Here is a 64,342-nt window from a genome sequence, read left to right on the forward strand (position 1 = left end):
TTCTTTCGATCCTAATAATTAAGCAAAATTATAAACTGCCACTTATTTCAAACACCTTAATCAATGATAATTAAACACCTCCTCTCAATTATATATAGGTCGAGTTGCTCTCTTAATATTTGAATATACCGTAAAAACCTAATACTTCTAAAAAAATGTAAATTTGGTCACACATTCCTTGTGATTTTAGTTGTTTAGAAATAGGTCACCCCGACGTCAACTTTTCCGTCCATAAACATTAATAGGAAACACGTAGCATAATCACAGATTTCCTTGTGTAATTCAATTTTTTTAATAAAAATTAATTTTAATATTAAAAAAAATTATTATAAAAATTTAAAAAACTTAAAAAAAAAAAACAAAAAAGGACAGACGTACACCATCCGCCGTGGCCAAAATCGGCCGACCTTCATGGTGCCCCGGCCGGGGGGGGGGGGGGGGGGGGGGGGGGGGGGGGGGGGGGGGGGGGGGTTGTTGTGGATCTTGGCCACCTTAAATCTTGATGCATGAGGTAGCTAATTCAGCCCCGAAGGAGAGAGCCCATCTGCTGGATTTTATTTGAACACATGATGAGATAGAGGAAGTTCTGGCCAGGAGGAGGGAGATGCTACCACTGTTCTCAAAGCCATAATACAGGCCAGGTGTCTCCGGCCATGCAAGGAAGAGATTATATTATTAAAGTACTGGCTTTACATGAAGCCTCCCTTAGGGTTGTAATCAAGCCGAATCGGTCTTTTACTTGTCGAGTTCTGCTCGATTCAAAATATTCTAGCTCAAGATTTTGGCTCGAATTGTTCACTTTCTTTTTTAATAAGATTAAATAATTAATAAATTAGATAAATAAAAAAATAAAAATCTAATATTAAATTTGTATAACTTATAAGTAGAACCTCTATTGAATTATAAGATTTTTAAAAATTTATAAATAATTAATATCTAACTAGTTGATATTTATCTAAAATAACAATATATTATTAATACATACACATAATATGATAACATATATTTATTTCATATATGGTTTCCATATACTAGCATATGAAATTATTAAATCTTATCGACTAATTATTGTACAAATTATAAAATATAGTTATGAAATATATTTAACATATAGACATAAGTAATTAGGTTACATATTATAAATTTAATTATAAATGTGTTATGCTTATATTATTAGCTAATACATATATATATGTATATATACAGAGGTGTATGTATATATTTATCAATATATAAATGAGCTTTAATCGAGTCGAGTTAATGAGTCGACTCGGACATAAACGGGTGGGTTTTAATGAGCCTTAGCCTAGCCGAGTCGAGTCAAGTTTTGTCGAATATATGTCATTTACTAATCGAGCGTGTATCTACTTTCACGAGCGAGCTTTTTTTTACAAGTTGAGTTCGATTCGAGTTTAACTGGACAAGTATCGAGCGAGTTATCGAGCAGATTGGTTCATTTCTAGTTCTACGGCCTCCCCCATCATTACTTGTGAAAAAATATTATTGCACCCAATATATAATTTTCCTGTACTTGAGAGGAAAGATGAAGATCACCTTTGACTGATGATTAACAATTCTCAATACCCCAAGCTGAAATTAGTTGCTTGGTAATTACTGCCCCCATCATCAATTGCAATGATAATACAGCTGGCCTTTTAAGTTTGTCAAAGTTACCTCTAAAGTCGCTTACTTTCGTATTATAATTCAACCATGTGCTTTTTTTTTTTCTATGCTCAGATCATTATTGCTTTCTATGAACAAACGTGGATCTCGATATTAAATATTGTAAGATCTTTATGGTGTATTTATTTCTTTTCGAATTGTTAAGAGTTGTGTAGATAGAGAATTATATATAGAACGTCGCCATGATCCAAAACAAATAAACTATATAATTGAGTGATGTGTATTAATGTAAATATATTTATAACTTCATATATACCAGAGAATGATCATGGCAAACTAAACAAACTTGAGACGTGAAGATCAGTTGTTAAAGAAAAAAATAAAACATAAAAAGAGAGCGATAATGACGAAGGGTTTCGGTATATATAATTGGTTGTTCATCCGTACTTAATATTCCCAATATTGTGGCTTGGACTAATGCGTAGATGGCAGCGCATCATGCATCACAATCTTTTGCTCTACATTTATGAGATTTTAGTACAATTTTAATCTTCTGCTTCTTGAATTGGTGAGAAAGAAATTAGAACAAGAAAATTAGCCCATATAAAGCAACGAAAGGCAAGAAACTATGTGCCTTAATTGCTGCTGCTGTGAGGTCTTTGGGCTTTCTGTTTGGGCCTGCCCTCCGTCTCTCTCTCTCTCTCTCTCTCTCTCTCTCTCTCTCTGATCTGGAATGGTTCACATGCGCAAAGATCCCTTGTTTAAATTATATTAATTCATGAGATCTTCTGATACAAATTATATATTTGTCGGTTGATATTTGATTCTCTTCATGGTAGACATGTTCCTCGATTTATGAGATCACCTAATTCTCTGCTAAAGAAGATAATTAATATCAATCCTTGTTGCGGGTTGTCGATGACAGAAAATTTATAATATAATAGAAATATTTCTGAAATGGAAACAAGAAGAAGATCAGAATGAAAGAGTAGTGATTCTGAAATGAAAATAGCTGGTAAAAATAAGTAATTTTTTTGTACTGCACAATATCTTCGTTAATACTCTTAATGAATTGAAGCATGTTTCTATTTATATATATATATATATATATATATATAAATCATCGTAGAAATAAGATAAGATATATATATATATGTGTCTTGATAATTATGAAAATATTCGAATAATAATCAATTATCTCTAACATTGGATGATGATATGTATAGTAGTTGTTGATCGGGATTAATTATTATTAGTAGCTTTCCGATCCTTAATTATATCATGTACTTGATTATTTTCTTGTTAAACTGGATCGTGAGTATGCAGACGTGGCTTGACTCATATATGGATTATTTATCGATTTCTAATTTATTGGGACAAGAGTATTGAATAATTAGTGCTGTACGTAGTTGATTGGGATTAGCATGCTGATCCTTTTGTGAGGGTTTATGTCTGATATATACAATATCACATGTTATTGCATTTCTGTTTGACTACGCATGCACAAACTAATATTGTAAAAAAAAAAAAAAAAAAAAATTATGTGAAATATTCAAACATTAGAATTGGATTTTTTTTTTTTTAATACCTAGAGAAAATCAATTAATATATATCTTTATATTGCTCAATGCACTACAGCAAATATAGTCTTTTGCGGAAAAAAATATTTCCACGAGCGAGTTTCAAATGGCCTCAAATATAGCTTTTTTCGACAGGTTATGACTCGCAGCAAATTAATGGTGATCAACGACATTGACAATTTATGACCAAAATGTTTTGCGGCGAGTATAACAGGGCCATAATAGAGAATGTATACTGTTGAAATAGAGAGAGTATAGTTGAATATGAGCAAAATAAATAAGGAAATAAAATGAAGAATGAAAGATTATAATTTATCATAATTACGGGAAACTAAGAATATTGTCATAATATTATAAGGATATTAGGCATAATCTAAGATACATACATACATACATATATATATACATACATTAACATCCCCTCAAATTCTTAGTGGCGAAATTAACTAGAGTTTGGAAACAAGATCACCAAACTGACCAGGTGGATGTGATTTCATAAAAATGTCAACAAGATTATCTTCAGAGGGGACTGAGTATAATTGGGGGACATCATGCTGAAGATGATGGCGGATGAAGGGACAATCAACAACTCGGTGATTTTATTGGTCTTCCCAGACTGCGCATTGTATATCCGAACGTGGTGCCTAGAGAGTCTCCAGCTTCAGGTGATGGGAAGACGGCTGAGGACGAGGGATCAACTTATACAGATGAGCTCAATGCTCTCGCTGATCAGTAGGTGAGGGAGTTGGTTGTTGGTCCAAATGCTCCTCTGTATGATAGGAGGAAGAGCATCAAGCAAACAGATCTATATGCTTTCTTCAAAATCATGAACTTGATCATCGCTAACAATATTGATCCTCGGCAGCATAAGACATAGGTTAGCATGGATCGGGTGAAGTTTATATTACGCATCGCTCGTGGCGTTCTTATTGACCTAATAGGTTATATATTCGATAGGATTCGATCAGGGGCTCGATAGATTATGCCGAATATATTTTCATTCAGGATCATGATCACCCGACTTCTGCTATATGCCGAGGTCCTGTCAGATATTGTTGAGCATGTCCGAGAGCTGATAAGACTGATCAACAACTCCACCCTGTCACGAAACACTAGACACTCGAGACTTTATTTTTGTGGTCCTATTCCAAACCCAGTCGATACTAAGAGAGATGGATACCTAGGAGATCGTGAAGTATTGGCCGATGAGACATCCACGAAGGCTAAGGTATCACGCACAGCTACTCGCTAGGAGATGGCTGATATAGTGCACGCAGAGATCAGCGAACAGACATCAGCAGTGATCGATGCAATGCATACGATGATCTGTACTATCATCTCTGACTTACGTACAGAGATTAATACTAGCATCTCTAAGTTATGTATAGAGATTGATGTTATGTCTGCGTCTCAGGTCACGATCAGTACTCGACTGACAAAGCTAGAGATATGCTTAGCTATAGTCGAGGATGTGTGTAGGTTGTTGGGATCTTAGTAGTTACTTTTTTATTTACATTTTTTTTAATTTTTGGTATGAACAATATTTGGTATTTTGTAAATTTAATTTAATTATGAATTAAATCTTTTTTGTCTTGTCTAAATTAATTATTGATTTCTATTATTTAATTGCTAACTTTTATATAGATTAAATGTTTATCCATAATTAAGTAAGGTATTTTGTTGCCACCAATAATGGTAAAAATTATGTAACCATTTGAACGTAATATTTCACGTTCGAACATTTCTAGTCTCCGTTCTAATACTTTATCATACGTTCAAACATTGATAACTTATTAAGTCAAACGGTATAGTAATATGTTCGAACGGTAAGTCAATGTCCCACTAAAATTATTGACTTAAACTGCCAATTCCCCGTTCGATCATATATTATAAGTGTTCGAATATTGATTCTCTTTAACGTTCGAACGTTTTGTATGTTGGTCAAACGGTAAGTTAATGTCCCGCTAAATTTATTATTTTAAACTGCCAGTTTCTCGTTCCATTATATATAATATATGTTCAAATATTGATTAACATTGACGTTCAAACGTTGTTTTATGATATTCGAACGGTAAGTCAATGTCTCGCTAAATTTTATCACTTAATGCACCAAATTGTCGTTCAATCATATATAATTTCCGTAAGAATGTTTATTTTATTTTGTTCGAACGTTTATTTTTTGTCACGTTTGAACGGCAAACACCTTCTGTCATTTTTTAAGAACAAAATTTGAATTTCTTCCCTATATCTCATTTTTTGAGATATTTTTATTTTGTTCCAAATAAAAATCGTTCCAAAAATTAATTTTTGTTGTAGTGTAGACTCAGGATAAAAAAATTCCATACTCTCACAAGGTAGATTGAGCCCTCCCTTACTTATGAGAGAATTGGACATTTTTAAGAAATTCTACTCAACGGACCTATACTTACATATTGGCTGAAGGAAAAAAAAAAAAAAAAAAAAATTATGCTACTCCACAAATGTACGGTGTGGAGCTGTTAAGTTATGGCAATGGATACGTACGTACAGACTACAAAGCCTTGAAACCGACGCCATGGTTAGCTGTGATCTTTGGATTATATGGTCAACTGTTGAAGCATACGATCGACAGGGAGACTTGTAATGCCGGTTAATGTTCGTTCTAAATTGTCTTCATCTTAACCAAATATATATTTTATTCTTCTCACATGAAAAGAGAGGCAATGAGTTCACAGTTCCTAATTAAGAAATCGAAAAAAGTCATGTCTTTTAGGCAAATTATACGTTTATCCGTAATTTATAAGTTGTTTGTTAATTGTCTTCATCTTAACAAAATAGATATTTTATTCTTCCCACGTGAAATTAAAGCTTGTTAATTAATTAACGAAATTGATATTTTATTCTTCCCACATGAAAAGTCCGATAATTGTCTTCATCTTAGCGAAATAAATATTTTATTCTTCCCACATGAAAATGTACATACAAATCGAAATAGGTGTTTTTTTTTTTAGCTAAATAAGTTTTATCCGCGGGTAAGAGTTGAAATAATTAGTATAAAACGACCTACAATTAATATTCATCTTAGCTAGACTAAACCAAACACAATGGTTAAGAACTTAAGCTAGTAAAAATAAATTAAATTGCAAATAGAGATGAGAGTGATCATCAACATGATGGATGCCATAAATATATATATATATATATATATATATATATAATATGTACAGTTGCATCTTCGTTGGATGAGCGAGATTGTTTTGGCCTTGTCTTTTTGTATGTCTTTTGTTTATCCTTATCTTTTGTTGTGAACGATTTTTCTCCGTTATAAGTAATGAGGTAGATTAATAAAGTATGGAGGTGCCTTCCTTCCTTACGTGAAAAATAAGAAATAAATAAAATTGCATCTTCGTTGTTTCCGGTGATCTGTTTCCAAAGCCTAATTAAGAATCTATATAATAATTCATCTAGAAGTACTGAACATAAACTACTTACAAATTACCAGGAATCCAAAACCAGACATACGTACCCACATGATCGATCGATCTGATTTATTGGGATCAACTGCAAGTCTTAACGTTAAAACGAGCGCACAAGAAATACGTATTATAAGATATTAGTGAATCTATGCCCACACCAACTCTTAAGAACGTTTTCTTTTTCTTTTTCTTTTTTTGTATAAACTGTGTTGGATCTCAGAATCATGAGAAACCAGCTTTTATGAACTGGATGCAGTATTATCAAGAGCAATTAAACCCACAGCAAACAGTACATAACTACATATATATATATATATATATATATATATATAACGCTACCAATAAGGACCCTGCAACCAATCGCACTCTCTGTGCTGATCTCTCTCTTCCCCCCTCCCTCCATCTGTTGCTGCATGAGCTTTCTCATCCTCACAACATCTACCACGTTTAATTTCCATAAAGCCACTCTTTTTCCGGCACCGGTCATTTTGCCGAAATCAATATATATTAACACCATCAAAACCAGTCAAAAACTCCAAAACCTGATTCATATCAAAGCGTCTGCTAAGTATCATGGAGGCTGCTAATCACATCGCTCGCGTGCCCGTCTACCCAGCCCACTCGACAGGAACGTTGGGGCGCCACCTGGCCAGGCGGCTCGTGGAGATCGGCGCCACAGACGTGTTCTCCGTCCCGGGCGACTTCAACCTGACCCTTCTGGACCACCTGATCGCCGAGCCGGGGCTGAACTTAATTGGCTGCTGCAACGAGCTCAACGCTGGTTACGCCGCCGACGGGTACGCGCGTGCCAAGGGCGTGGGCGTGTGCGTGGTCACCTTCACGGTTGGCGGGCTCAGTGTGATCAACGCTATTGCTGGCGCTTACAGTGAGAATTTGCCGGTGATTTGTATTGTTGGTGGGCCCAACACCAACGATTTTGGGACTAATCGGATTCTCCATCACACGATCGGGTTGCCCGATTTCTCTCAAGAGCTTAGGTGCTTTCAGACAATCACTTGTGCTCAGGTAACTTGGGAAAGAAAGTCACTTTTATATACTGTGATCTTGGGTGGTGATGTGTAACGTTGCAGGCAGTGGTGAATAACTTGGATGAAGCGCACGAGCTGATCGACACGGCAATTTCGACTGCCTTAAAGGAAAGCAAGCCGGCTTATATTAGTATCAGTTGCAATTTGCCTGGTATTCCTCATCCGACTTTCGCTGGGGAGCCCGTGCCCTTCTTTCTTGCACCGACGTATGGATTCTCTCTCACTCATAGATTCTGGGTTTTCATTAGTTTTTCTGGACTGATCTTGAGCCGATATCGGGTTCATGACTTGGCAGACACATTGTAAATCTAGCTTGAACCTAGATGACTGTAGAGCAGAGAAAGAACCTTGCTTGCTAAAGTTTCTGATAGACAGCCATTCTAGCTAGCCATTTTATATATCTGCCCTGTCGCTCTACGTTACTTTTGCAGTGGATCATTCCCATCTCACTGCTCATGGCAAGTACGTGGACTAGATATGTACTTTCGTCCAGCCACATGGGATTTGATAAACTCAATTCCAAACCATGTCATCTAATTGTTGCCCAATTTTGAAGGGATCAAGTTTGAAGAGAGGATTTTAATTAGTTCCTTACAATCAAAGGATTTTAGTTATATATTAATGAAGTGATCGCTCCTGATGGCCACACTCTTCATGCAGGGTCAGCAATCAGTTAGCATTGGAAGCAGCTGTGGAAGCGACAGCTGAGTTTTTGAATAAAGCTGTGAAGCCTGTAATTGTGGGTGGGCCCAAGTTAAGGGTATCAAAGGCGCAAAAAGCCTTTGTAGAGCTTGCAGATGCCAGCGGGTATCCAATAGCTGTTATGCCCTCAGGTAAGGGACTAGTTCCAGAGCACCATCCCCAGTTCATTGGGACATATTGGGGTGCTGTCAGCACCAGCTTTGTTGGGGAGATTGTGGAGTCTGCCGATGCCTATGTTTTTGTAGGCCCCATATTTAATGATTACAGCTCTGTTGGCTACTCCCTTTTGATCAAGAAGGAGAAAACAATAATGGTGCAGCCTAATGGTGTGACAATTGCCAATGGTCCCTCTTTTGGCTGTGTTTACATGGCTGATTTCTTGCGTACATTGGCCAAAAAGCTCAAGGGAAACAGCACTGCTCTTGAGAATTACCGCCGGATCTTTGTGCCACCAGGCATCCCTCTAAAATCTGAGAAAGATGAGCCTCTAAGGGTTAATATTCTTTTCAAGCACATTCAGGTAGGACACAAGTATCACCAATTATAATTCATGTTTCTTTTTTATTGGTTGTAATAGTTTGTTAAGGTTTATATGATATCTTGGGTTGGTTATTTTGACCACTAAACACAATTTTAGTAGTAGTCGATAATCGAGTCTCGATGTCTTTCCCATTTCTTTGTCAATGTATGCTGCTGTTTTTTATCAGTTCACCTATTGATTAAACAGGAGATGCTTGATGGAGACAGTGCAGTAATAGCTGAGACTGGAGACTCATGGTTCAATTGCCAGAAGCTCCGCCTCCCTGAGAACTGTGGGTAAGCCAGGGCCGGGGTCTTCGTTGAACACCTTACTCCTTCATAACTAGTACTGCATATGAAATGTTTATCAGAAATCGGCTGGGTACCAATGTTTTATTTCGATTGCATTTAGGTACGAATTTCAGATGCAGTATGGTTCTATTGGCTGGTCAGTCGGTGCCACTCTTGGATATGCTCAGGCTGCCAAAAATAAGCGTGTGATTGCTTGTATTGGCGATGGAAGTTTCCAGGTTAGGGACAATTACACACAAACCTTTTAACACATTTGTGCTGGTCGGAAGTAGGGATAGCAATGGGATGGGCAGGCCAGGTACCTATTCCTGTCCCTGCAGTATCCACCAAGCAAAACTTTTTCCTGTACCTGCTTTGGGGATTTATGGGGATCATCGTCCTGACCCTGTCGTCAAATCTTGCTATGGGATTTCTATGTTTTGGGATATAGAGCTTGGAAATTAAAAGAGTTTTTCATTTATATTGCAGGTTACAGCTCAGGACATTTCAACAATGATTCGATGTGGACAAAGGACCATTATATTCCTAATCAATAATGGAGGTTATACAATTGAAGTAGAGATTCATGATGGCCCATACAATGTTATTAAGAACTGGGACTACACTGGCCTTGTTGCTGCCATCCACAATGGCGAAGGCAAATGCTGGACTGCCAAGGTTAGCATCCATTAAATGAAGTTCTTACATCTTATTGAGTATTTTGTTCATCGATCCAGGAAACTCGGGAAAATCACACGATTCACAAATTCTAATCTTTAAGATGCTGAGTGGTGCATAAAATCCTAGCTAGTATTGAAGTGGCGATCTGAATGGATTAGTTAGAACCGGGACACATCACAAATACTAAACTACTAGACCCGGAATGTCCCGGTCAGATTCAAAAAGATCTTAAATAGTGCAGTAATTTTATACAAAAAGTGAATCACATCTTGAAAAATTAAAAATAAAAAATAAAAAAAATTTAGTTAACAAACTAATTGCATGTTGCTTAATTTGGTCCAGAAGTATATTCATGGATTCTGTTGGCCGTTATAAACTGCAGGTAAAAACAGAGTGTGAACTGACAGAAGCGATTGCAACGGCGACTGGCGCACAAAAAGGTGCTTTATGTTTCATTGAAGTAATCGTGCACAAGGATGACACCAGCAAAGAGCTGCTGGAGTGGGGATCCCGAGTTTCTGCAGCAAACAGCCGCCCTCCAAATCAACAATAAATAAATAAATAAAAAGGGTGTTTGGATGATTTCTTTCTCGATCTGAAGTTGGCATCCTGACATCTGGTTCAGGCCAGGACATGTAGCAGCAGTCTAGTAGAACTACAAATAAGAGAAGAGTGGTTTGCTTGATTTGAAAGAGCCTTCCACCAATCCTGTTGCTGGATCCTGCTTTCTATTATAACATTAATGAAGGCTTCATCTCTAATTCTAATGCTGCATGCATACAAGCATTGAATCATTTGGAGCTATGAAATGAAACTAATGTTCAAAGTTGAAACCCACCCACCTAGCCACCTACCTCAACATTCGCGTGCGCCCGCCAACTCACTTGAATGTATACGTTGTATGTATGTATGTATTATTCTTTGATTTCAAACCTCATCAGCCGAGACAAACGACAAGACAAACAGAAACCGTAGGCAAACGACGGCCAAAAGTAGCACAAATAAATTTAATTAATTCCCACCGTCGAAATATTGAAATCACAATACTTTATGGGAGTCGACTTTTAAGAGGCATGCACCACGGATTTGTAATGCATGGCACATAGCCCTACATCTTTTCCAGTGAGAACCGTGGCTTTTACTCATGAAATTAAAGGACAAAAAGAAAAGCAAAAGAGACAAGACATGCACCATTTTCATTCAGGCATCAATGTCGTCCTTCAAATTTTTATAAATTTCAAAACAAAATACAAAAATTAATACTTTTTAAAATTCAAGATAAAATTAATATTAAAAGATAATATTCAAATAATTTTTTAATTTTATAATATTTTTATTTAATTTTTTTCTCTCATTTTTTAAAACTTAATAAAACATCTTACCTCAAATCATTTCACTACTATAATAAAACATCTAAACTTTAATATTTTTATTGATAAATAGAATTTTTGTTGATTTAATTGAAATCGCACCGGTTGAGTCGAGAGCCGCTCAAACTTCATGATCTCCATATATAAATGCGACACGTATATAGCATTGAAGAGAACCGCAAAATCTGGTTCAAGGTGCGTCCTACATTTAATACCCAACCGTTTCGAGGCATGGGGTGGAAGAGGTTGCTAGCCCTTGATAAAACTTGGCAGAACACGACAATCTACGTACAGCTGCAACATTTGATCTTGAACTCCATTTCCGGCCACCGCATCTGCTTTCAAAATGAAAACTTTTTTTCTCATCCTATCCTTGTTATACATCTCATTTGGGGAAGTCTTATCCACTCCTGATCCTCAGCGATATGAGTCAATTTTCAACTTCGGTGACTCGCTCAGTGACACCGGAAATTTTCTTCTTTCAGGCGCCTTGGCATTTCCAGTCATAGGGAAGCTCCCTTACGGCGAGACCTTCTTTCAACACGCAACAGGGCGTTGCTCCGATGGACGCCTAATTGTTGACTTCATTGGTATTCACTCATGATCTCTTCTCTTGATCACCATGCATGCATCTTTCATATTTTGTACTTGTTCAAATATTCTTACCTTTTCAATTGAAAAAGAGACAAGGAATTAGTCTCATTAATTAATCAAGTTAAAATGTTAGAGAAATGCATGAAAAAAGGTTATTAAATATTGTTAATTCTGATGCGAAATGAAAAATATTGCAGCGGAGGCATTTGGGTTGCCATATCTTCCTCCATACCTATCAATTACCAATGGTCAATATCCCCGGCATGGAGTAAATTTTGCTGTTTCTGGAGCCACGGCACTCGACCCAGAATTCTTCAATTCACAAAGAATAGGGCAACTCCTATGGACAAATGACTCTTTGAGCGTTCAGCTTGGTTGGTTTAAGAAGCTCAAGTCTTCCGTTTGTGCAAGCAAACAAGGTGACAAATATATGATGATCTAAGACCTAAGCGTCACTATTCTTTCTTTCTTCTCCTTAATATTATCAAGTAACAAATTTATAAATACTGCAACAGATTGTGATAACTACTTCAAGAAATCGCTCTTCCTCGTGGGAGAAATTGGTGGAAATGATTATAACTACGCTTTCTTTGCCGGGGGAAGCATTAAACAACTTCGAGCTGCCGTTCCTGCTGTTGTTGAAGCAATTACTCGGGCCACCAGTGTAAGTTCATTCATAAATGAATTGTTGAGAAAAAAGAATTGTCAGGATGTAAAAACCTATTAACATCGCAATCTTCGTCGATGGGTTTCACGACAGGCATTGATAGAGGAAGGGGCGGTGGCGTTGGTGGTGCCGGGTAATTTTCCGATTGGGTGCTCAGCAGTTTATCTAACCTTGTTTCCAAGCACTCGCAAAGCCGACTATGACAGGAGAAATGGGTGTTTGAAGGCATTCAATGCTTTCGCTAAGTATCATAATAATCAACTAAAACGTTCCCTGGAGACGCTGAGACAAAAGTATTTGCATGCAAAGATAATTTATGCAGATTATTACGGTGCTGCAATGCAATTCTTTCATGCACCACGGCATTACGGTGACTTCTACATGCTTTTTGTGCCATTCTCTCTCTGATCTACTGTATATTTTAAGATCAAGCTAATCTATTATTACTCTTATTTTTTTTTTCACAAAAAATTATCTTCGGTAAGTTTTTTAGTAAAATAAGTATTTTTTTAATTTAGAAATACATAGATATATCTATCTATCTATGAACCTCATAGTATTAAATATTTTCTACAAATAATGTAAATGTTGATGTCGTGTTTCGCAGTCCAAGCAACTCCACATTGTGGTCGATCTGTTCCTGCGAATATGGAGAAATGAGGGCTCGGGGTGGTGAGAAACACCTCCAATGCCTAAGTCAATTTTGGGTTCTTGGTCTATAATTTAAGGGAGTTCAGATGAAAGTACTTAAAGACTTTTCTGCCCTGCAGGGGGGGAATATATACTTGGTGGCTGTGGTCCCCAGGCGAGCCGATCGTGGTGATGTCGCTCCATACTCAGGTCGTGCCCTCTTCCAACATTCGATGGCCTGATCATGTGACTGTTGATAGTCAAGGGTTCGTGTCATGGCATGTCCATCTCCGTCCTTCATTAAATGCGACGTGGCCTCGGTTTGGCACACCTACCTTTCGGGTTTGTCCAGCCGTCTGTGCTCAGGGACCAGGGTTGTCCCTGACACTGTACATATGGGTTGTCGGCCAGTAGAGGTGTTAGGCCTTCTGACTCAGGTTCACGTCCCACGTGTGCTACTTCACTACTTCTTAGGCTTCCTAGGCCAACTTTGCCCTTCTCAGCTCAGCCCGGCCAATCTCATCCTCTTATCCCGATTTCCTTATGCCGGGTTGTTCTTAGACCCATCGGTGCCTCATGGGTTGGGCTCGTGTGGTTCGGCCCGACACTGGGAACGGCCTCCCCCACAGTATCCCGCGAATTCCTACCATACATGTATGGTGAGAATTCAAAATGTTTCCTTCTACCTTTCTCGGGCCAGTTTCCCCTGGCGCACGTCCGGCGCCCCACGACTATTGGGTTGCCTCACTAATGTCTTGATGATGCCTCATGTTCTTCCTAGGTCTCGTGTTCAAGGCAGCGAGAAGTCTACCCATGCACTGGCCCAAGTATTGGACCATGCGTCTCACGCACCCGTCACTTGCTCTTTATCCTTTCGTGGGTTCGCATCGGGTTGGTTCCACGATGCCACTCCGGGAGTTTCTCGAGACCTGACACATCCCTTGGATTTATGGCTCGGGGTCACTTCATTGTCTACAGAAAGCCAACCATCACGTCCTCCTCAAAGCCCCATTTCTCTTATTTTCTGCCATTTCCGCTTCTCATCCTTATGCATTTTTCTTCGGACCTACTTTCGTAGTTCCTCCCCTTTCACTCTCTTGCTTTGTTCCTTCTTCCTTCCAATTTCTAATGGCTCCCAAAGGATCTTCCAACGCCCGTTTTTTGTACTTCGCTAGGCAAAGCTAAGAGTTGTCAGTCTTTGTCGATGACCTCCGCGCATTGAAGAGGATGTATAACATTCCAAAGTTGGCGATTCTGGAGATCCCTCGGTGACGCACAGCCGTAGTAGACTTTGATGGGATGGTGTCTTTGGTTGCGCTCTATCCCTTATTGTTTGCGAACTATCTTCATCTTCCATTCTGCCGCCCTCATCCGGGACGTCCTCAACCTTTTGGAATTGGCACCAACCCCCGACACAGCTCCACCAAACACCTGGCGGGCTCTGGTTGCCAGCAACGTGATCTTCCAAAAGGTGCTCAACTCCAATCTTAAGGAGTATCCTAACCTGACAGTCTAGGATTTTTTGTCAATATACCGGGTATTATGCCTCGACTAGAGCTTGTGTAGCTTCCAGGCTCATTCCTTCGAGAAGCGCATTGCTAGCCTAGAGAAGCGGCATTCCCACATCAAGGACTGGTCTCGGCGATTCTTCTTTGTCTCTGGCTCAGGATGGGAGTATCCCAAGGGGGAGGAGGTCCACCAAGAGTTCCCAGTCTGAGCCATCTAGTCGTACGTACCCAATAACAAGAGCCTGTCCATCAGGTTGTACAACAGGAGAGGGCTAGACTGGCGATCATGCAAGCTTGGTGGCGGCCCACCCCTTCGACACTGAGATTGACGTAGTGTTAAATGAGGCCAACATCACGAGATTTCTGTCCTCCCCTGACTGTTCGTATTTGTTGGGTCAGGGTTTCTTGGAGTCTTCCTCTTTGCCCCAAGGTCAGAAACGCCACTCCAACCCTTCCATGACCAGTGATAAGGAGAAGCATCGTCGGGCAGGTCGCGACGCTGTTGATGGGTCATCCAAGAGCTAGGTTGGGGATTCTAGTTTCCGCCCTATCCCAAGGGGTGACACGGTTGGCGAGGCTTTTGGAAGTGGGCCTGGGGTTTCTAGGTCCCGTGCTGGGATCCCAGTTCCATCTTCTCAAAGGGCCTTTGTGCAGGAGCCACAGCGCCCCCCATTCGTACCGTGTGTGGCCCCGTCGTCTTCGAGCCACGTTATTGTTGAGGAGGAAGGTGACTGCGGCCTTCGGATGACCTTCTTCAATGCCTTCATCAAACCCGCACCCGTCAGGGCTATATTGGAGGTCAGGTTGTTCCCTTTCTTTCAAAGAATCGCTCCCACTGAAGGACCTCATTCCTCTGACCTTAGAGGCGGAAGTCCCTACTTCCTCGTCTAGTTCCCAACCGACTGATCGAGAAGAGGCTGGGCCAATTGTTCTTCTTTCATCGTGGTGCTAAGCGACAACCGCGTGTCCTTCCCATCACCTTCCCTCGACTACTCTTCAGAGCCAAAAGTTGGTTCCTACTTGGCTTCGGATGAAGCGGTGCCGCAGTCTTCCCCCACTAGCGAGCCAAACTTTCCTAAGGTAAAGGTCATCTCCAAGATAGAAAAAGCACCCGCGCAGGTTGAAGCTCCTATGACCACTGCGGGCCCCTCATCGGGGCCCATTGCCTTTGAAGAGATGGTGTTGGTGGAGCCCGGGCCTAAGCCGACTAGAGTTAAGGTCGTGGGCGAAGTGCCGAAGGATCGCGACTAGGGTTCGTATCATGGCGTGTCTGTCTCCGTCCTTCATTAAATACGGCGTGGCCTTGGTCTGATGCACCCACCTTATGGGTCTGTCCAGCCATCTGTGCTCAGGGACTGGGGTTGTCCTTAACCCTATGCGTATGGGTTGTCGACCAGTAGAGGTGTCAGGCCTTCTGACTCAAGTCCACGTCCCATATGTGCTACTTCGCTGCTTCTTCTTGGGCCGACCTTGCCCTTCTCAGCCCGGCCCATCCTGTCCTCTTATACCAATTTCTTTCTACCGGACTGTCCTTAGATCCATTGTGCCTCGTGAGCTAGGCCCGTGTGGTTTGGCCAGACACTGGGAACGACCTCCCTCTGAGTAGGCTCCAACATTAACTAGGTACATGAATAGATTTACTGCATGCATACTATGTCTATTATATATATTCCTCCAAATTATAAAACGAATTTAAATAAGAAAATTGTAAAAAAAAAAAAATTGATCTATTACATATTCTCTTGAGAAAAGCTTTACCTACAAAAGGATTTAATAAAAATAAACTCACAAACTTTTATGAGTTGATGTGGTACGTTAAATTGTAAAATTACTTATATTTATGTAAAATTGATCTAACGTATTATATAAATCTATTTTAGTTTGTAAATTTATTTTTATAAAATTTCTTAGTATCTTTTGCGCTACTCATTTCGTTTTAAGTTTATTTTTTCCTCTTGATTAACAATTTAAATCAAAGTCGACCTAGGTAGCTAAGTTAGAGTACTTTCGGATGGTTGCAGCTAAAAGTGAACATTTCAAGACCGATTAGCTAATCGATAGGCAAAGAAAAATTATAGTACTTGAAAGTAAAAGAATTCAAAGAAAAAAAAAATGGTGATTTTAGGAATATTTCCAGATGATTTGAAGGAGGGCGAGCAACGTAGTCCCATGCAGCTAGTAGCTACTATCTTCATTATTTACGTACAAGAATTGTTAATATATATTACTGTACGTATTGGTGCAGGTTTTTTCAATGGAACTTTAAAAGCATGCTGCGGAGGGGGTGGACCATACAATTTTAATTACTCGGCAAGGTGTGGTCATACTGGATCCAAAGCCTGTGCAGATCCATCTACTCATGTAAACTGGGATGGAATTCACTTGACCGAGGCTGCTTACAACCATATATCCAAGGCTTTGATCACTGGCCCTTTTTCCACCCCTCCCCTCACCTCCTGATCTCCTCTCACATATACTCTTAGACACAGTACAATTGATGTCGTAATTACATCATGCCAGAGAGATATCATTATGTATTTGGATGGAGGTTTCAAATTAGGTGAAACTAATCGGTCGATCGAGTGGCTTATGTTTTTTCAGAACCATGCATGCATTAATTCTAGTACTTTTGGCCATGTCTAGCTCTATATTTGCAATGGATCGATTTGAACAGTCAATTTGAACAGTCACCTCTGTCGAAATTAATTAATGCACGGTTGGACAATTAATGCAATTTGTACCACCATGCCATATATATTTAGCATGTGACCGGCCTTGTTATTGTGCATTATTACTCAACTTGAAAATTGGTATGCGAGATGCCAGCAAGCCTGATTCACATAACTCCGTTTATTTATTTTTAAAATAGAAGTTTAGAGTTTGAAATTCTCCTCTCTCAATTTAAAAATAAATAAATAAATAAATTGGTATGCGAGAGACAGGGTGAGTCTAATGTTAAATCATTTTATTCATGTAGTCTTTTTTCTTTTACCAATTTAGTTTTGAGAAAACAATTTTAAACTATTAAATTTTTTAGTAGTAAATTATCATTTATATATATATATATATATATATATATATATGAAGTGACTGGCCATGAGGTAGTCCTATATGTACCACACCTGCTGAGAGAATAAAAGAAAAGAATTATTCTACTTAATAGTGTGGTATAAGGTTTCTGACTAGAATAAGTCTAAAAAGATTGTTCACTGATAGGTTGACTTTAGATTAAAAAAAAATCAGCTTAATTTAAATTCTTGTGGTGGGTGAATTAATTAGATGGATGTTATTCGCCAGAAGCTTAATTGGTTGGCCTATTAATTTCGTTTTTTTTTTTTTTTATGTCTGTCCCAATGTCTTGGGTTGCTGGGATGAAGTTTAAAACTCATTAATAGAAGTTTGGATAATGAGTTAAGATTAGATAAAAGTTAAATAAAATATTATTAAAATATTTTTTTTAATTTTTTTTAAATTAAAAAAATTGAATTATTTATTATGTTTTATATAAAAATTTTAAAAAAAATTAATAATTAGATGAAATTAGTTAGAATTGAAATATCTATCAATCCATTCAAACCGGCTTGATGCTAATGCTATATAATGAAGTACGGTGGGTACTGTTCGATTGAAGCTGTAAATTTTTGGAACCAAGAGCCCTCCCCATATATAGGTTCCTGCTAGTTTGTCGTTGACATGCACGTCGCGGCCGCAACGTAGTTTATGATGGATATCCACAATTTTCACCAAATTTAGAAGGCATTTTTCGTTTTATGGAGAATTAATTATTTCTTGCAATTTGCTCACTGAATCGCAGGCAATTCGGAAAACTCCCATATATATGGAGGGAGTACTGTGCCCGCTGGGTGGGCGGGCTCAACACCCTAAGTTGCTCTCGCGTGATGCATATTTGCTTAAGCATGAACTTCGATCGAGTGGCATTTGACTCGAAACTTGCAAATATTCGCTAAGAGAGTCACAGGCAATCCAGGTCCATTTCATAGACCGGGGTTCCTTACATAAATCTATTGTCAAGTATTGCAGACAAATGTAATATGGGTGGACGTACGCCACCATATATATACCTACGTACACTCCTTCCAGACCTTTCGGCAATATTCTAGACAGGAGATTGCAGGGATCTCAATTGCATTGTCAACTGGTTTAGTTCGGCCGGCAACCACTCTTCCCTTGCCGTATGAAACTGCTAATTTTTATCGCTGCGTTATGCTGCTTGCCTTCGTATTGCAGACATCACGTGTTTATTTTTCAACTCCGAGGGCATTATCCAGATGGGACGCGTGGTATAAAAAATCATTTGCCAGTCTAGTTCCTTAAGTTTGTTCAAAAGACGTACGGCAATGAAAAAAGTAATTTAGCCATTATCTAAGCTTGCAGTTTGTTGAAATTTGTATCTCCTATATACGGAACGGATAATGATAGAGTTTTATCCTATTACTATCTATTTATTATTCATAGTTTATTTTTATTTTTTTATTTTTTTTATCATTTTTTTAAGTATTTTCTTAACAATATCCTTAACAATTAAGAAAAAAATAAATAAAAATCTATAATTTTACTAATAGTTATTTCTTTAACTATTAAGTAAAATAAAAAATTAAAAAAAATAAATATAAAATGAGTAGTAAGAGAGTAATAACCTTATCATTTTTCATACGCAATTAATCAAATTAATTTGTGGCCGCGTTTATACATATTTGAGTAATATATCTTTAAGCATACTTATTAATGTGACATGCATGTTTTAAGAATGACAGTATCTTGCTCCGGATGGTACTAAGGATTAATACTTTTAGCAATGGGTTCCAATAACGACGTTTTTGGAAGAAACAGGGTACCTGGAAGAAAGAGAGTCCGAAGGACTAAATATTTATAAGCTTAGAAAAGATACTGAAGGTTACAATTAACGTAATATAATTTATCGAATAACTAGTACTGCTCCAGGCTTGGTGTCCATTTAATGATTAATTTAAGACCAAGTCAATAAGTTAATTGGCGTCTTCTATAAATGAAAGATAAATATTTTAGCCACAAATTAGATATCTAACAAAAGTAAATTTATAAATTGATATGATTTGATGTTGAGTATTAAATTATAAATTTATTTTAATTGATATTAAAAAAAGTTTAACATATGATATGAAATTATATATGCATGTTAATTTGTGAAGAAAAATTTAATTGTAAGCAATTCTGCGCACTAAACGCGCACTCATTCAATATGATTGGTCAGAAAATAGATTTTATTGAAAACAATGCTAATTTGAATTTAGAATATGAAGGCAATAACATTAGTACCCAGATTGGTACACAAACTTGCTTGTACATAGCAAAACCCATTTGTATATTTATTTTTTATAGATCTGTTTGTGGGTATAGTACATCCAAGAAAGAAACAGGTAACATGAGCAGTACCAAACTTCAATCGAGAATTGATAAAGAAAATGCAAAAGGGTTAACGTTGTCTAAGCGATTATGGAAAATATGACAGGATGAAAATGAAAGTAATGCACAAACTACTTGAGCCTGGTTTATGGTAAAGGAAAAAAGAACATTTTTTAGCGTGCACTACCGATCATGTTGGATTTACGAGTCCCATATCGGACCAAAGGCAGGAATTCCAGCGGTTTTGCATGCATTGACAACGTCCCTACTTCCTTCTGGATTGCTGGTTACGATGACTACTTCTGCCCTCCAGTTTCTAGCAGCTTCAATGCTCAGTTGAGACACATTGGGACGTCCCAGCACTGCGGTATCATGGACAATCACCTTCTCTTTTGGCCATCCACAAACCATCTCTTTGATTTCCTTCCCAAAGTTTTGCTCGATTCCCTTCGCTACCCAAACCAAGCACACATCAGCTGAACTTTGCTGCAACAGGAATGATAGAAAGACGCAAATCCCCGAACCGGTTGCCACCAACACAACCCTCTCATACATGTTAACGAGGTAAGGCAGGCCCGCAAAGTGCACCTGTCGAACCCACAAATGGCTTGGAGGGTTCGAGACCAAGGACTTCGTGAAATCCCCAACAGCACCTGCTAGCATCATGTGCAGATCCTTGTCATCAGAAATGATGCCGAAAGCGTGCCATTCAGATAAAGGGGACGGACTAATCCTACCCAATATGCCAGCTTTCACTCCGCCCTCAAACTTGATGATTGAGGCGTGGCCTGACGGCGCAGAGACATTAACGGCTACTCGTCTCACGATCAGCCATGGCAAAATGATTAGCAGCGTGATGGCTGCTGTGAACCAGAACTCTTGCTGTTTAATCAGCCTGGAGCCCATATCATTCTTGTAAGATTTGGTTTTTGGATCATAAGAGATTGTGAGTATAATAAAGGCCCAGAGGAGAGCAAGAGCAGTCCACCCAGCAAAGCGATGCGTTCTTTCGAATGCATTGTGGTGGAGATGCCGGACGAGAGGGAATGCTGCCAAAGAAGACAGACAAAGAAGGCCAAGAATAGTGGAGGCCACACCTATAATGTCAGGTGACGTGTTTTCTCTGTCTTTGAGGGTGAGGACTAAGGCATGTACGAGCCATGCAATCGAGGAGACCCCGCAGCCGCTATGGATTCCACCAAGACTCTGTAGAAGAGATGTAGTCGCAGTCTTGAGAAACAGAGGGACCCATGGTCTTCCAAATATCTTCACCGCGAGCCGGAAAATAACACGTAGGAAGGCCTCGCTCCGGCAGAGCGTCAAAGCAAGTATGTTTGCAATGGAGAAGAGCGACGACCTGCGTCTTGCATATGGGAAATACCCTGTGGCAGCAAGAACTAAGCCAGTCATATTCAGAGCCAAGCAAACCGCAAAGAGTCGCTTGTACACTGTGAGCAACCCCTGATCGAGCAGTATAACCGATAGCCTCGAATTCTTTTGAGCACTAGGCTTTGATGGATGTTCGCGTTTGCTAGTGGCCAGAAGTCGAAGTGGGCTTTGCTTCTGTTTCTCCTCGTCGCTCCCTTCTTCCAGCACAGCCTGTAAGCTGTCTGTGTCTTCTTCGTGATCTTCATTTGGGTCAAGATCACAAAAGTGGCTGCTGGTTTTACTTAAAGACCTCTGAATGAAAGAAGTCCGGAACTCTCTAGAAGAGCTTTGCCAAAATATTGCGTTGCTTGGGGTCTCTTCCGCGGCTGGTATTTTGATGGCAAAGGGATCTGCACGAAGCTGCCGATTGATCTCAAACGCCACGCCTCGGCAGCTCGAAAACCTTACTGGGCTTAGCATATTTTTTTCCTACAAGAGCAAGTTATATAGAGAGAAAATGATCTATTGTTTGTGCTTTTGTTTTTGAGAACAAGTAATTTTTTTCATGTACGAGAGCTGAACACATGATGAGTCTGGGCATTAATGCCCATACACAGCTGGGGTCAGCCGGTGCCAGACTACTCAGAACTTGTTTACGAAGAGCCTTTAAGACAACAGGATTCAGCAGCGATTATATATCCAGCAAAAGAGTGCATATATATAATCCTCCATGTAGACCTGGTTTGGTTATTCAAATTATATCATCTCATTAATTATATCCTTCATCATTATTCTTTTTTTTAAACTCTCACATCAAATATAATAAATAAATTAAAATTTTAAAATTAAAATAATTTTTTATAATAATTTTTTATTTTTAATTTTTATCTCATCACATCTCATTTCATCTCATCTCATCTATTAACCAAAATACTGATTATAAGCGACGGAGCTGACCCTGTCTAAATCTTATGACTTTGATTTTGTAGACTTGGTTTACTTGATCCATATTTTCGACGCCTCCTGATCATTCAAAATTATTGAATAAGTACTGCTCTTGCCGCGACATTCTAACGATCACGGTACTATTGCCCTACAAAATTGACGTTAGCGCAAGATTGAGCAGTAAACATGGGCCCTCAGGGCCGGGGTTCTCTTGCGTGCAGGGAGAGAAAACTCGCCGCGGAGGCGGGGAAGAAATAATTGCTTGGTAACTGTATCGCTAATTTCTTATTAAAAAATAAAATTTCTCAGACATTTTTAATATTTAATAGAAAAGTATTATTACGATAGAATTAATATCAAATTAAGAATTTAATTTAATCAATAATATCCTTAATTTATTTTCATAATTATTAAATGATCTAAGTGATATGATTTTCATAATAATCAAAATATTTTCATATTCGTTATCTTATAATTATCATTGTCTCATAATTACCTCTTTGTGTAATAATAAATGATCAAAAAACTATTTGCCTATATTTTATTTATCTACTCACTACAACAGAATGTGTATTTTGTGACAGAGAAAACTGTCACAAAAAAATGGCAAACCGTCACCAAAAATTTTTGGTGACGGTTTGAAACCGTCACCATGACCATCACCTAAAGTGCGTCACAGAAAATATTTGGTGACGGTTTACTGTACAACCGTCACAAAAAATATTTTTAGTGACGGTTGGAAGTGTTCCGTTCGGTACAACGTTCGAACGTTCATTTTTTGGTGACGGTTATGAACTGTCATAGAAAATAACGTTCGGACATTATACCCGACCGATTGGCGTTCGAATGAGAGAAGTTGACGTTCGTTGGAGATCGTGTTCGAACGTATAAAATGTACGTTCGAATGTTAATGCGTCCGAACGTTAATTACATTAAACGTTCGAATATTTGTTCGAACGAAAACGTTAATGTTCAAACGTAGCGCGTTTAATGTTCGGACGTATACTCGAATGTAAACGAAGGAGCGTCCGAATGCAAGTTTTCTGTTCGAACGTTAGTCGCTTTACCGTTCGAACGGTTTGTTCGTTTAAGCGTGAGTACGTTCGAACGTATAGTTTAACGTTCGTACGATTCAATTGTATTTACGTTCGAACGTTTGTTACAGTGTGAACCAACGTTCGAACGATTTTTATTTACATTCGAACGTACAGATCAGAAATACTAATTTCATAAAATTTAAAAACATAATACCAATAGTATCATATTACATACCCAATTAAGAAGTAACAATGTCTTATAAAAGTACAAAATTAGATATTAAAACTAGTCAGAAATATTGATAAAAGTTATTTCTTCTTTTTCCCTCGCCCACGGGGATTTTGTTGCAACGACATAACACGTTCCATTTGCACCATCATCTCCCGTTGCACTTGCTCTTGCACTTCATTGCGTATTCTTTCCTCCTGGTCTCTCTGTTGGTCCTGCAAACGCGTCTCTAAATGAGACTGTCGTTCTAAGAGAGACTCTAACTCTTGTTGTCTGGACCTCATATACTCATTCTCACGCCGTGCAGCTTCTAAATCTGCCGTAAGATTATTAATTTGTGAAGCCGATGAGGTTGAGGAGGATGAACATTTATGCTTGATAGATCGTCCCAAACCTCTTGCCATACTAGACTGCGGCCCGAGCACTTGCGTGAATATGTCTATGTCACTAGGAGATGATTCCTCAGAAGCGGACTGCATCTCCAACATTTTGCTCTGCAATTTAAAAGGTAATGATCGTAAATAATTAGTAACGTATTAAAAGAAATAGAAATAAGAAATAAACTATTAAAATATTATATATCTATTTATTTAACAAAATTAACACTGCTTACATAATTATCTGCAGCGACAGGATCCATCCACTCACTATGCTCATTAGTGTGAGCAGCAGCATAGATATGAATGAGGGAAAAGTTTTCAGGATCATCACGTTTCTAAAAAAGCGAGAATATTAGCAATTTTAAAAAGATAATATTAGTACTTATCAGAAATAATATCAGGAAAATAAATGAATTCTATAATTTTTTAATTACCATTTTTTCAGCAAGACGATGGAATGACCTTGAACCGGCACGATGGTGGACAGTCATAACGGATCTATTCTGTGCATTTGTAGAACTCAAGTGCTACAAAATATATTAAAAATGTTAATTGTAATATGTATACATATAATATATAAAACGAATATGAATGTAAATAATTAAAAGAGATAAATGTAAAATACCTGATAATCTGGAGATGCGAAAAGATCACAACACTTTCTCCAATCATCTAACTTCATCTGCTGAAAAGGAGACTGCGCAGCCTCTTCCAACGTTTCAAACTTCTTGAAGTGGTCATGACATCGTCCTTTGTGACGTCGGAATAGTGTAGCCATCAACTCATTCACGGTTCTCAAATCCTCGCTACGGCCAAAGTCGAGGTCGAATTCATCCTAATAAGGGAATCAGGAAAAAAATATAATATATTAATCTAGGTTAAAAAAATGTACTGAAAAGTAAACTCACCAGCACACGACTTCGAATGTGCTCCTTAATCTCATTCGGAACATCTCGCCATGAGCGCACATAAAATGGAGCATAAGCTCGAACTAATGTGCCAATATAGGAGGAAAGCGCTGCTGCACTATCATCCACTCCTCCAGTGGAATTATCAGGAATTGTGACCTTCAGTTTACCATGCCTTCTATTTTTTTCAAGAGAGATTCCACGTGTATAGCCACGACCGCGACGTGCAGATGCATCAACTACATGATAATAGATATACTATAATTATAATTATATAGTTATTGAGAAAAAAGTATTAACTATATATATAATTATCAACGACAATATTTCCTTACTGGTAGGTGTCGACTGGCTGTTGTTCTCTTCTGTGTTAGCTTGATCTTCAGGAACGGATTCCTCGAGTGAGAAGTCCTCAATGGGTTCAGGACTTGGACTTGGAGGGAGGCACATTTCTTCGTTGTCGTTTTGGCGGCATTCTTGAAAATAATTAATTATATCAAAGAAAATTAATTAGAAGAAATTATGAAAATTCAAGATATTTTATACTCACCTATATGAATAAAATATTTAGTACTTTTATTCTTCAGATGAATTTTCCATGCTTGTTTCAGAATCTCCATCAATAACATCTTCATCATCATCATGCACCTCTTCTTCATCATCTCTATCCACCTCCTGCCCGGATTCTGATTCGTCTTCTTCTTCTGACTCGTCTTCTTCTTCTTCCTCCTCACTGACTTGAATTGAATGATCATTTAATACAGACGGGTCGAGATGTACGGGTGGGACATCATCTCTACACAAGGGGAGCAACTCGAGTGCACCGAGGTCAACAAACAAGTTAATACCCTCTCCATCTTCCTGGTATGCCTCAACAATCGGAGTGTCATCTTCATCTCCACTATACTCGTAATCTGCACCCGTTCCTGCTTCATATATATTTCGAGAAATAAATTTTTGTACGACTCGCCAAGTTATCTCCCCACTATCTTCATCAGCACTTTTCATTGGATCAATCAAGTAATAGACTTGGGTAGCTTGACAAGCCAATACGAATGGATCATCTTCGTACCATTTAGATGCAGTATTGACACTCGTAAAGTGATTATCCCTATGTATCGAAACCCGACCACCGCCTAGATCCCACCAATCACATTTAAAGACATATGTTACGGACCCACCCAGATATTTCAATCCGATAATATCACGTATGACACCATAATAGTCAATATCATCTGTTCCATGACTCCCCTCGACCAACACACCACAATTTTGAGTCTTTCTATTACGTTCACGGTCCAAAGTATGGAATCTATAACCTCGGACCGTGCATGCAGTATATCGAAGTGCTCTATTTGAGGGACCACGGGCCAATGCATACAATTCAGAAGAAATTGATCCGGGATCACGAGCACGTTGTTCCAAAATCTATAAATTGAAATAGATTATATTGATTATTTCATTATCCAGAGTTAAAAATTTCACAATATAACATATATATAATTTTAGTTCATACACGTTCTTCAAACCATCCGGGAAATTCTTCCTCGTGTCTTGCCTCTATATTTTCTACGTCTTCCGTCCTAAGTTTGTCCATGTGGTCACTGTTATAACATGTTGCAAAAGAAGTATATTTTGAGCACAACAATTCTAATTAATTTAAAGAAAACTATAATTATTCAAAGAAATGAAATGACATACCTAAGATAATCATCAATCTCTCGGCAGTTATTTAGCACATACCACCGAACTTTACCCAACTCTCCATCAATTAAATCGTAACCTGTTTGTGCACCCAAGGGTCGTACATTCTGGGAAAACACTGATAGCTCACGAGGAGGCGGAGTAGCAAGATCAGCATTTCGCTCTTGACGATTAAATCGTGTCTCAACACCACGAAGATATAGAGAGCAAAATGTTAACCATTCATCGTGTATATAGGCCTCTGCTATTGAACCCTCAGCTTTGGCTTTATTCCCAACAGTGCGCTTCAATCGACCCAAATATCTTTCAACTGGATACATCCAACGGAACTGCACCGGTCCACCCAGAAGTACCTCTCGCGGTAAATGTATTGCTAAATGGACCATGACATCAAAAAATGATGGTGGAAAGATCTGCTCAAATTTACATAGTATAGTAGCAATGTCTTCTTCCAATTTCGACAACACATCTCGATTTACTACCCGAGCGCACAAATCCTTGAAAAACATACATAGTTCAGATATGGCCACACGTACATTAGATGTAAGCTTCCCACGAATTCCCACAGGTAATAACTTCTGCAAAAATACGTGACAATCATGACTTTTCAATCCATTGATTTTCCAATCATCAGGACTCACGCATCTACCAATATTTGAAGCATAACCATCTGGCAACTTCACACCTTGCAACCATTTGCAGAAATCCATCCTCTCCTCCCTCGTCATCGTAAAACATGCATGCGGCATAACCACCCTGTTGCCTTCCACCCGTAAATGCAGATTATGTTTAATTCTCATTCTCTCAAGATCTTTCCTCGTCTTGATCGTGTCTTTCGTCTTTTTGTTAATACTCATCAATGTACCCAGTATATTATCACAAATATTCTTCTCTATATGCATTACATCCAAACTATGTCGCAACTTGCATGACGACCAATACGGCAAGTCAAAAAAAATACTACGCTTTGTCCAATTCAATTCTGGTATGGCTCGTTTTCTCTTGTTCTTTCCCCGACCTTTGCCAAAATTGTTCGCTCTAACATGTTCCGGTTGTTCCACTATCTCTTCTCCAGATAACTCTTTTGGTGTAATCCTATCCTCTACTCTCCCATCAAACTTGGCACATTCTCTTCTCCATGCATGATTTGCTGGTAAATAACGTCGATGACCCATGAAACACAACTTCTGAGAAAATTTTAGCCACTCACTAGCAGTTTCTTTATTACACGTCGGACACGCTAACTTCCCTTTCGTACTCCAGCCGGAAAGATTCCCATACGCCGGAAAATCATTTATGGTCCACATTACTGCAGCATGCATCTGAAAAGATGTCGACTTAGATGCATCATAAGTTCTAACCCCTGTTTCCCATAACTCTTTCAGCTCTTCAATCAATGGCTGCATGAATACGTCAATATCATTCCCAGGTGATCTAGGGCCAGGGATGAGTAAAGTTAACAAAAAGTTTGGCGCCTTCATGCACCTCCATGGTGGAAGATTGTACGGAATCAATACCACGGGCCAAGTGCTATAACTTGTACTCATATTCCCAAAAAGGTTGAATCCATCGGTTGTGAGTCCCAGGCGCACGTTCCGAGCTTCTAACCCGAACTCTGGATACTGATTATCGAAAGACTGCCACGCAAGTGAATCAGCTGGATGCCTCATATACCCGTCATTCTTAACTCTTTTCTCCTCGTGCCACCTCATATCATGAGCTGTTTTCTTACACATATATAGTCTTTGCAACCTAGGTTTCAAGGGAAAATACCGCAACACCTTAACCGGAACGTTTTTCTTACCTTTCCACCTCGACTCTCCACATACAGGACATGCTTGTTTCTCCTCGTTCTCCTTCCAGAACAATACACAATCATTCTTGCATGCATGTATGGACTTGTACTCAAATCCTAATCCCTTTCTCAACTGCTTCGCTTCATAAAAGTTCTTAGGCAATGCAGACCCTTCGGGAAGCACCTCGTTAAATAAGTCCAATACCATGTTTATTGCTTTCGTCGACATCCCACACAATGATTTAATGTGAAGCAACCGCACAATAAACGACATTTTGGAATGTTTTGTACAACCTGGGTAAAGCTCGCGCTTTGCATTTTCCCACAGTGAAGAGAAATTTTCACAATCAGTCCCTGATCCACCAGTTGAGGCATTGTCGTTAACCTCATCCATAAACATCCCAGCTCCAATGTCACCCAACATCTCCTCCATCTCATCATGCTCATAATCATCATCCATGTGCCGCAAATAATTGTGATGATCGTGCAATACATCTGCTGACCCTTCATACGGCTCACCATGCAGTACCCATCGCGTATACCCCAGATCCATACCGTTCACAAATATATGACGCTCTACTTCATCCAATCCTATCGCACACAAATTTTTAGACCCTCGACATGGACACTTAATGTAACCACGACTATCAGCAGAAGCCCGTGCAAAATCAATGAAAGTTCTTACTCCACATGCATAGGGTACGTAATCCTTTCCAAGTCTATCGTCCAGACGCATCCAATTTTTATCCATTTCTAAAAACATCTATATATTAATAACACGTACATTGAAAATTCACATGCATGTCATGCTCCAATTCTCATTACTTTGTTGATAAGGTAGTTGGTCCTATCCCATTCGAGATTATATTCTCCATATTGTGCAAATCTCGTCACTCTACTAATTTCTACGTTAGTAGAAATTTCGGCAGCACCTCCCCATAATTCTCCAAGTATACATGTTCAAATATCGGGATTGTCACCCGACGAACAGTATACCCGAAGAACAATGAAGAAGACACCGAAACTTCATATTAAACGTGGAAAGTAGCGAGTAACAAAAATGTGCAATACAGATAATATAATCTCAAACTGTCCACACTGGACAATTCAGGAATCAGTGGACACATAAATGTACACTGATTCCCAAACGGGTCTAAGGGTATTTATGCAATGACACACGCATCTAGCAATATAATCATACAACAATATCTCCATATTTGTTAAACTAAAGAGGGATGGAAGATTATGTGACCCCCTGTTTCGTGTCTTGTACACAACGAGGGAGAATGATCTTAAAGAAATGTTGAAATTTTGGTCTAATTACTTAACCGTCACAAACTATCCGACCTCGACACTCCTCTCAAGGCCGAAGAGACTATGACAGTCAAGCAATTAGACCGAAATTTAGAGATTATAATTGTTATATATAATTTTAAATGTTATTATATAATTTTAATTATTATCATTCTACAATTATAATCTTAATTCTTATACTTAATTTAGTGAGTTATTTACTTATATAGACAATAAGTATATAATTTTTATATAAGAATCTATTTGATCCTTATTTCCTTTCTCTTTAGTTTATAATAAATAAGTATATTTACATATTCAAACTCTACTTATTTAGCAGTTTCAAGACTTTTTTATTGAAGAGTATTTTAAAGGTTATATTATAATTTTAATTATTATCATTCTTAAAATATAACTTTAATTGTTATACTTACACTATCATTCTTAAATTTCAATGGTATTATAATAATTTTAATTATTATAATTCTTAAAGAGTTACTTTTATTTATTATTACTTAATTTAAAATATTATTATCACAATTTTTCAAATCCATATCACAAAAACACATTGTATAAATATCATAAAATTCAAATAAAGACAAGAAATAAAAATTTTTTCTTACCAAACTCAACTCTCTCTAACTCTCCAACTCAACTCTCTCTCTCTCTGTGTTGCGCGCACGGGAGAAGAAAAAATGTTCAATGGCGCTCCCGTGCGCGCACTGCTTAAGTTCTAAAATTATTTGTTTAAACGTTCGAACGTTTAAGTTGTACGTCCGAACGTTAACTTAAACGTTCGAACGTTTAAGTTTTACGTCCGAACGTTATTGATAAAATGCTCGTAGCGTTCGAACGTTTACAGTACACGTTCGAACGTAATAATATCTTTATAACATAAAATCTAGCGGGAAAGTTCCCGCACTTTAATCATATATGTTCGAATGTATCACAAGTTTTCGTTCGAACTTTTCTAAATTTAGAGATAAACGTTCGAACATTTAACTTAAACGTCCGAACGTTTATTTCATCAAAGTGTTACCATATTTGAGAGTTAAATTTTCCGCACTAATTTAAGTAACGTTCGAACGTTAACATATTTGGTGTTCGGATGTACATAATTTTCTGGTGATTTTCATCAAATAACGTTCGAACGCATAGTCTACACGTTCGAACGTCTGAATAATCACACACATACCTTAATCGAGCGGGAAATTTCCCGCTCTTATTTAACGTTCGAACGTTAACTTGAAACGTTCGAACGTACGATTCCTACCATACGAACTTCTTACTTATTTGTAATAATCTAAATATATTCAAACGTCATTCACAAATAATAATTTAAATATTTAAAATTCATATCACAACATACTAGAAAAAACTCACAATATATTCACAAAATAACATGCCACATGTATTAACATATTTTTAAAATTGAGTAAGTAATAAACATGTATTAACAAAGCCTAATGAAAATATATTTCTAATAAGAAACACAATATTTCAAATTCATATCACAACATATTTACAAAAACTCACAAACTATTTACAAACTATACAAATAATAATCACAATATTTCAAGAGTAAGTATAAAATCACAACAATATATTGATAAAGTTTAGAAATATACCTAGCACTCACAATATCCTCTTACAAATCAAAATCTTCCAACTTCCCAAAACAAGCAATCCTTCAAAAAAATACAACACTAACTTATTAGAAATATTCTATAACAAAAACACATTCTATAAATATCATAAAATTAAAATAAAGATAAGAAATAAAAATATTTTATTACCAAAACTCAACTCTCTCTAACTCTCTAACTCAACTCTCTCTCACACTAACACCCTCTCTCTCTCTCTCTCTCTCTCTCTCTGTCTCTCTCTCTCTCTCGCTCTGTTGCGCGCACGGGAGAAGAAGAAATGATCCGCTTCCTCCCGTGCGCGTACTGATTAATACTGCAAATTATTAGTTTAAACGTTCGAACGTTTAAGTTGTACGTCCGAACATTATATGCTAAAATTTCATCCGCTCATAACGTTCGGACGTTTACAGTACACGTTCGAACGTACCCTTCTTATTTATATCATAAAATATAGCGGGAAAGTTCCCGCACTTTCCTCATATATGTTCGAATGTATCACAATTTATCGTTCGAACGTTTGTAAATTTAGAGATAAACGTTCGAACATTTAACTTAAACGTCCGAACGTTTATTTCATCAAAGTGTCACCATATTTCAGAGTTAAATTTTCCGCACTAATTTAAGTAACGTTCGAACGTTAACATATTTGGTGTTCGGATGTACATAATTTTCTGGTGATTTTCATCAAATAACGTTCGAACGCATAGTCTAAACGTTCGAAAGTCTGAATAATCACACACATACCTTAATCGAGCGGGAAATTTCCCGCTCTTATTTAACGTTCGAACGTTAACCTGAAACGTTCGAACGTAATAGTCCTACTCTTATTTAACGTTCGAACGTAATATATAAACTATACCATATATATAAATGAATAATATATATTAAATTGTTACTTATTAAATTCTTTATTATATACTAACTTATACTATAATATGTATTCTACATTTTATATATCTATAACTATATACTACATTGTATAGTATGATAGCATAATACTTTAAATGAGAACATAAATGTATATAATATATAAATTATACCATATATATAAATGAATAATATATATTAAATTGTTACTTATTAAATTCTTTATTATATACTAACTTATACTATAATATGTATTCTACATTTTATATATCTATAACTATATACTACATTGTATAGTATGATAGCATAATACTTTAAATGAGAACATAAATGTATATAATATATAAACTATACCATATATATAAATGAATAATATATATTAAATTGTTACTTATTAAATTCTTTATTATATACTAACTTATACTATAATATGTATTCTACATTTTATATATCTATAACTATATACTACATTGTATAGTATGATAGCATAATACTTTAAATGAGAACATAAATGTATATAATATATAAATTATACCATATATATAAATGAATAATATATATTAAATTGTTACTTATTAAATTCTTTATTATATACTAACTTATACTATAATATGTATTCTACATTTTATATATCTATAACTATATACTACATTGTATAGTATGATAGCATAATACTTTAAATGAGAACATAAATGTATATAATATATAAACTATACCATATATATAAATGAATAATATATATTAAATTGTTACTTATTAAATTCTTTATTATATACTAACTTATACTATAATATGTATTCTACATTTTATATATCTATAACTATATACTACATTGTATAGTATGATAGCATAATACTTTAAATGAGAACATAAATGTATATAATATATAAACTATACCATATATATAAATGAATAATATATATTAAATTGTTACTTATTAAATTCTTTATTATATACTAACTTATACTATAATATGTATTCTACATTTTATATATCTATAACTATATACTACATTGTATAGTATGATAGCATAATACTTTAAATGAGAACATAAATGTATATAATATATAAACTATACCATATATATAAATGAATAATATATATTAAATTGTTACTTATTAAATTCTTTATTATATACTAACTTATACTATAATATGTATTCTACATTTTATATATCTATAACTATATACTACATTGTATAGTATGATAGCATAATACTTTAAATGAGAACATAAATGTATATAATATATAAACTATACCATATATATAAATGAATAATATATATTAAATTGTTACTTATTAAATTCTTTATTATATACTAACTTATACTATAATATGTATTCTACATTTTATATATCTATAACTATATACTACATTGTATAGTATGATAGCATAATACTTTAAATGAGAACATAAATGTATATAATATATAAATTATACCATATATATAAATGAATAATATATATTAAATTGTTACTTATTAAATTCTTTATTATATACTAACTTATAATATAATATGTATTCTACATTTTATATATCTATTTATATCTATATACTACTTATTAAATAATCAATAAACACCATAAGCTCATAAACTATTCACAAAATTCACAAACAATAATCACAATTATTTCAAGAGTAAGCATAAAATCACAACAACATGCATGTATAAACATATTGCTAAACTTTAGAAATATAACAAGCACTCGCAAAAAAACCAATAATCTAATTGTCAATAATATTATATAACATCGTAATCTATAACATAAACATTTATAATATAATATTAAATTGAAAAACGTTCGAACGTAATGATAATTACGTTCGAACGTTATGTGTATATAAGGCCAAAACCGAACGTCGAAACGACATTTCTATTACGTTCATCGTCTACTCCGTTTCACGCCGCCACGCCTCCTTCGCCGCCGCCGTCAACTCCGCCACAACCGTCACTAAATGTAGGCATTCATCTTTTATTCAAGTAACATGTATTTTTTTAAAATTTGGATTGAGTTTTGTGTTAAACCGGATAAGTGATGCCGGATTTTCAACTTCATTTTCCGGCCACCACGGCTAGTCATTTGCCGAATAGTCACCGTAGAAATATTTCTTGAAGTGTATACTTCATTTCCACGGTGACATTTCGGTATTTAGAACCGTGTAGAGAAATTTTTGAGATTTCAATAATGGCTGAGTCGACTCAGCCATTCTGCATCGAAACGTTCGAACGTTTCACCAAGACGTTCGAACGTACGACGTTTAAATTACACAACCGTTACGGCTTCCACGTTCGAACGTTTGATTATAACATCCGAACGTAATGATTTTCTACATTATTCATTCTTCGACGTTCGGACGTCCATATTTATGTTCACACGTAAAACAAATACGTTCGAACGTATTTGTTTTAACGTCCGAACGTACGTCAGCCAATATTTATTTACTGCTTATGTTCGAACGTACATTGTTACATTCGAACGTATTTGTTTTACGTTCGAATGTAAATATATTGACATTATTTTACGTGCGAATGTATAAATAAACATCCGAACATTTTATCTTTACGTTCGAACGTTATAGATAAAACGTTCGAACGTTATGGCAGAGCATCTTAGAATTAATACAAAAAAATGCATTATTGTAAATAATTTTTTTTTTCCTTTTCTATTTTCAGGATATGTCTCTTCCACTGCATACTAGGAAACGAGGGAGGGAAGGAGCCACGTCGGACACTGCCCGTATTGGAGCTCGTACTGTTATGGTAGAGCGAGAGATCTTAATTAATGAGTTCGACGAACTCTGTTGGCAGCAGACGAACCTGAGAGATGTTTTCCTCAGTAGAGGCTGGGGAAATATCTGCACATTGAGGGGGAAGGTATACCCCTCAATGGTTCAAGAATTCTATATGGGGATGTGTGACATGCCTCAGGATGCATCCTCTCACACCGTGACTGTACGCGGTGTTTCCATTGAGGTATCAGCAGATGTCATCGGCGAGCACCTTGGGATTCGTCGAGGAGTGGAGACATTTGCACACTCGACACCCCGTGAGGATGTAGGCACTTCTACATCATCTACTGGTCGGGGATGTGAGCCAGCATCAGCCAGAGATGCAGGCCAGTCAGAGGCTGAGGATACTGGCGTCGAGGCTCGGGATGATGACCGAGACGAGGATTTCTACATCCTCACCGGGAGGGATCGCATGCAGATCGAGCGGAAGAACGCCTTCAACCAGAACCATCTGCTGCATTTCTTCCGCATTTTGCACCTTATTGTTGCAACAAATGTCGATCCTGTGGCTCATAAAACCACATTTAGTCGGCTTCGGGCACAATTTTTGATACGAGTGGCACGTGGAGATCCTATAGATTTGCCATTGCACATCTTTCAGAGGATCCGTTACGAGGCGAGCATCGTCTCCACGGATAATCTCCCATATGGTGTCCTCATCAGCCGACTATTACTTGCACGGGGAGTGCCGACCCAGCCAGAGGACCAGGTCAAAGATCAGATGAGCCCCCTCGACATGACCACGCATCGACGTAGCATTGGACAGGCGAGGGGACGTCAGCCACCCCCTGTAGAGGATCTAGTTCCTCCGACGCAGCCTGAGCCAGGTCATGTCGGGAGTAGTAGTCAGCATACGCCGAATACATCTGCAGGAGATGTGCGGCCTGCTTGGGTTGATGCGGTCATCTCACAGCTAACTGCGCATATCGATCATAAGATCGATCGATCGCTCGAGGCTATATCGGCGTCTGTTGCCGAACTCACCCATCGTGTAACTATCCTCAACGACAAGGTTGATACCTTGACTGAGGAGGTACGGAGTTCGACTTTTGCGGATAACGTTATCATCTGACTGTTAATATCAAATTTTGTATTTTATTTTTAATATTTGTAATGAAAAATATTATTGAATATTTCTATCGTTTTTTAATTTCAATTTTTAACCTTCTTTGATGTTATATTTTTCAACTTTAATACTAAATCACTGCATTTCAAATATATATAAATCAATAATATATATTTATATATTACAAAGTGTGTATCTATAAATATATACAATTCAATTTTTTAGACTTGTTCACAAATTATGCACAATAAAAACCACATAATTTTTAAATTAAAGTCATTTAATTTAAATTTACAATGAACGTTCGAATGTTATTACTTAATGTTCGAACATTGGTGCAAACATTTTACGTTCGAACGTAAAATTAATAACATTCGAACGGTTGCGCCAAAACATTTTACGTTCAAACGTAAACAGACATAATGTTCGAACGTATATGTAACGTTCGAACGCATATTTCCCATACGTTGGAACGTAAAAAAATCTCATTCTATCTTTAGTGACGGTTTCCAGAAACTGTCACAGAAAATACCTTTTAGTGACGGTCTAGAGACCGTCACAATTTCCTAACCGTCACTAAAAACCAATTGTGTTGTAGTGACTAATCCTAGATAGTTCTGTTCCTTTTTACAAGAGAGGTTTTGTCGTCCTGCAGTTTTCATTTTATTTTATTTTTTAAATATCTACTTAAATCAGTATATATTAAGCAGTCTTTGTTTTTTTTTTTTTTTTTTTCCAATTCATGCTGAGATTTCAAGCTTCAGCGAGTCCTGTTTCAGCTATATAATCGGTATGTTGGATCTTGGAAATGCAGTTCTTTCGTTTGAGTTTTCTGCGTTATAGATAACATATATGCTTCTCCTCATGTCATTAATGAAGAAAAATTCGTCTTATAAGCTACTATTCACTACCTCACATCTTATGAAAAAGTTATATATATATATATATATATAAGTGTGGGATGTGAGAGTGAATAGTGACTGATGCATAATATTCCTCTTATTAATAAACCTTAAGGGTCATTATAAAATCAGAAGTATATTGATCAATTCAAAATGGTATAAAAACGTAATTACTTATCTAGCTAGACTCTAGAGTAACAAAGGTGAGGAACACCTGAAATCTAATTTCGATATTAGGTTCTATATTTATATAAATCCCTATCTACAAAACTTTTGACATGGATGTTGGTTGATTCAATAACAAAATTCTCTGAAATGGAAAATTGCAATTAAGGTCCTGTTTGGATATAGAAACGGTTTTATCTCAATATCTTATCTTATTATTATAATTTTTTCAAATTCTCACATAAAATATAATAAGTAATTCAACTTTTTTAAATACTAAAATAATAATAATATTTTAATAATATTTTATTTAACTTTCAACTTTTATTTAAAACTATCTCATTTCATCTCACTATCCAAACGAGGCCTAAATGTATATATTGAGTGCAAGAGTGAGTTTGTGACTTCATTCCGAAACCTATTATTTCTTCCATGATCTATTAATATATTATGCATCTTTAATTTGTTGTACTTATTTAAAGACCAAGTATTCTCAAATTCTTACTCAAAGTTGAGGGCTTAAATGAGAGAAAGATAATCACATATAAAAATAGGCTTTATAGAATTAAAACGATCCCTATAATATTTAATACTTTCCGTTTAAATTTATACGAGCAATATTAAATGTTGTGAGATGTGTTTGATGTGTTTACCATCATTTAGACACGATTCATGTCTAAAGAAAAGCAAAACCTAAAAGATTAATTCTGCAAGCCAACATGCTATTGATGGTCAAGATGATCTGGAAAGATACTAGTATCTAGCTATTATAATTTTTCCAATCATAAAAATATATATGCGAAAGGAAGTTCAAAGTTAAGGGGTCGAGTCAAGTCAATCCAAAGTCGCGGCAGCAGCCAACCAGGAGTGCAGAGGACCTCGATCAGCGTATGTGAAAGTTAGAAGGCATCAAAGAGTTTGGGGATGATCAATTAATGCGGTGCTTGTGATAATAATACAACCGCGCCGTGCGGCAAAGTTTAGAAAGAGTAATGGCAAACTCGTAATATTTTGTATAATATATTATATAATAATATATTAAATGAGATATATTTTTATAAAATTATGTTATTTTTATAAGATATTTTATAAAAATATTTTTCATTGTTACGTAATATATTGTATAAAATATTATGAATAAATCATTTTCTGTCTAGAAAAGGGCGCGACGACACCAAATTAGTATCATTTTCTGGTGAGTGGTGGGTCAACTGAAACGATACGTGGAACGGTTTTTATCAATGTTTTGAATACCGTACTGGACACCGTACCGATCAAGGCACTAAAACGAAATATTTCAGTACCGGTACTGTTTCGAGATAGTGTTTCGGGATAACGTTTCGGGATAGTCGATCTATAAATAAATTATATATATAAATATATATAAAAATTATATTCTAAAATAATAGTCTATATATAAATAAATTATATACAAATATATATATATAAATTATAAATAGTCTAGTCTGAATTGAGGGTTAAAAAATAAGTTTGTAGTTTGAAAAAATAAAAAAAAAAAAAAACACAGGCCGAAATATCGGCCGGTACCGGCCGAAATATAGGCCAGTACAGGCCGAAATTTAGGCCGGTATAATCGATACCGGCCGGTACGGTCGGTATTTTGGCCGATACGGAACAGGTATAGTACCTGTACCGGCCGGACGGCCGAAACGAAAAATTTCAGCCGTACCGATCGGTACGGTACGAAATTTAAAACTGTAGTTTTTATTCCATGAAATCCATCCATCCATCCATCCATGCATGCATATTACATATTGTACGTACGTTTGCTACGCACGTTTTTAAAGTCAGTCAAAAGGATCCATGCCACATCTCAGGTAAGGTAAAAAAAAAGCCGGTGAAGTACCGGATTAGTACCAGTTCTATTTTTTTTTTTTTTTTTTTTTTTAAATAGGTCAAAATTGATCCGATTTTTATTTTTTTTTTAATACTAGATAATCTAACCAGACAAGTTTATATATACATATTTTAATTTTTTATATTTTTATGATTTTTTATATTATATATAATTTATATATAATATGTATATAATAATTTTATATTATATGCTAAATTTTTAATTAATATAAAATTAAATTTGAAAATCTTATTATATATTCATGTACAATAATAATAATTTAATAACATAAAATTAATATAATATTTTATATAAATTAAAATTAATCTTATAAATATTAATATAACATTTGAAATAACATTATAATTAACAATTCTAATTTTAAAACAGAAAATTAACATAACATAGAATTTTAATCTTAAACATGATCATATGTTATTAATATAAAGTATATATATATATATATTAAGGATAAATACATTGTATAGCATAGTAAATTATAATATATATTCTTTTTTATAAATACATTTCTATACATTTGATCATATACACTCATATAAAAAGTGTATGTAACATCATATTATCACTAACATATATGTAACCAAGCGTATTATCACTAACATATATAATCAAATATATAAATAAGTTAGACACTAACATATTATCATGACTCACTAGCATATTATCACTAACATACATAATCAAATACTATATCACTATATGATACTATTGTGTGTGTGTGTGTGTATATACACTAATACTAATACTAACACTATTAGTAATCCACTTTATATAAATAACAATATAAATTATTATAGTGTTAGTAGTTATACTAATATTATATCACTATATGATCCTATAGTATTAGTAATTATACTATATTATCACTAACATATAGTATTGGTAGATAACTATATACATATTATTATATCATTATATTGTGTGTGTGTGTGTGTGTGTGTGTATATATATATATAGTATTAGTATAGTATATTAATACCATATATAATGGGTCATAATGGGCATGGACTACTAATAATATATACTAGTATTAATACTAAGTATACTATTAGTAATCCACTAGATATAAATAACTATATAATATCACTATATTATTATATACTATAATATATATATATAGAATATTATATATATATATATATAATATCAGAAAAATTGGAGTGAATCGAACCGGAACTAGTAAAATTGGAAGTGACGATTTAGGGGTGTAATTGATGAAGTATCGGTTCTTCAATCTCAAAATCGGTGTATATCGATTCGGCTCTAAAATATGTCTAAAATTGAACCGAACCAGACTTGATACACCACTAATCTTAGGACACTAGTTGAAGAATGCTTCCCAAAAAAATTCCATCAAGAATGTTTCAAAAGAAAACAAAAAAGTTTCAATTAGAGAAAATTGATTAACCAAGTGAAAGAACATAAAAATGACCAAATAGATTTTATGTAATTGATCATCTCTCTAATTGATTTAACATATTTTTCTATTTTTCTCAAAACTCAACTTTTATTTTATAAGTTTTCTAGTTTCGTGGCTTTTTTTTCATAATCTTTTGGCTCACAATCAAGCCCTTTATTTTCATATTAAGTTAGTGATTTGTAAAGATGTTCTAATGTTTCCTAATACCAAAAAAGTATTCATTAGCATGAGTTTATTTATTTTTTTGGCTTGAGTATCCTTTAGAAAAGAATAGAAAATAGCATATGAGACACACTTTATTGTAGGATCAATATATATGTTGATATTGAGATTTCTTTTTTCAGAATTCTATATTTATGCTTGAGTTTACTTGTTTTTCTCAAGTCAATCTCTTTTTAGTTTTAGTGTTGGCAGTAAGACATGAAGTGATCCAAATTCTCAACCTATCTCCTCATAATAATTATTTCACATACTCTCCTTCTCAAGGTACATTCACTTTTTTTCATTATTAGTTTAGTATACATACAATATGAAAATTATAAATAGCAAAATATACTTTTCGATTGTTCAGAAAAGTAGAAAACTTTAGGACCGGTCCATCCAACATTACCCAATTAATAGCCTACCAATAGTTAAGTGACACGTACGTTTCCCACCACAACTATCATCTAGATGCACAACATTAGATTCTCAAATTTACAGCAAGGCTCTCAGCATTTTCATCTACCCCTTCACACTTTTAGCCCCTTCGCATCCCTATCGTACAACTACCCCTTCACATGGCTTAATCCCCTCTAGCGACACAGAAGCTAATGCCCACCCTCTCCCTGGACCAGAACTAACCTCGAAGCCCCTTAATCACCTACTAAAACAAGGAGGGCTATAACTGGATGTCATACTCAATCCCCAAGTCTTTCAACCCTCCACTGAAAGCTTTTCTATTGCGAAGCCTCCACCGCCACAGATTGCCATCTTCAAAGTACTCAAACAGGGGCCCAACTCACTCAAATTCACCCTCTACCGCCTCCACCATTTAGTTAGGAAGCTTGAGCCCAATAAGCTTTTCCTTGAAATAATCAAAAGCAATGGTGGCCCCCACTACTCTCCATGTCCAGAACTTTACTTACGTTCTCACTAGTAGGTGTTTCCGATAGCTTCTTGGCCGCAGTTTTGTGATGGCCCAGAACAACAACTCTAAAGAATCAAACACACCCATAAAAGCAGGTATAGGTCATCGATTTCATGGAGAGGAAGCTATGATGGTGTGATGGGATTGTATACGGTGTTGGGAAAGAAGAGGACGGAAGAGACGCGATGGAGAAGTAAAGGTGCGCGGCCAAAGCAGCAAAAGCACCGTCGGGGCACGAGGAACGTACCAACAGCGGCACAACCAATGATTCCATTAGAGGGATGATTGTTCGGGGCCGTAAAGAGTGAATTCCCTCGACTCTGTGGAATTTCATCAATATGCAATGCATTGACTATATATAAATTATGGCTTATGCTCAAATCCCTTGGATCTTGGTTATGATTTTGTTGGGCCCCTTCAAAATCCATGTGGGTGAAAGACTGAGATGGTGGGCAACACCAAGGTAGGCAATGAATGGTCAGCATCAGACTAGTGGTGGTGGAACTGAACTTGCTATCATACCGCAGTGCAAAGAGACAAAAATAGAGAGGGGCAACAGAAGTGCTATTGTGCTGGTGAAACCGAGCTTTTTTGCAAATGAGAGTTATACCGTGTGAATGAGACTATTGTGTGCTTGGTGAGATTTCTGACGTGGCAGCTGATAAAAGGGAGGCTGTTATTCTTGTAATATCGATCAGACCACTTAGAAGCGGGACTCTTTTTGTATATATACCCTTTGAAGAGGCAAGAGCTAGCACAATCTTTTTCCCAAATGCTTGGGTTATTTATAGAAGTTAATTGACAATAATGATTATACTTACTTTAAGAATTTAAAGTAAGTTTTGTAAAATCAGATTTGATAAAATTCTCTTTAGATCAGTAATCTTTCAATGAAGATTAAGTGGTTTATCAATTGAGAAGGTGGTATAAAGTTTTAATTAGTAATTTTGCTTTGTAAAATGATAGAAATTATTTTTAAATAAAAAACGTAATATAAAAGTTAAAATAATTTATAGAAGAAAAATAAAAAAAAACATGACTTTTTATAACACATTATACAACTATATTTTTAAATGTAAGATAGTTTAATAAAATATTTTATAAAAGTAACATCACTTTATAAAAATATCTTTCCTTTAAAACATATACTGTGAAATATATTTTAAAATATATTATGTGGAATTTTATTTTTTAAACATAAAAGAGGTATTGCTGAAAGTTTTGGCCTTAAGTCCTACACCTATTGAGCCGGCACTGATGCGACGTTAGACGTACTGCCCATTTTTTTTCTTTTTTTTCTCAACTACAAGCAATTAGCGGTCATTTGAGGCTAGCTAGCTGCTGGTTATTTTTTTCAAAAATAAAAATAACAAATGACGTTATTCAAATCTTATGAAGATAGGAATACTTGTTATTAATTATAATAATGCAAAAATCAAAATCTTGTAAAGGTACTCTATATATATATATATATACATATATATATACATATATATTATCAGAACGATGAAGTACTCAAACAAGATGATCAGTACCTAAAACCACGAGCAAACTAATTGCAGAGCCAGTAAACATGTATATATGATCCTACAGCTCATGTCTGAATATAGATCAGATAGCATGCATGCACCTCATTCCTTAAATCCAGACATCTCAAAGGAAGCCGCTAATTCAGTCGACCATCCCTTCTTTATCCAATTAACGATAAATCTGTTTCAAAGTATCATTAAGTTATGCAAGCTCAATATTTCATGATAACCTAGTATTAAATTAACCATGTTTTATGGCAAAAACTCCACTACGACTGAATTTCATGATGACCTAGTATTAAAAAAGTTACCACTACTGAATTTGTACGTGAGTGTTAATTTTTTAATATTAAAAAGGTTAAAATACACTAGGAGGCACTTTTAGAAGCATATTTGGAAGACTGCAGCATCCTAGTACGTCACCCTTGAATCTATGTAATAATTATTAATTCTGTATTAAAGTAATGTTCAAGTTATAAGCCATCGATATCTATCATATATTCTTCCTCCTATCCGGCCCTTTGATCTAAGAAAAGAAAGAAATTGTACACTTAATTGGTATGGATATATAAGATTTAAACAATTAATACGTTACGAAATTATTGTACCATATCCTGGCCCGGCCCCTTGATTAATGCAAGTCAATTTGTTTATGTAATTCTAATTTTTTAGAAGGGGATCGATGGTACTCTTATAATTTTATTGATTAATCCTCATGACTTAAGGAATATCTTATACAAAAAGAAAAAGGGAGTTACAGAAATTCCAAAAGCAAGCTCCAATACAAAACTATAATCCTTAATAAAATATAGTTACAATTAGGATAAGGCCGAGAAAAATAAAATTAATAATGCAACGTAGGAATTCCTGTACGATTCAAATAAAAGTGTGTAGGTAATTCATAGAATGAAAAAAAAATTTATCGAGTTGCCCATTATAAATTGCTTCGAACGAAGCAAGCAAGGGCTTTATTTTGTATATATAGAATATATATAACAAAGTGGAAAGCACGTTCATTTGTTTATGTAATTCTCAACCTGTTAAATATCTGAAAATATATATATATATATATATATATATAGAGAGAGAGAGAGAGAGAGAGAGAGAGACAGCGAGCATGATGGATCATAATGGATATGTATCATAATGAAAAAAAAAAATTATATATATATATATATATGGATATGTATCTAGACATATATAGTTTTCGTGTCAAGGCAACTCAGATATATTGAGCTGACTCTGCCATGGTCAAATATTTCAAGCATAACATTCATATATAGCGCCATGAATGGACAAAAGGCTGAGATAGTTTATTCAATATTACTAATAATATAAAGAGAGCCTATCATGACGTTGGAACTAAAATAGTACTGACACCAAATCTAAGAAAAGAAAGAGTCGAGATATAATCCTTTTCTTCGAAATGGCATCATGTTGATGTGATTTTCGTCTACAAACAGCATTTGTGATGAGCTTCCATTTCTATCTATATTCTCCATATAATATAATACCAAATGATACTTGCATGCATTTATCTTGTTAATAATACGTAATGCCTTGTTCAAATAAATTACTGACTTGGTCTAATAGATTTGTAAATTACTGACTAATTTTCTGACTTTGTCCAATAAATTAGTTTAATAGATACGATCATTAATTAATTGCTTTATTGAAAGTTGAAATGCATGAGCATAGTCTGAAACAATTAGCCTGCATGATGCTATCAATGTGCTAAGCAAGTAAAGTATAATAATAATTGGGTCATGTCGTTGCTCACTACAATATGATATGGATGTTGAGTGCATATTTTGAGTTTCTAGAGTGAAGATCATAAACATTTCAGGGATTGACTCGAAACTGCAGCCAGAGAATTAGTCCTTAACTGATCTTTTAGAGTTAGGCCCTGTTTAGATAGTGAAAGTGTTTTATCTCATCTCATCTCATCATTACAACTTTTTCAAATTTTCACACAAAATATAATAAATAATTCAACTTTTTCAAATCTCAAAATAATAATAATATTAAAAAAAATAATATTTTAACAATATTTTATTCAATTTTCAACTTTCATTTAAAACCATCTAATCTCATCTTACTATCCAAATCACATCTTACCTTATCATGACCTTCATCACATAAATAAATAAATAAAAATGCATATATAGTGCTGTGGCAAACATCTTTGACTTTTGAGGAGTTGTCAATTGATTGATTATTTTTTAATGATATCATAAATTTTTTTAATTTTTTAAAATGATTAAAAAAAATACACATGTCAAGAAAATTCCTCGATAATTAGGTATCGTTTGGATTTGAAGATGAGTTGAGATGTGTTGAGATGTGTTGTAAATAGTAGTGAAATTTGTGAGTTAAAGTTGATGAATAGTAGTGAATAATAGTAAGATGAGTTGAGATAAATTGAGATGAGCTGAGATGAGCTGAGATGGGTTGTGAATCCAAACAGGGCCTTAATCTCGAGGTGGCTATAATGCCACCCATCTATATTAACAGAAATTATAGTTAGATATATCAATTTTGACATATTGTATGTGAGAATAGACGAAGCATCGTAAATTTAACTCAATATGTTGGAACATAATAAATGAGAGAAAATACACATACCTCTTTATTGAAGTAAGTAAAATACGCTTGTAAACCGTTCAGTTTCCTTTTTTAGTTTATTGCATGTGTGTTGCACATGCATTCTTTCCTTGTACATATATTTAGTTTACTTTGTATTTTCAGTGACAATTTTTACATAATACAGAAGCTTTCGATTTTTTTTTCCCTTTCATACGAGTTCCAGAATCTTCTTGATCTTTCTTGAGTTCTCTCAAGTTTTTTGCATCTTTCGGGTGATTGGATCATCCTCAATTAGTTTTCCTCCATGGTATCAGCATAAATTCTTTGATTCTCGATGGCTGGTTCTTCCAATTCGTATTTTCTTCATCATAGTGATAATCTAAGGATTCTTCTGGTTTCTCAGTTGCTTGATGAAGATAATTACAATTCTTGGAGCAAATCTATGAGGATTGCTCTTATGGCAAAGAACAAATTACGGATTATTGATGGAAGTTTGAGTTTCTCTTTAAATTCAACTAACCTTACGCATAATGAGTTTTTCTTCAAATTCAACTAACCCTATGCATGATGCTTGGCATTGCTACAACGACATGGGATTTTCATGGATTCTGAATTCTGTCTCCAAGAAAATTGCTGCAAGTTGCATCTATATTGATACGGTTGTTGCGCTATGGGCTGATCTCAAAGAACAATTCTCACAATTGAATGGGCCATGAATTTGTCAACTCTAGAAGGAAATTTTCACTTTTGCAACACCTCGTATTTTAGTGTATTTTTATTGAAGGATTATTTTTATTAATTCAAAAATTTATTCTCTTGTTTTAAATTTATCATATATTTTTAGATGGTTTATTTTATGATCTTTAAATTGTGAAAAATTAATTTGAGATGTTTCCTTAATATTCATTATTGTTATGCATTTAAATTGTTCTTCTTTTAAATTAATTGATTGTTGGATTTAATTATTTTATTTTCATTGTATCATTACGTTTAAATTATTTTAATTGACTTGCGGTTTTAAAATCTTTTTTGTTGGATCATTTTTGTGAACCAAGATGTGAGAATTGGACCTCATTTCTTTCCCTCCACTTTTCTTTTTCCTCCTTTTTCTTTTCTTCTTTTATTTCTTTTCTTTTCTCCCTTCTCTCTCCCTACGCGACCTGCTCTCCCTCTCTCCCCTGCGTCCGCGTCGTTCGTCCACCAACCCGTCACCATGCGCCACCGTCCGGCGACACCGCCCGTCCCACCTCCTTCCCCACACTCCGGCGCCTCCCCCACCCCGGATTCCCTTCCCCACTCTCTCTCTCTCTCTCTCTCTCTCTCTCTCTCTCTCTCTCTCTCCGCTGGCTATGTGAAACCCATTCGGGTTGTAGATTTTCTGCGCCGTCGTGCACCGCCGTGCACCTCACCGCCCCTTCCTCCTCCTCCTCCACCCACCGGCGGCCATTCCCCTCCATTCCCAACTCCTCCATCGCCGCCATTACTTCCCACGCACGATACAAAGCCGCGGCACCCTTTGAGCTCCCACGCCGCCGCCGCACCACCTCCGGCTACCATTTCTTCACCACTTCATCCTCGACCTCCTGGCAACCTAATGGACCCAACCCCAGCTCCAATTCGTCATCGGTGAAGCCTATTTATCTCCATCTCCGATTTCAACATTTTTTTCCTAAAACCACCCTTTGCGCCGCCACCCACGGCAAACTACCACAACCATTGACTTCATCGACTTCTCTAAGCTCTACCCTATCAATTTCGGGTCTTGGTTTGTCTCAGTTCAAAAGTAGGTTTTTGAGACCCACGGCCACAGTGCATTCGGCACTGTTCGGTTGCTGTGTTGCTGTCTCTTGCACCTTCGTGATGCTCCAGAAATTATTATATAGCACTATAAGTATTTTTCCAAAGAACTTTCGTGATTTAAATATATTTTTGTACTAACTCATTTTATCTGTGAACTGGTTGGTTATGCCGGACTGAGTCCGAGGAGTTCCGAGGTCGGATGGATTGTGGACGGAGTTGTTTTGTGTTTGGTTTGCATTGTTAGTTATTGTTATGGCATTGTTCATGTACATGGCATATTGCACGCATGATCATATTTGTAAATGAAACTAAGTTTTCGTGTACATACATTCATGTTCATGTTGTAACTGAAAACTGGGTTTTCATGTGTTTATTCAAAAATTAGATTTTCATGTAAAATGATTCTGTGTGTGTTTGAAACGACTGGATTGACTGGTTTGAGAAAAAGGAAAAGAGACTGTAGGGATAGTGGTAAGCAGGGATGGTGGTTGTGTCCCGCCTGTGATTCCCGCCTACGGTGCACGCGGTAGAGATGGTGGTAAGCAGGGATGGTGGTATAGTCTCGCCTATGATTCCCGCCTACAGTGCTCTGATAAGTATTTTTTGTGTGTGATAAGTATTCATTGTGTGGAAAGGAACTGTAGGGATGGTGGTAAACAGGGATGGTGGTAGAGTCCCGCCTGTGATTCCCGCCTACGGTGCACGCAGTAGGGATGGTGGTAAGCAGGGATGGTGGTTGTGTCCCGCCTGTGATTCCTGCCTATGGTGCATGCGGTAGGGATGGTGGTATAGTCCCACCTGCGATTCCCGCCTACAGTGTCCGATAAATACTTTGTTTTGTGTGGATCATTTTCTGGAAAAATGACGGACTATGTTTTTGGGCCAAAATGGGATTTTGGCATGTGTTGGAAATAAATCATTTTTGGAGAAAATGAGGTTTTGGAATATGCTTGTTAGTTGCATCAATATGTTTTTATCCCGAGAGTTATTTGGTTTATACTTACCTGTGGTACCATTTTATGGTATCGTAGATTTTAATGCAGATGAGGAAGACGAGCCTTAGGCTTGGGCTTCGTTGGAGGAGCGATCTGGGATTGCTCTCGTGTATCGAGATTCGTTTTTATCAATTACTTATGTATTTGTCTTATATTATATTTTGAGATGATTGTATAACTTTTTAAGGATAATTTGTTTTGAATATTTGTATTTAAAATTATAGTACTTAGTTGACTTATTTATAATATCCGTTGTGACTTTTATTGTGCACCTTTGCATGTTGCACACACTTGAGCACATTTCGTTGGGATGCGTGACCGTGTTGTCATCATCTTGTCGTCATGATTCCCGTATTTTTTTTTATACATAGGAGTCGGGGCGTCACAACTTTGCTCCAAGACAATATGTCTATAAGTGATTACTACACTCAATTGAAAACCTTATGGGATAAATTGTTGAATTTTAAACCCTTGTTGAATTTTGATTGTGGATCAAATTGTGACTGTGGAGTCTTGAAAGTAGTACTGGAATATCAACAACAAGAATATGTGATGAGGTTTTTAATAAGGCTTAGCGATACATATTCTAATTTTAGATCCCGAATTCTATTGTTAGATCCTCTGCCACCCATAAACAGAGTTTTTTTCTCTGATTTTAGAAGAAGAACGCCATCATAGTTTTCATGTTCATAAATCTTCCAATTTGGAGTCCACTGCTTTGGCTTCTACTGTGCATGATTCCCATAAATCTAGACTTGATATTTCATGGATTATCGATACTGGAGCTAGTCAAGAACAACGTCAACAATTACTTTATTTGCTTGAGATACATAATTAAAATCTGCTTCAGTTCATTTAGTAGATACCAAATCTTGGCAAAATCCTTAGTTTTTTTTTTTCAATCAGTCAAGTAAATCCCTTTCTAATCTAACTTTTGATCTTTGCTTGTTTTCTGTTAAGAAGTATCATTCAGATCTTGATATTTCATGGATTATCGACACTAGAGCTACTGATCATATGGTTAGCTCCGTGTCACTTCTTTCCTCTTGCATCATTGTTAAATCAGCTTTTGTAACTCTACCAAATGGTTACAAAGCACCAATTACACACACAGGAATTGTTAAACTTTCAAATTTTTTGGTTCTTCACAATGTCCTGTGTGCCCATTCCTTTTCCTTCAATCTTTTATCAGCTAGTCAGCTTATCCATTCTTCAAATTGTTGTCTAATTTTCTTCAACAAATTATGCTTTATTCAGGACCTGTATGCATGGAAGACGATTGGTCTGGGTGAAGAAAGAAGTGGTCTTTACTATTTGTTGCACACTAAAACATCATTTTCTGATGTAACTGATTCTAGTGCATCTTTAGTTGTACCTTCAGTTTGTACTTCTGATTATATCAATTTGGATTTATGGCATTATCACCTAGGTCATCATTCTTTTCTAAACCAGAGTTTCACACATAGACTTTTTCCTGTTGTAACTTCTTCAAAACATACAATCTGTGATGTATGTCATTATGCAAAACAATGCAGATTAGTTTTTCCTCATAGTGAATCTCATACTTCCTGTGCTTTTGAAATAATCCATTGTGATATATGGGGTCCATTTTCTACTCCTGCTCTAGATGGTTTTCAATATTTTCTTACTATTATTGATGATTTTACAAGAACAACTTGGGTATATTTAATGAGAAACAAATATAAAACTAGAACCAAACTCATTTCTTACATTGCCCTTGTAGAGACACAATTTAGTTCCAAAGTGAAAATTCTTAGGAGTGATAATGGCTTAGAGTTTGATATGTCTTCTTATTTTTCTGCTAAAGACATTATCCATCAAAAGAGCTATATTGCCACTCCTCAACAGAATGGATTAGTAGAAAGAAAATATAGGCATTTATTGGAAGTTGCATGTGCCCTAACATTTCAAGCCAATTTACTTCTTTGTTTCTGGGGTGATTGTGTTTTGACAGCAACTCATATCTTAAATAGATTGCCTACCCCTATTATTTCTAATCAATCTCCTTATGAACTTCTTTTTTTCTCAAAAGCCAAATTATTCTCATTTAAAAGTGTTTGGTTGCTTAAGTTATGCTAGAACTCTTCATTCTCAACGATCCAAATTTGATTCTAGAGCTAAGAAATGCATTTTTATGGGCTATCTATTTGGTGTCAAAGGATACAAGCTGTATGACTTACCCTCTTAATATGTTTTGTTGTCTAGAGATGCTGTTTTCTATGAACATCTTTTCCATATAAACACAGTAACCACATTTATAGTTCCTAATTCAGTTTCTTTAGATTCCTTTGTGATACCCACTCCTGTTTTTCATACATGTGTTGTTTCTTTTCCCATTAATCCTACAAAATCTTCTTCCCATTATGTGCCCATTGATAAATTACAACAAGTTTCAAATCCCCTTCCTTCCACTATTACTTCTTCTATCAGAAGATCTACTAGAGTCAGACATACACCACAATATTTGCAGCAATATCATTGTGATTTAATCACTTCCTTATCAAACAATGATTCTTCTATTGCTACTGCTTCTTCCAAGGTGAGTATTCCTCATTTTTTGTCTACTTACCTTTCATATAACAAACTTTCTCCCACACATCATGCTTTCACCATTAATCTTTTATTTCAGTTTGAACCTAAATTCTCTCATCAGGCAATTAAATTTCCTCATTAGCAAGAAGCCATGATAGCATAATTATCAGCACTTGAGAAAAATAATACCTAGATTCTCACTGATTTGCCTCCTGATAAACATATCATTGGTTGTAAATGGGTATACAAAATTAAATACAAATCAGATGAGACCATTGAATGTTATAAAACTAGGCTTGTAGCTAAGAGGTACACTCAACAAGAGGGGTTGGATTTTAGTGATACTTTTTCTCCTGTTGCCAAGCTTACTAATGTAAGATGTTTGCTTGTTGTTGATTCTTCACAGAATTGGTATTTGCATCAATTGGATGTAAATAATGTATTTTTGCATGAAGATTTGGATGAGGAAGTGTATATGACACTACCTCAAGGGTATGGCACCAAGGGGGAGACTTGGGTATGTAAGTTAACTAAGTCATTATATGGCTTAAAATAGACTTCAAGACAGTGGTATTGTAAACTCACTAATTGCCTTTTACAGCATGGTTTTACACAGTCAAGATGCAATTATTCACTCTTCACTAAAGTTTCTTGGCTATAAACCAGCCAACATTCCAATGTGTTCTAATCTACAATTGAGAAAGACAGAATCTGCTTTGTTAGAAGATCCCACTATTTACAGAAGATTAGTGCAGAGGTCGCCTTACTTGACAATAACAAGACCTAATTTGGCTTACTCTATGCATAGTTTAAGTCAGTTCGTAGATAGACCTGTTCAAACACATTTAGATGTTGCACATCATGTCTTAAGGTATCTCAAAGGTATACCTGGACAAAAATTTTTTTTTTTTATCATATTCTTCTTCTTGACTTGAAGGCTTTTATAGATTCTGACTGGTTACTTGTTTAGACATTAGACAATCAGTGACTGGATTTTGTATGTTTTGATTCTTTGATTTCTTGAAAATCAAATAAACAAAATACAAGTTCAAGGTCTTCAGCTGAAGCCAAATATAGGGCTTTGGCTTCCACTACTTGTAAATTGACTTGGTTAATTGCTTTACTTCAAGATTTTGGCATTACTCATCACTCATCATTCTCCAGCATTGTTATTTTGTGACAGTAAAGCTGTCATTCACATAGCAGAAAATCCTATTTTCCACGAGAGAAAGACATAGAAATTGACTGTCATCTTGTTCGTGAGAAGATACAATCTGGTGTGCTTCGAACTCTACATGTCAGTTCTCAGGATCACCTAGCAGATATCTTTACCAAAGCCTCTTCTTTTAATCAGTTTATTTTTCTTCTTTCCAAAATGGGTGTTCTTGATATTCACACTCCATCTTAGAGGGAGTGTTGAAGTATGTAAAATATAGTTGTAAATAGTTTAGTTTCCTTTTTTAGTTTATTGCACGTGTGTAGCACATGCATTCTTTCCTTATATATATATTTAATTTACTTTGTATTTTCAGTGACAGTTTTTACATAATACAAAAGCTTTCGATTTTTTCATCTTCATGCGAGTTCCAGAATCTTCTTGATCTTTCTTGAGTTCTCTCAAGTTTCTTGCATCATTTGGGTGATTGGATCATCCCATCTGAGGGAAAATACTGAAGGCCAAAATCTAAGGATGCGGCCTAGCTCTATGGCAAAATCTGATGGAGAGAAAATTAATGTGAATGAAAAAGGTAGTTTTGATACTAAGGCCCCTTCTTATATCAATATATCAGGTCAAGCAACAAACAAATCAAATGATCCTGAGTTAGATGGGCACAGGGATCAGATAGAAAGGGTGGGTATCAAAGATAGCAAAAATGGAAAAGAAAGAACAATAGGCCAAGAGCTTGTGGCCAAGTTTGTTAATTGTTTAACACAGATGTCCATTCAATCAAAAGACCTATCAGATACAATCATGCTAAGGGAGAGAATACTAAGTTTATAATGGATTCAAATGAATGGACAACACAGCATGAGGTTGAATCCATCAAAGAAACTACAACTTTGAAATCCATATCCACATAATTTCAACAAGACTCTAGCGCAATAAATAAGGGTGAATTAGATATAGAAGAGGATGTCACGGCTCCTTTCTCAAAGTCATTCAATTCACTAAAGGATTTAGATGATGAGGAAAAATTATTGCAAGCCATAGTTAGTGCTCACAAGGGGTATAAATCAAATTCTGATATGTAATTCCAAGTTGTGAAGAAAAGGGGAGAAAAGAAAAAATATTTGTCCCTGGTTGATAGGACTTTATTTGACTTTATTTGTTGATTCTCAATGATTCCAAAAACCTTAGTGTGGAATATACGTGGGATTGGGAATATGCCCACAATTGGAAAATTGAAGAAATTGGTAGGGAAATGTCAACCTTAAATTATTGCCATATTTGAGCCATTCATTACTTTTAGCAAGATCAAAATGATAGCCAAGAATTTGAATATGCAGAATGTGTTATCTAATAAAGATCAACTAGGCAAGATATGGGTTTTTTGGAAGGATGATATTAATTTTTCTCCTATTTCGATTCACCAACAGGCCATTACTGAGGTTATTACTAGTGGTAACCTATCTCTTATAACATCTTTTGTGTATGCTAATTGTGGGTACCTCGACAGAAGAAAGCTCTGGACTGAGCTGCAAAGAGTCTACATGTTGAATCCTAACTGGATTATATGTGGTGATTTTAATACTGTAAGAAGCAATACTTAAAAGATAGGAGGGAGTGCGAAACCGTAAGTAGTTATGGATCATTTTAATACTTTTATTCATAATTTTCTTATGCTAGAAGCTAATTTGGGAGGATCCAAATACACCTGGTGTAATGGGCGTGAGGGCCAAGCATAAATATGGGCCAAGTTGGATAGAACGCTAGTTTCTCACAATTTAATTGTTGTTGTTCCTCATATATATACTTATATTCTATCACGAACATGTTTAGACTATAGTTCGTTTCTCACTCAAGCTATATAGGCAAAGCCAAGATATGGGCCCCCAATTTTTAGATTTATGTGGATGTGGTACACTCACACGACCTTTTACCAACTTATACATGATAACTGGAATCAACCTATCTATATGGGAGGTCTCCTCAAATTTGCGACTAAAATAAAGTAGGTGACACACCAGTGCTCCGTACATAGAGCAAAGAGATATTTAGTAGAGTTGAAGTTCAGATTCAGAATGCGGAAGATGATGTTATAGAAATAGAAGCTCAGTTGATAGTTAATCACAGGCATGACCTTGAAATGCAACTTCTCTCAAGACAAAAGGAGCTCGAACAACATTCACTCCAGGAAGAGATTTTACTCAAATAGAAATCCAGGGTGAAGTGGCTTAAGGAAAGGGATTCGAATTCTATGTTTTTCCATGCCTCCTTAAAGCTTAAAAGAAATAGAGGGATGCTTCAGAAAATGAGATTGGAAGATGGAATAACACTTAGCTCCTCTCAGGAAATTCATGATGGAGCGGTTAAGTTTTTTTAGGGCACATTGATTATTGAAGGGGTGCAACATTTGGATGCATGACAAAACTTATTCTAGGCAGTTATCACCGAAGAGGAAAATGATGCTCTTTGCAAAAATCCAACTTTGGAAGAAATCAAAACAACTTTATTTGATATTCTAGAAGATAGTAGCCTAGATTGGACAGCTTTGGATTTTGTATTTTTATAAAATTTTGGGAGATTGTTAAAGAGGACCTAGTCAAAGAAGTTACAAATTTTTTCAATGGGACTTCTATTACTAAGTTTTATATTTTCACATTGATTGTTATTATTCCCAAAGAGGAGAATTCATCGAGTTTTACTAAATTCAGGCCAATTAGTCTATGCACGATGATTTATAAAGTGTTATCTAAGATTATGGTCAAAAAACTAAATTTCCTTCTTTCAAAAATTGTCTCGAAAGAACAAGAAGCTTTCATCAAAGGGCAGAACATTTATAAAAATATCACACTTGCCCAGGAAATGCTTCAAAGCATTAACTCTATGGTGAGGGGAGGAAATGTGATGATTAAGGTGGATATGACTAAAGCATACAATCACCTTGAATGGAGCTTTCTCTTGGAAGTGTTAAAAGTTCTGGGTTTTTCTGATAAATGGACACGACTGATAGAAGACTGCATTATCATGTCCTATTTCTCTGTTTTAATGAATGGAACCAGTAAAGACTACTTTCAATCATCACGGGGATTGAGACAAGGGGATCCGTTGTCTCTCTATCTTTTCATTATTGTTGAAAAAATACTGAGTCGTTTGCTTGACAAGAGTGCTACAGATGGAAAAATACTGGATTACAAAGGACGTCCTCGTATTTATTATCTTTTTTATGCTGATGATCTTATAATCTTTTTAAATGGCTCCAAAAATTCTTTGAATGTGTGTATGGATACTTTACACACATTTGAAAGCATTTTTGGTCAAAAGGTCAACCACACCAAATCTGCAATATATTTTGCTAAACAAGTTTCCACGGCACGAAAGATGATTAGGCTTCAGACTAGAGGTTTTCATGAGGGTTCTTTTCCCTATTTATATTTGGGTGCTCCTATATGTCCCAGTAGTATACGAGCCAGTGGTGGAACTAGAAATTTGTTTTAGGGGGCCAAGCAAAGTTAAAACTAGAATAAAATATTTTTTGTTCTATTTCTATACAATTTTTTCTGTGGTATAGAACAATCTGATAGTAAGATCTAAAATAAAAATCAAACACGTTTAATAGAATCTATGTGTTAAAAGGTATATGATATGTCAAGAACAATATATCATTGAAATAGCATAAAGACACTTATACAAATATATCAAACAAAAGAAATACAGAATGTCTAAAATTGTAACTTGCGTTCTTTTAAAGAAACAAAATTATCAAGTATTGAATCTAAATCAAAATTCTTAGTTATTTCTCTTTCAATATAGACAACTAAATTATTTGCTAGAAACTCATCTTCAATTTTGTTGCGAAGTCTTGTTTTAATAATCTTCATAGCTAAAAATGCTCGTTCACTGGTCGATGTAGATACTGGAAGAGTCAAAACAAGACAAATCAATCTATCAATAAGATAATATGTTTTTTATTTCTCTGTCTCTACCAATCTTCAACATAAATCTGCAATAGATGACAAACTCTGAAACTTCGGATTAGTAAGCACAACTTCAAAATGTTTTAATTGAAACCTTAAATTAATTCTCTCGTTCTCAGAAAAATCAAGAGGATAATACTTTTCTGCAAGACAATAGATATCACCCATATTAAAAGATTTATAAGCATCATTTGGATCTAAAACTGAGCTAAGGGCTAAAAGCTTTGTTGCTCATTCACCAAACCTACTATCAAGCTCTTGCATTTGAAAATCTATAGTAGCATTAAATATTTCAAAATGATAATAATGCTCTATCGTAACGTGATCTCGTTGATGATGAGCACGATCTTGTACAAAACAAGAACTCAATTCTAGAATGTCAATATCAAATTTCTTGGAGAAAGAGATAACATTCTCAAGCAGATTTTCCCAACCTTCATTTCTCAATTTTTGAATGATTTCTTTTGTAGTAGAAACCATATTCATGACATTCAAGATGTCTTGAGATTTTTGCTGCAAAACTTGACTAAGAACACCAGTAATACCCATGATTTCCTTTATTAAATGTAAAATAAATATAAATTGGAATGATGTAATCATTTTATAAGCAGCCTTTGCATCCTCGCGTTGAGAGTAAGTGGATTCTTCTTTTATAATGTTTTCAAGCACTGAGCAAGTGGCTCCAAACATTCGTAGTAGACTGCAAATAGAATAAAAATGAGAACTCCAACTAAAATCACCGGCTCATTTGACAGTACCAATTTAGTTAACTCCTTTTCCACTTTCAAGTTCATCAATAGCTATCATATGTGCAATTTGTGTTGCCTGAGCAACTTGCAGTTCATCATGACGTTTACATGAAGTGCCCACCACACTGATAACGAAATACAAATTTGAGAAAAACTCATGAACAGAAACTACCTCTCTAGATGCAGCAACTAATGCTAACTGTAATTGGTGAGCAAAACAATGAAAATAGTATGCATATGGGCAATCTTTAAGAAATAATGCTTGCAATCATTTCTATTCACCACGCATATTACTAGCACCATCATATTATTGCTCACGAATATTTTAAATATCAAGACAATGATGAGAAAGAACAGCAGATATTGCATTATTTAGAGTCAATGTTAATGTATCTTTAACATGAACAAGATCAAAAAATCGTTCGTCTAAAACCATCATCATCGACAAATCTCAAGATTATAGCCATTTGCTCCCTCTTAGACTCATCTCATGCCTTATCAACAATAATGCAAAATTTAGAATTTTCAACATCTTCACGAATTTTATTTCTTACTTTCTTTGCAAGAACTTTCAAAATCTCTTTTTGAATTTTGGATGAAGTATACTTTGAAGATTTAAGAGTATTTTTCAAAACAAGTTTTCCAATCTTGTCATTATAAGAAACCAAGAGTTTAAGCATTTCAAGAAAATTACCTCGATTCTTTGAATCAAATGTCTCATCATGACCTCTAAAGGCACATCCTTGAAATGCAAGCCATTGAACAACATCAATAAATGTTTTTACTCTTTACTCGTAGTTGATTGTTGAGAATTTGCTCAGAAATTTGTACATTCATTACTTTATTAATATGTTGTGATTGTTTTAATAAATCCTCACTAGCTTTTACAACATTATTATGACAAGAGCAATGATCCTCCCCAATATGATTCAAAAAGGTACAATATTTTCCATCATTAATCTTCATCCAATTTCTAAATCTTAGATAGTAAATACATCTCTTCCAGAACATTGAGATGCTTTCATTGTAAAAAAATAACAAGGTAAACAATATGCATCACCTTTTCATGGAGAATACTCTAGCCAAGATGCGAATTGTACAAACCAAGAAGCTTGAAAGCGGTGAGGATGCTTTTCAGAACTAAAAAATGGATATTTTGATAAACGTATCTGATATGGACCCATTTTCAAGTAAACTCTTCTTATTTCATCACATTGATTGACTGGATAGTCCCACATAGAAGAACGTAATCCTAGATCTCGTTGTAGAGAAAATATATCAATCTCCTTAGAATCAAGAGTTGACGATGTAAAATGAATCTCTTCAGACTCCACAATTAGAGAGTTAAGATTAAGATTTTCATCAGGTTCAATCTTTAGAATTTTAGAAGAATTTTCTGGAGTATCAACTTCTTTTCTTTTGAAGAATGAGTCGATACTTCTCAATTTAGACATAATTCATGAACTTATATTTAAAATCAAATTGAAACATATAAAATAAAGTTAGATATATATGAATTCAATTACTCTTGAAACATGAATTTAAAGTTAATCTTTAAGCACAAAATAAATAATCGTTCAATAGCATAATTATATATAAGCCAAACCAAGTAGTAATCAATCTATTTCAAAAAGAAAAAAAAATAAACAAAAATACAACAGCATGATGCATCAATACATGAAAGAAGGGAAAAAGTGAAAAAAAAAACTTTAAAAACACTGCATCAAATTTAATAGATTCAATACAATTATATATATGAATGAACATTAAAATAGAAAAAAGAGAAAAAAAAAATAGAGAAAAATCAAACCGTGTATCAGATGACGCACTGGCGAAAAACTTTAAATTGCTTCAAGGTATGAAGACGTAATCGGTAACCGTAGGTCCGTAAGCCTCAAAAGCTAGCATTTTGGCTGTTTGGCAGATCATCTAGACAAGACAACTTTAAAGTTTAAACTTTTAGAATAGAAAAAGAGAACTACAGTTTAAAGGCGGCAGTGAAGGAGACCATCCGAATTCTTTTTTGTTTTTATTGAGAGTAAAAGTGTGTGATTAGGTTATTAGATCATTTTAATTTATGTGAGATATATTTTATTTATTTAGTTTTAAATTGGATTAATTTGTCTAAAATTAGACTTATAAGTAATTAATCTATAAAATCAAAATGATTTTGTAGAGGGGGGGCCAAGATAATTTTTTAGGGGGGCTAACACAAAATAAAATTAATATAATTCTATTAAATTATAAAAATTAATATATATTATTTTGTTTTGAAACTTTTAGGGGGCCATGGCCCCCTGCCCATTCATAGGTACACTGATGATACGAGCCACACACATAGATTCCTTAATTCAAAAAGTGCAAAGGAAGTTGGTCTCTTGAAAATGTGCTTTACTCTCGAAGGATGGTAGGCTTGTTTTGTTAAAACATGTGTTGTCCAATATTCATCTACATTTGTTAACTGTGCTTAATACACCTCGTAGCGTCATACACAAGTTAAATCAAATTTTTGTAGACTTCATGTGGGGCAATAAGGAAGGGAAGAAGAAAAAGAAATGAGTGGCATGGGACACTGTTTGTCAGCCAATGGAAGAAGGTAGTCTTGGTATACAGAAGTTGGAAGACTTTGAGAAAGCTCTTTATAGGAAATTTGTTTGGCAATTTTTGTATGGTAATTCTATTTGGGCTACTTTGTTCAGAGCCGAATATAAAGCTTAACATCACCCATTCTCCCTGAATCATCTTTCCTATGAATCACACTTTTGGAAGGGTTTAAAACTATTGATCAAATCGGTGATTAAAGGATTTGGATGGATCATAAATGAAGGAAAAATCTCATTCTAGTATGAAAATTTTTAGGCTTCGTTTGGGTAGTGAGAATACCTGATAAGTGTTGAGAATGTTTGTGAATAGTAATGAAAAAGTAATAATAAAATATTAAAAAGTAATCTTTGGGGATTCTTGGCTAATTATTGGATGTTACGGATCCCCTCTCTAACCGTAGCTAGAGTTTTTGTTGATACGGGAGGTATTGGGAGAAAATTCAGGAGCCAATGGGGAATCACATTTGTGAAGAGCTGAAGTAACAACATATTCAACTTTCCTCAAGCCCAGATATTCCTATATGGAGAGCGGAGCAGAATGGAAATTTTTCTACCTCTTCAGCTTGGCGATATAATCATGAACCTAAGGACAAACACCGTGGGCCAAATGGATTTGGCAGAGATTACTTCCGACTAAAATATCTACGTTTATGTGGAAAGGTATGTATAATGGTTTGCCTTTTGACCCGAATATAATGAAGTTGCATTTTTTTATGGCCTCTAAATGTGAATGTTGTAAAATTGCTTGTTGTGAATCTTTAAATCACTCTCTACTTCTGGGAGAGATTCCAGCTTTTGTTTGGAATTATTTTGAGGCAACGCTGGGTCTAAAATTTGGGCCAACTTGTACATGGGGTAGTAAAATTCATCAATGAATATCCAAGGCTCAGGCTGTCTCACAGATCAATGTAGTGATTGGTATTCTTCCATCTTTACTCAGTTGGTTCCTATGGTTATATAGATGTAAAGCTTGAATGAAGGGGATTGTTGAAACAGCGGAACAAGTGGTTTATAAAGTCAAGAATTTGTTGGCTCAAATTATCCACATAAAAATGAATAAGTCATTCATCAAATGCTCAAATGATGTGATTTTACTGCAACTAGGTCTAATGAAAATTCCTGTACAGAGAAAGAATATTCAGATTTTGAAGTGGACGCGCCCAACACATAGTTTTGTGAACCTTAATATAGATGGAAGCAGTCTTGGCAATCCAGGCAAAAGATGAGGTGGTGGTATTCTTTGAGATGTGGATGGAAAAATTATCTTCGTTTTTGTCAAATTCCATGGTATAAACTCTAACAATGTTGTTAAGATCAGAACCCTCTCAGACGGTCTTAGATTATGTGCTCAGATGAATATAACTCATATAGAGATTGAATCTAATTCAAAACTTGTGGTTAATTAGTGGCAAAAAGATGGGCAAGTTCTTTGAAGGAGTCCAAGGTACTGCAACGAGGCAAGATTGACGGCTCGATCGGAGTTGGTGAGGCTACATCATACTTTTAGGGAAACAAATCACGTTACTGACAAATTAGTCAAAATGGGCACTAAAGTTATAGACTTCTTTAATAATAAAAATAATATTCCCAAGGACATTCTGGGAACTATTTGCATGGATCAAGCAGGTTTCCACATAATTTGTTGTCGATAACAGGTATGCTACAGGTTTTTCTTATCTTGATTTTTTGTGCAGGTATGTTATGTTATTTTGGTTTTGTATTTATTAGAATTTTGCCTTTAATATTTTGTATAATGTTTTGTGGTTTTGCTTTGGGTCTTACGTTTTCTTGATACCTGGGTTTGGATTTTTTTATTATTTGTAACCTCCAGACATTTGGTTATCAATAAAATTGGGATACCATCATCTTCTTAATATATATATATATATATATATATATATATAGTGATGGTGAATCGTCGAATCAGTCAATATATTTACAAGAATTCTACTCATCATTCCTAAACCACACACCATATATGATTTTTTTATCTTTTTATTTTTTTTCTTAACAAGTATGTGGTGTAGAGAGGATGAGTAGAAAAATTCAATTAGTTTAGTAGGAATAAAATAAAAAAGTTAAAATATGTGTGGTATGTAATGTAAGATGATGTGTAGCAAAAGCCATATATTTATACGGGAGACTTGTAATATGGTAGTAACCTTTATGATTATAGTCTCTAGCAAACTGACATGTTGATACCAAATATATTTTTTTATCGAAGCACTAGTTATTCTAGTAAAAAACGATAAAATATTTATTTTCAAATAGAACTCAAGATTTAAAATTAATTTTAAAAAATAAAATGTTACAAGTTTTTTTTTTTTTTAAAAGAAAAACTAAATTCTTGAGAAATTAAAAAACATACAAATTCAAGAAAATAATTAAACCCAAAAATGTAATTTAAAAAGAAAGAGAATAAAGTCAACCGAGCTTTTTTCATTTTCTAAGTTGTTTTTGGAGTTTCCTGACCACCAACCTTTTTATAGTTTTACCACGAGCACCAACTCGATCTCTACAGCCAAACAACTTTGAAAATCCATCTGGCCAATGACCAATGAACTCAGCAGTACGCAAACACAAGAAAAATATGATAGAGGTATGTTTCTCAGGAGAGAATAGGTCTTCTTTACGCAATGGATCACTTAGAACTTTCTCTCAAGAATACAATGAAAACATCAAGTCTCTTTCCAAACTGAGAAGTCAAGCATATTATTCTATATATACTTAGTATTTGAGTAGACCACTTAAAGCGTCCAGACCCAAATGGAAAAGTTAATCTCAAAATTTTAGCTCGAGCAAAGTGTCAAGCAATGAGCGAACATTCTGTTCAGTTGTTTTGATCCCGTAAATGTTACAATTTAAATATTCTTGTGAAATACGAATTTAACGCCACCAAGATCACCTTAATCCGATAATATTATAAAAAAACTGTTTATTTATAGCTAGTCATTTGCTGTGTGAAAATGACTATTTCTTACTAAAATGAGTCTGTTTTCATCATAAATCATCATTTTTGTAACAAATAATCCATTATAAATGTTTATTTTTCTTATAGTGTAAGGGAATAAAATGTTATGACCGATTTATTCATGATAGGTTGATCTCATCATGATGAGATCACGTCTTGCAAATTTGCAATTTTTGCACTTTTTATTAGAATTGCAACACAGACTCTACTCCATATATTTACAACTCAATTAGACTAAATTTTGTCATAATAAAGAGCCAGCATATTATTTTTACACTTCCAGTTATTGTTCTCGCGGTTGAAAGCCTCAAGAGATGGACGTATAAAAGTAGATCATCATTTACTTTTTATTGATTAATTAATTGATGCTGTTCCAAATATTTACGCAGATAGCAACAAATACTATAGGATTTACTTTATATCGTAAAATCGTTGAAATAGAACAAGAACCTGAATTTTTTAAAAAAAATAAAACCATTACTATTAACGTACACTACGGGACTGCGGGCGGGCGGACGGACTTACGAATCCCATATCGGACCGAAGGCAGGAATTCCTGCGGCTTTGCATGCATTGACAACGTCCCTACTTCCTTCTGGATTGCTGGTTACGATGACTACTTCTGCCCTCCAGTTTCTAGCAGCTTCAATGCTCAATTGAGACACATTGGGACGTCCCAGAACAGCGGTATCATGGACAATCACCTTCTCTTTCGGCCATCCACTAACCATCTCTTCGATTTCCTTTCCAAAGTTTTGCTCGATTCCCTTTGCTACCCAAACCAAGCACACATCAGCTGAACTTTGCTGCAACAGGAATGATAGAAAGACGCAAATCCCTGAGCCGGTTGCCACCAACACAACCCTCTCAAACATGTTAACGAGGTAAGGCAGGCCCGCAAAGTGCACCTGTCGAACCCATAAATGGCTTGGAGGGTTCGAGACCAAGGACTTGGTGAAATCCCCAACAGCACCTGCTAGCATCATGTGCTCCTTCTCATCAGATATGATGCCGAAAGCGTGCCATTCAGATAAAGGAGACGGACTAATCCTACCCAATATACCAGCTTTCACTCCGCCCTCAAACTTGATGATTGAGGCGTGGCCTGACGGGGCAGAGACATTGACGGCTACTCGTCTCACGGTCACCCATGGCAAAATGATTAGCAGCGTGATGGCTGCTGTGAACCAGAACTCTTGCTGTTTAATCAGCCTGGAGCCCATATCATTCTTGTAAGATTTGGTTTTTGGATCGTAACAGATTGTGAGGATAATAAAGGCCCATAGGAGTGCTAGAGCAGTCCACCCAGCAAAGCGATGTGTTCTTTCGAATACATTGTGGTGGAGATGCCGGACGAGAGGAAATGCTGCCAAAGAAGAGAGGCAAAGAAGGCCAAGAATCGTTGACGCCACACCTATAATCTCAGGTGACGTGTTTTCTCTGTCTTTGAGGGTGAGGACTAAGGCATATATGAGCCATGCAACTGAAGAGACACCGCAGCCGCTATGGATTCCACCAAGACTCTGTAGAAGAGATGTAGTCGCAGTCTTGAGAAACAGAGGGATCCATGGTCTTCCAAATATCTTCACCGCGAGCTAGAAAATAACACGCAGGAAGGCCTCGCTCCGGCAGAGCGTCAAAGCAAGTATGTTTGCAATGGAGAAGAGCGATGGCTTGCGTCTTGCATATGGGAAATGCCCTGTGGCAGCTAGAACCAAGCCTGTTATATTCAGAACCAAGCAAACCGCAAAGAGTCGCTTGTACACAGTGAGCAACCCCTGATCGAGCAGTATAATCGACAGCCTTGAATTCTTTTGAGCAG

The 64,342-nt window shown here is 35.6% G+C and overlaps 3 protein-coding genes and 1 pseudogene across 3 annotated transcripts in view; 2 read left to right on the forward strand and 2 right to left on the reverse strand.

Moving 5' to 3' along the window:
- The first annotated feature begins 7,000 nt into the window (after positions 1-7,000).
- Positions 7,001-10,667, forward strand: LOC121264329 (pyruvate decarboxylase 1-like). The gene is made up of 7 exons (XM_041167460.1): positions 7,001-7,684; positions 7,750-7,913; positions 8,368-8,929; positions 9,137-9,225; positions 9,341-9,458; positions 9,709-9,897; positions 10,283-10,667. Exons 1-7 carry the CDS (start codon positions 7,232-7,234, stop codon positions 10,451-10,453), a joined length of 1,746 nt encoding a protein of 581 aa, XP_041023394.1. The 5' UTR covers positions 7,001-7,231; the 3' UTR covers positions 10,454-10,667.
- An 836-nt stretch (positions 10,668-11,503) lies between these two features.
- Positions 11,504-17,311, forward strand: LOC121266453 (GDSL esterase/lipase At5g45910). The gene is made up of 5 exons (XM_041170270.1): positions 11,504-11,860; positions 12,062-12,283; positions 12,380-12,528; positions 12,625-12,901; positions 16,915-17,311. The coding sequence occupies exons 1-5, from the start codon at positions 11,617-11,619 to the stop codon at positions 17,127-17,129; spliced, it is 1,107 nt and encodes a 368-aa protein (XP_041026204.1). The 5' UTR covers positions 11,504-11,616; the 3' UTR covers positions 17,130-17,311.
- Positions 17,312-20,218: 2,907 nt separating this feature from the next.
- Positions 20,219-28,811, reverse strand: LOC121266403 (annotated as a pseudogene).
- A 34,090-nt stretch (positions 28,812-62,901) lies between these two features.
- The window catches only part of LOC121264428 (adenylate-forming reductase 06235-like), a 2,081-nt gene continuing 640 nt past the window's right edge, over positions 62,902-64,342 (reverse strand). Inside the window, exon 1 of the mRNA XM_041167587.1 lies at positions 62,902-64,342. This exon is cut by the window's right edge and continues 640 nt beyond it. Within this exon, the coding sequence (XP_041023521.1) occupies positions 63,042-63,743 (702 nt within the window). The 5' untranslated portion in view covers positions 63,744-64,342 and the 3' untranslated portion in view covers positions 62,902-63,041.

The sequence above is a fragment of the Juglans microcarpa x Juglans regia genome, chromosome 5D (genome assembly GCF_004785595.1).
Source record: "Juglans microcarpa x Juglans regia isolate MS1-56 chromosome 5D, Jm3101_v1.0, whole genome shotgun sequence".
Classification (NCBI taxonomy): Eukaryota; Viridiplantae; Streptophyta; class Magnoliopsida; order Fagales; family Juglandaceae; genus Juglans; species Juglans microcarpa x Juglans regia.

Coding starts and splice junctions, on each gene's coding strand:
- LOC121264329 (XM_041167460.1), top strand. CDS start 7,232: ATGGAGGCTGCTAATCACATCGCTCGCGTGCCCGTCTACCCAGCCCAC. Junction 8,930..9,136: donor TTCTTTTCAAGCACATTCAG/GTAGGACACAAG, acceptor TTGATTAAACAG/GAGATGCTTGATGGAGACAG. Junction 9,226..9,340: donor CGCCTCCCTGAGAACTGTGG/GTAAGCCAGGGC, acceptor GATTGCATTTAG/GTACGAATTTCAGATGCAGT.
- LOC121266453 (XM_041170270.1), top strand. CDS start 11,617: ATGAAAACTTTTTTTCTCATCCTATCCTTGTTATACATCTCATTTGGG. Junction 12,284..12,379: donor CGTTTGTGCAAGCAAACAAG/GTGACAAATATA, acceptor ATACTGCAACAG/ATTGTGATAACTACTTCAAG. Junction 12,902..16,914: donor TCATGCACCACGGCATTACG/GTGACTTCTACA, acceptor GTATTGGTGCAG/GTTTTTTCAATGGAACTTTA.